Source organism: Notechis scutatus, chromosome Z, assembly GCF_049901735.1.
Source record: "Notechis scutatus isolate UNSWTSFEM ecotype Mainland chromosome Z, rNotScu1.2, whole genome shotgun sequence".
Lineage (NCBI taxonomy): Eukaryota > Metazoa > Chordata > Lepidosauria > Squamata > Elapidae > Notechis > Notechis scutatus.
Window position 1 is genome coordinate 94,457,014 of NC_142025.1, and position 72,089 is coordinate 94,529,102.

Sequence of the window (72,089 nt, forward strand, 5' to 3'; positions counted from 1 at the left end):
TTGGCTGCCAAGTACCATATTTATTACATCTACTTCTGGCTTGTCAACAGACTTTCAATAACTGATTGCTTGTTAATACCTTTCTAAATAAGCAATATAAGTCAGTGGCTCATTAAGGCTTTTCTCATCAATTGATGTTTGCATTGATATCTTGTTTCTGTTAGGAAACCAATGGGATTTTTATATGTTAACAACCAACTATGCTTTCCATTATAAATCAACCTGTCTGTCTAATGGATGGATGGAACTTTTTTATTCCAATTTTATTAACTAATACTACAATTATTCAACATCAGCCAACACTTGTGTGCCTTAATCACTGTAATGGTGTAACTGGTGCATCTACATTGGGACCATCTTATACAGAGTTAGCAAGATTAAATTATATGTTGCCAGAGTGTTACGACTTGAGAGATAAGGATAATTCTTAACCAAAAAGGGAGACGCTTCACGCAGAGGTAATTTTGTGTTTAGATTTTTTCTGTTTATATTAAACAAACAAAAACCCTTTAAATCCATCTCAATCAGTTTCTACCACAGGCAGTCCTCAACCACAATTAAGCCCAAAATTTCTGTTGCTAAGCTCAATTTGTTAAGTGAGTTTTGCCCCGTTTTATTACCTTTGTTGCCACAGTTAAGTGAATCAATATTATGTTAAGTTAGTAACACGACTGTTAAATGAATCTGGCTTCCCCACTGACTGCTCATCAGAAGGTCACAAAAGGTCATCATATGAACCCAGGACACTGGAACCATCATATGAGTCAGTTGCCAAGCGCCTGAATTTTGATCAAGTGACTCATGGTTTGCAATGGTAATGTGAAAAAGGTAATGTCATTTTTTTCATTGCCATTGTAACTTTGAACAGTCACTAAACCAGGAGTCATTCACTGAGGGACGCATCAGAATTGTGTTTTACCTCAGAGGGGCAGGTGGAGGGGGGCTTGAGTCTTTTGTATAGGAGCAGAGCATAAATGCACTGACCATTTCTCCAGATGTCTCTAAAAACTAACTGTCCAACTGTCTCTATTACTACCTCTGACACAGCCGTAGAGGAAGACTTAATATTAGTAATAATTTACAAAATTGATAATGCCACCCAATTCTCAATGCCCCTGGGTGGCTCACAACAATCAAAAAATTTACAATTAAATCAATCACAGGTAAAAAAGATTAAGATAAAAGATGACAAACTCCATGATATGAGTGGGCTCACTCTCATCAAAGACCTGGTGATGAGCCAGATGTTTTTGGCTCTTCTGAACAACAGCCATCCAGATCTTAGTGGGTACCTAGTTCTAGTTGGCAGATACCACTAAGGACAAGGTGAAGAAGGTGCTGCCTCCTGCAGCACTCTGCCAGCCAAAATAGGCCACGGAAATCGAAGTATCTTCTAATGAGCTTTTTAGAAAATGACTTGAAAGATGATATAAGACACTTTGCTGTATTGGGGCCTAGTCAGTTTTGACACAACTGTATGTCATTATGCTGCTGCCAAGTGATTTAGACACCACCTTGGAGGAGAAAAAAGAACAAATGTTAAATGAATCAATTGAAATAGAGGCTGAAAATAGGCTGCTCGGGGAGGCTTGTGAGACCTCCCCATGGCCTGATTTCGGCCAGCAGAGTGCAGCAGGAAACCATGGAGGCCAAAAATGGGCCATGAGTGGACAACATGCAGGCTGTTTTGGCTGGCAGATGGGCCGGCCCTTTGATATTTCCAGGCTGGCTCTGCAGGTCAGACCTAAGCAAGTCGCGGGCTGGATCTGGCCCATGAGCCTTGAATTTGACACTCCTGCACTAAACCAACTGCTGTAAGTCAAGGACTCCTGTAATTCTGTATCATTTCCAATTGCATATCATTCTCAATTGGTTTGTTATTGTTGTTTTCCCTGAATTTTTTGGGTTACTATTCTTGCAAGAGTGAAAGCAGGGTGAGTTTTTCCAGACAGCAACTACAAAATTAATCCTGCTTCATTCCGTCCTTCCATCATGGTCTTACACTCAGGGAATTTCCCTGCATTCAGAACCGAGATCTTCAAACAGAAGCATATGTGACAGTTTCACAAAGCAAAAACAAAATTCATAGAGTTTAAGTTTTTGGGCTATATTCTGTCCTCCAGAAAGCACTATATTAAAATATAATTTTATTTGAAACAAAACCAGCCTATTTTTTCCAATTTATGGGTGGTGTACATGAAATTATTTTATCATCTGGCTGCCGCTGCTCCATCATCAAATGTTAAACTTAATAAAAAGATTATACATTTGAGGTTTGGACTTATATTGGCATTTGTGCTCCCTCTTAGGTGTTGACGGATATAATATCACATCTCTCATTTGCTCAGGGCTGCCATTGATCCTGAATAATTAAAACAACAAGATCAGTACAGGAAGAAGCAGTAAAAGAGCAGCACTGGGGCAGAATAGATTAGCTATGTGAGCAAAAAATCAGGAATAGTCTGGTAGCACCTATTTCAACCAATTAATTTTATTTAAAAGCTTTCATGAGCTCGCACCCATTTTGTTTTTAAATTGTGTTGAAGCACCCACAACACAGTATGTAGTGCAGATGACATCATTGCAATGCCATTGTTTGAACACAAGAGGGTGCGTAGTGTCCAGGGCTTATTTTACAGACATTTTCTTTTCCCCTTTCTGAATACTGTAGGAAATCGGGGACACTATATAGCAGCAACCTCTATGGAGATTCTCAATCATCCAGGTCATTGTTGTCCCGTTGTCCCTAAATAGCAACTGGATTTCCTTATGTTTTTCCTTGAAGGGGGCGTGCATAAGCGCACCAACGTGCCTACCGTCCCTGTCCTATTGTTTCTCTTATTCTTTTATTTTTCTTATATGTACCCATTTCATGTATTCACAACTATGTATACACTTATACTTATTATCTTGTAAACAATTGGCAAATCAAATAAATAAATAAAATAAATAAAACGTTTTGCTTCTCATCTAAGAAATTTAGTCATTAGATGAGTAGTCAAATCTTTTCAAAGAAAAACCCAAGGAATTCTAGTTGCAATGTTTCTTAAACTTGGTAATTGCTTGAGGAATTCTGCAAGTTGAGGTTTGTGAAACATTACTTTAGGATGAGTGCGATTCCTGAACTCAAAAATTATTTTAATATAGGAAACAATTCCTCTGAAAACTCAAAAGGAATCTGGTAGCACCTTCACAACTAACATATTTTAATAAAACACATAAGCTTTCATGAGTTGCTCTTCATCAAATCCCATCAAGCTGAACTTGGCCCTTTGTGTTATAGACATTGTAAAAGAAAAGAACTGTGCTAGTCAATAATACAATAATACAATACACAAAATCAAGATTTCGGTAGCATCTTTTCAAATAACATTTTTTAAAAAGCTATATAGCAAGGTTTTATAAACTGCAGTGAGTTACAGAAAGGTACAGCTGAGAGAAACAACAAAGAAAAAAAATAAGAACCAAATTAGAAGAAATTGGCTATAAGATTATTAGACCATAAAGGTTTCATCTATTCCACCAGATTAAAAGTGGGGACTAAATTACAAATTAACTATGTCTACAGCATACAGGGAAAATCTATATAAAATGTTTTATAAGTGACATCTTCCTCTTGCTAGACTAGCAAAAATGTTCAACCTAAGCCCTAGCTGTTGGAAGTGTAAGAAGGAAAAAGATACCTATTTTCATATGTGGTGGACCTGCCCAGAGGTCAAGAAATATTGGAATATAATTTGATTGTGTTTAGAAGAAATAATAAAACAGAAAAATGAATCCAAACCAGAACTATTCCTATTAGGTATAATAATGGAAAAATATAATAAAAAAGATAAATACATGCTACATATTTTAACAGCTGCTAGGATTTCCTATGCACAATTCTGGAAGCAAGAAATTGTACCACCAGAGAGGTGTTGTTATAAAAAAAAAATTTAGACTGTGCAGAGATGGACAGACTAACAATGAAATTAAGAGACAAAGAAGAGTCGATATATTATAATGTCTGTGATGCCTGGTATGAATGGTTTAAGAACCAAAGGAAATCAAAATGGCAATTAGGTAAAGAATAAGAATTATGTAAATACTTAATCTATATTCATATCTATATTTATTTATATATTAAGTTGAAATTGTATAATGAAAGAAATGTATATAGAAAGATGGTAAGGAAATATAAAAGATGTCTTGACATTGATATAATGAGGTATAAAGTTTTATTTATGTTTTTTAAATAAAAAATAAAAACAACCAAAGTTTAGCAACAACCAAAATTCTAGAAAATTCACTCTACTTTTTGTAATAGTGTGAGAATAGTCCATTGCGGTTTGTTCATTGTGCATACCTTCCAAATTCAGAGAATGCTCTTGTCATCACTTTGAAAAGGAAATAGATCATTCTGGTGAACTATGCTTCACAGCTCTTGACATTATTTTTTCCTGGTTGGTTTCTGGCTTTAATAGCATTTTGCATGACACATAGAAATTACCAGATATTAAACTGACACATTTTAAAGGTTGCTTTCCCCATCATTATCTCCTACAAATTGACATTTTATTTTATTCTGTGGGGAAAATATTTCTAATGTTCTATTAGTATAGAATGCATTAATGAAATGGTGTAGGAGTTGATTACCTGCTTGTTGTGCTTTCAGTCAGAGAGAAAAGGTGGCAGTTTTATCTCTACTCCAGAAACTATTAAAACAACAAAGGGCATCCAGGTGGAAAATGATAAATTGAACACAAATAGATGCATGTTTTTAGTTAGAAATTCTGCACATCCTGGTCATTTGGTAATGGCAGAATAAATTGTTTGTGTTCATCTTGCGAGAACTGAACAATCTCTGATAAGTATGAAATGGCCATTTTTCCATCTACTTGCCCTTTTCCTTTAGTATTAAATTCTAATTATTCCCAAGTATGAAAGGACAACGTGTGTGCTGACGTGCGCTATGCAAGATGGTAGAAGGAAGAAGTCCTAATGTTACTTAGGGTGGGAAAAATGAAAAATACTAATCTGTGTAGTTGTACATGTTTACAGAGCAATATCTGCGGTTATGGGGAATGGAGAAGGAAGTCATTTTGCTATAGGTAGTCCTCAACTTACAATCATAATGGAGTCCTTTCATCATAAGTCATGAGAGTCATAAGCTGAGGCACTCATGAGACCAATTCAGTTTTATGACATTTCTCTATGATGGTCCATAAGTAAATACCATAGTGGTTAAGCAAGTCAACTCCTATGGGCATTTTTGCTGGAAATTGGCTTAAAAGACTGGTTTCTGGCAAAAAAAAAAAAAAAAAAAAGTGATAATTCACAGCACTCATCAATGAATTTCCGCAACTGGTGGTAAAAGCAAACCAGTTGCCAAGCCCTGAAATGTAGTCATGTGACTGCAGGTGGTAGCCACCAATCGGAACTCTGAACTGGGTTGTAAGTACTTTGGGGTGGGGGGGAGTCTATTGTAACTTTTAATGGTCATTAAGTGAGACTACCTGTACCATTCACTATCTTCTCATTGACACTCTAAAAAATCGAATGCCTCCTCATGTCAGGAACTATTTCTAGCAATGATTTTAAAAAATTTCTGATTAGACTGATACATGCTAGGCATTTTTTAAAAGAGAGAGGGAAAAAGAGAGAGAGAGAAGAGAAGAGAAACTTGTTTCTGTGAAGCCAATTCTTTGGAGGGGACAAATTTAGATAACTAGGCTTCTTGAGTTCTTCTATTACTGTTGGGTTGGTTGTTAAATCTTTAATAACCAGTGTGGTTAAATCAAGATGGTAGTTGTGATGCAACCAAAGTTCACCTATGTTTGCATTTGTTGTAAGGTAGAGTTTCAGTCATACCATTGTAATTACCATCTTGACTTTTTTTTAACATATCTGTAGACATACCTGGTGGTTGCTATTCTCAGAGAAACCAATGAAAAAAGAGGTCATTGATGATGGAATAAACAAGATTGGGAGTCCAACAACTGAAACAAGTCTAAGGAACTGGTGAGCAGTTGAGCTAAGGCCTTGGTTTCCATAGCTGGTCCAAAATGTCACAACATAGACATAACATGGCTTGTTAAATGTCCATTACTCATACTGTAGTCTAAGGCAGGAAAGTCCACAGAGAGGAGTCGAGGCATCAGAATAACAGATACAAGTGGGCAATGGGGACTGCACTTCTTTTTATTGATGTATGAAGTGTGCAACATATATTAAAAAGGAGAGGATTTTCCATTAACCATTCTGGGGCATTTCATTGTAACTGATTCTTCAGAGAGCAAATTCTTGACTGAATCCAATCAATCCATATTCTATATAAAGTATCTTTTCATATTTGGTTTTATTTTTTAAAAAATATTTTGTTTGCTATCTAGAATTTGTTAGGATTGAAGAAATTTATCATTTTTAATAATAATACAATAAAAATAGAGTAGAGAAACTAAGCTGAATGAAAAAGATATAAGGAAATAGACAAAACTTTTAAAAGGTTACTTGAAAGTGATGCAAAAGGAGGGAAATTAAAATCAGTTTTAAATCATTCTCAGGATCTGTTGGCAATATCATTATAGGACAGTATGGCAGTTGAAGTTCCCCAAGTGTTTTCATACAATTGTATATGGTTCTGAACCCAGCATAGTCACTTCAGATGGGCAAAACCATCATTCCAGATCTAAATATTTTTTTAGATGAATAACTTAATCTACCAGGAGAGAAGGTAGATAAAAATAAAATAAAATCTACAGGAAAAAAATATATAATCACTGGCATCGCAATGCTGTATTTGGTTTGCAAACTTGTCTATTCTTTGGGTACTGAAACAATAGGCAGAAATGTATTTACTTTTTTTATCTTTGAAAACACTGTAATAATGATCCTTACAGAAAATGTGATGCTTTTACTATACTTAATTTAGGAGAAAATTTGATGGTTGCAAAATTTTAGGAATTGAAGTCTACACATCTTAAAGTTGCCAAAATTGACAAACACCATTCATCACAACACCATTGTGCTGTGGTTTAGAAGATCCATGAAGATCTGGTTCCTTACCCAAGCCTTTGGCAGGGAAAAATGAGATCATTCACTTCATCACGCTTGCTATCTTTTATCTTTGAGTCTTTTATTAATTTTACTGTAATTCCTTTGTCTGAATGTTGTAAGCCACACACTCAAATGAACATTAACTAGGCCCATTCCTGAAAGGAAAGAATATGCTCGGGGCACAGGAAACAGCTGCTGCTGAGCTTAGTTCCTTAAGCTCAGATGATCCAGGATGGTGGATTCACATGACTTCCTTACACCAAATGGACCAGGACAAATGAATACCTTCATGTTCCCAATAGACAGTGAAAATAGAAGTTTCCCTCAAATCCCTTACACAAACAAAATTCCCAAAGGTGACAAAATGAGAGGCTATAGCTTTTTGTGCTAATTTAAAAAACAAACAAACCAGAATGTTGTATACTATTTTTTGTTGCAAACTTTCTACTTTAATGCTTCAGCCACACTGGATTCTTCAGGAACAAAGGACTAGAAAAATCTGGTATGCCATGCAAAGGCAGCAAAGGACTGGAAGGTGGAAGCCATTATAGATCATCAGGATCAAGAGAAGATTGCATAAAAGGTCTCTTCTGAAAAATGCTCACTGCCATTGTGAGAATGCCTATTTTCCAAAACCAAGGCCCAGTGTGGCATTTCAGATCAGCTGAATGAAACTGGCAATTCAGCCTGGGATATATCATCAATCAATGGACTGGGACAAATGTAGTGCCTTATAGCTCTAATAGTTCCGTGGCAACAATGTGATAAAATCTAGGAGCTTATCCAAACAGGACAATAATTTTTAAAAATAAAATTCTGAATTATCTATCTAGATATCAGTGAAATACTCTGTCCATAAAGGAATCTGGAAAATTATAGTGATGACAAAGTGAAGCAAAGATAATCAAAAGATTATATTTGAGTACTGAATATTGTCTTAAAACAGAAAATGTTTGTGGCTGAAGTAGTTTCATGCTACTTTTATCTTCAAAGGAATTTTGTTTGATTGTGATTTTCTCTAATAATATGTGTTGTTATCATTGCATCTAAATATTGATGTTTATTGTTTTTGAATTTTTGAACAATTCTATTATGGCAGGCAGTGTGGAAGATGCATGAAAAGCAGGGAAAGCATTGAGGAACCAATGGACATGGTTTGACTCAGCTCTGCCAGTAAGTTCTCATGCCAGTGGAATTCATTTATTTTGCCTTACAGCCTAAACTACTGTTCATCATTGTGAATCCTCTGTTGTGGATTTTCAAGAAACCGTGATTTAGTACGATTTTTGAATCCAACTTTAAGCTGCCATAAAAAACATTGAGTCATTCAGGCCAATTCCAATCTAGTAGAGAAAAACCACAGCACCTTCAACAAATGTCCATCCAGCTTGTCCATGCAGCAGAGCAGTGCACTATCTCCCTAGAGGTTGATTAATTTTGACTTTCATAATAAACTTGCAATGGTGTTTTTTTAATCCAAGGTTTACGGGGTAGTATATTGTACAAGGGCTCCTATGGCTCCTTAAAAGAAACCATGCAGGGATGCATAAACCAAAAACTTAGGTGCACATAAAAACCCTAATATGTCCAAATATTGCCACTAAATTATAATGTTTAATGTAAGAGAAATTGAATGACTGGAGAATAATTATATGATTAAATATAACTTTAAATCAGATCATATGTATCTTGTCCCTATCAGCTACTTTTTAAAGTACAGCCTGGCATGCTATTCTGTTCCATTCCAAATGGAAACCTGGTCAAGAAGTTACTTTGGCCTCCACCTGTCCTCCTATTCTATCAGCAAAATATTTTTGTGTCAAAAACAACAACAACAAGGAATTGCAGATCTACTGGCTTCAAGAAAAGTAATTTTAATTAAAATAATCCTGCTATCCAGAAAGCAACATTAAAACATTGAGAAGAAGTGGGTGGGACAACATTGACATTAGAGGGTGTTGCTGAAGAACTATGGGAGGTTCTTCTTGAGTGGGTAGGGCCATCCCAACTCCCTGCTCTTTAAAAGAACAGTTTGCAAAGTTGGAAGAAGCAGAATTCGTGTTGCAAGTGAAGCACAGCTTGGACCGAACCTTCCCATAGGTAAGATAATGGAATTTCTGGCTTAGGCAAATTGCCAGACTAAAAATTATAAGTCATATCATACTTTCTCTTGTTGTGTCAGGGTTTCTATCTTAATTCTCCACAGAAATGCTAATTTAATTTAGAAGATTCGTTATTTTGGCTTATTAACTATGTATATGAGTTCTTTTCTATCTTTTGAAGCTTAGGTTGTTCATTAAATTGTACCAGCGCACAAATTTCTATGCTCTCTTGATAGAAAATTGTGAATGAGTCATTGATTTTTAAAAAACAAAATAAGATGGAAGATATGAATCAGTTTTAAATATTTATCATTCTATATTCCCAGGACAATTAGAGTGATGTTTAAATGCAACTTTACTCCAGCCTGCTAATCCCACATCATAAAAATTGGACATGCCAAGTAAGAAAAATGAGAATTGTTATCTCACACATACCCAGAGCATATCAGATTGGGCAAATGTGATTTAAAGAAATAAAGCTCTGGAAGAAGAAAATATTCACAAGAAACAGGAAAAAAATTATGAAGAATATCATTGATATTATAGACAGACAAACAAACATATCTGTATAAATTATATTTCACGTATCTGCATAAATTATATTGAGGGGGTTTTTTGGGGGGGTTCCCTTCAGAATATTAAGATTAATCAGAAATAATCTAGGTATAATATTGTGGCTCTAATTCAATAATGGACTGTTATTAATCTACTGTCTCATAGAAAATTGATGAGGACTTAACATATTGTCTTGTATGTCTAATTCTCCTATGCCTTCTCACCAGTTTTTTCCCCATCTTCTCTCTTACCCAAAAATCCATCAAAAAGAGAAAAATTAAATAGCCTACAGTTATGTTAATTAGTAATATGGGAAGCCATTCATCTTTTTAGTCCAATATTATCCATATACTGAGTGGTAGTGGTTCTGTAGATTTTAGTTCGACATATTTCCTATTTGACTGCTATGGAATGAAGAAGGAATTGTAGGCCTGTAAGGCTGGTGTTTTACCATTGAAAGCAGCCCTACCATCAATATTCAAAACAATTAGACTTAAAATTAATCAGAACAATTACCATTTGTTCCAATGGGAGCCACTAACTAGGAAAAGCTGGACTGAATCACGATCTTCTTTAAGGTGGCAGTATTCAACCTGCAATTTTTCTGAGATAGATGAAATCCAACTTAGCTTTTCGCCTTTTCTTCAATCACCACTACTGATGTTTCAGCATAACATCTTCCAACAACTCATCTGCCCACAATATCCCCAGTCCCCCCCTCAGTCCCCTTGATTCAGAATTACTATTACTACCGGTACTGATTTTCATGCACAGCATCACCCAAAGCCCCTTCAGTTTTGGCTTTTTTACTATTTTTATCTCACTAAACTTGATCAGAACAATTACATTTCCAACTGTTGTTGGAACAATACAATTTGATGTATATACAAATCAAAACAAATTATGCTTTCAAGGAAGGCCACCTTAAGCCAGCTATTTAGTACAAAAAACAATTCATGCCTTTTACATATATATATGGGAAATAATACGGTTTGCCATGCTTTCCTCTGAATCTTTTGAATTCCATCTCCCCACGAGTCAGCCAAACTCAAATAAGTACTGCCATGCTACTAAATAAGACACCTTCCTTCTGGAATATCCACTCCAGATCATCAGTCCATTCTTATTTATACCTCCTTATATTTTTCTTCCCTCATTTTTTTTTTTTTTTTTTTTTGCATTAGCAGAATGAGCAACTAGCAAATACACAGCCAGATTTTTCATGCAGTGGATGGAGGATTTGCAGACACATTTGAAATTCAAGCATGGTGATATAGTAGAAGGCGCTACATAACTTTTTAAAATTTTAAAATGAGTAGCAATAGCACTTATATACTGCTTTACAGCCCTCTCAAAGCGGTTTACAGAGTCAGCATATTGCCCCCAACAATTTGGGTCCTCATTTTACCCACCTCGAAAGGATGGAAGGCTGAGTCAGCCTGGTGGGATTTGAACTGCCAAATTGTAGGCAGCTGGGCTGCAGAAGTAGCTTGCAATACTGCACTCTAACCACTGCGCCACAGAGGCTCCTATATAACTAGAGTAACTAGAATGAAAACAAAAATTGCATTTTTCCAGGGCACAGTTTAGAAAATCTAGGCAAATTATCATTCTGGAGAGTGGACTGAAGAAGTCATTTTGGGGTTACAGGAAAAAGACCGGAGGGGATGGGCTACTCAACAAACAGCATTCTTACTTTTTTTTTCCCTAGACATGCATGGCAGGATGTTTGCTGGCCTGTTGCTGACCATTTTCCTCAGCATCAACATTTTAAGATCTGAATCTCAAGCAAAGGCTGTTCCAGGACCAGACAGGATGCAAAGAGGTGTGGGACTGGTCCGGCGCAACTGGCCGATGCAGCTGACTCAGGATCAGAAGCATTTGATCTCCCAGTTCTTGCCTCACCTGTATGACTGTAAGATAAATTGCACGTCCTCTTTTCCACTCTCTTGGAAGTTCTTCATTATGGGTTGGGGGACGTTACTGAAGAGGGTGCTTAGTAAGAATGAAGATAGGCATTGCTTTTCTTTTTGTATTAGCAACACCTGAATTGTAAATATGGTTAAAAGTTTGTAGAGATTCTCAGTCATTCAGGTCATGGTTGTCTCAAAGGTGATTTTTCAGGAGGCAACTGGACTTTCATGTTTTTTCTTTTGAAGATGTTTCGCTTCTCATCCAAAAAGCTTCTTCAGCTCTGACAGGATAACGGGGAATGGGAGGATTTATGTTCCTTTATAATTTATATTTATATTACCACCTATCTGCAAGGAATATAAATCATTCCATGCCTCACTATCCTTTCAAAGCTGAAGAAGCTTCTTACAGATAACAGATAATCAGAGTTGGAAGGGACCTTGTAGGTCATCTAGTCCAACCCCCCAGCTCAAGCGGGAGACCCTACACCATTTCTGACAAATGGCAGTCCAATCTCTTCTTGAAAATCTCAAGTGATGGCGCTCCCACAACTTCCGAGGGCAAGCTGTTCCATTGGTTGATTGTTCTCACTGTCAGAAAGTTTCTCCTTATTTCCAGGTTAAATCTCTCCTTGTTCAGTTTCCATCCATTATTCCTTGTCTGGCCTACAGGAGCTTTAGAAAATAGCTTGACCCCTTCCTCCCTGTGGCAGCCCCTCAAATATTGGAAGACTGCTATCATGTCTCCCCTGGTCCTTCTCTTTACTAGACTAGCCAAGCCCCATTTCTGCAACCATTTGTTGTATGTTTTAGCCTCCAGTCCCCTAATCATCCTGGTTGCTCTTCTCTGTACTTTTTCTAGAGTCTCAACATCTTTTTTATAGTGTGGTGACCAAAACTGGATGCAGTACTCTAGGTGTGGTCTTACTAAGGCTTTATAGAGTGGTATTAGTACTTCCCTTGATCTTGATTGTATCCCTCTGTTAATACAACACTTGCGTGTATTTTTGGATGAGAAGCAAAGCATCTTCAAAAGAAAAAACATGAAAGTCCAGTTGTCTCCTGAAAAACCACCTTTGTGAATGTGGTTCTTTAAGGCAATGGAATAAAATTTGATTTTACAGATGAAATGATGGCTGGAAGATAGTAATAAATCAAATTCTTGCTCAGTTTTCAGTCATTTCCCTCCTATCGTGCTTATTCTTTGTTTGTATTGTATTTTCATGGATTTAGTAATTTATTGGGCTCTTGTTTTAAAAGGAATGGGGGAGAGTTCTTGCTAAGGTGTAAATATCCTGTACAGGAGGATTACAGTTGATCTCATATAGAATTGACAAATAACCAGCTCCTGCTACTAACACTACTTGGTATTTTTCATTGCAACAGACATTCCTCCAAAAGTACATTTTAATGGATGTGTCAATTTATTTTTAATGCAGCTTTCTTAGTATATTAATTAACTTGCCTGAGTAATTTTTGAGGGAAGGAGTTTTTGTTCCATTATTACCTTGACAGGCAACAACATCTCTAGTTTTAATTTTCAAAATTCCAACATTACTTTTGTCTCTTCAATCAAGTAGCCATGTGAACAGCAGATTGAGGATAAAATTCAGAGTATATTCATTGCAGAAACTAAGTTTTAATAGCAACTGATATCACTGCATGTAGTAAGAAAAAATTAGTCTTTCTTTGTGAAAGTTCCCCCTTCTATTCCAAAATTTTACTTTGGAAACCAAACTTTTAATGACAGTTTTATTCCAATAGAAGAAAATATATGTAACTCAGGACTGAACTCTGGAGTCCTTAGTGCTCTCTGAGCTTGGCTATTTGCTTGCGGACATTTCATTACCTAGCTAGACAATAACATCAATGCCCTAACAATTTTACCACACAAACAGTCAAACCCACAGAGCACAAAGACTCCATGGTATTATTTTCTGGGATATAGAGAATCAAATGAATCGTTCCAAAGATTCAGGACGGTCAGAACCATTTTACCCGCCTTCCATTAACACATGTCTATTCTCCAACAGCTGAACTTGCTGCTACGGGAAATAATCTGAATGACGACGATACACATTTTCCGAACTGGATGGATTTTGGACGACGAAGCTCTGAAGATCAGGATGGAAATGCTTAAGTTACCCTGGGGCAGGGAGAGCTTAAGCCCCAGGCAAATGTCTGGTAGACATAGGCAGAAAGCAGACATTCTAAATAGTTATTTGATAATCATTTCTGTTCAGATAAGATGTGTTCGTGCCTATTTGTTCCAATAAAAATGATACTACTGCTACTGATAACTGCATTGGCGTGGTTTATAGATGGAAAGATTGGAGAGTTATTGGATTTGTCCATGGAACATTGTCCATGGGGTCACAATGGGTCAGACATGACTTCGCGACTAACAACAAGTGTATGCTTTCATGGCAAAATGTAACATATTTATGTTGTTCATACAACCAAATAACTTTTGCTTTGCTTTTTTAAACCAAAATTTTGCTATTTTTTTTAATCCTCCAAGCTTTAATCACCTGCTTATGTGTTATTAAAAAAGAGAAAAGTATAATTAGAAAATAAATATAAAATATATTGCTATTTGTATATGTTATTTGACATACTTGGATATGAATTTAAATGTATGTTAATTCCAGTGTCTGCTGTCCAAGACTAATTGTAAATGACCTTTTAAAAAATATTTATAAATTAGTTTTGGACTTAAGTGAATCTATCAGATATAGGGACACATACAGGTCTTTAAGCAGCCTCTCAAATGTTTTGTTTGTACAACCTGCTAAAATTGTCTGTGGCATGAACCCAACCAAATATGATTTAATAAGCAATTGCAATTAATCAAACTAGAAAAAAATAAATGGCCATTCTAACTTCAGTTTCCTATTAATCTAAGCAAAACATGCTGTTCCATACTATCAATAGGAGATCAAAAGGCAAAGCACTATAAAACATGGTAATGTTTGGGGAAAGAAAAAATACAAAAAAACCCCTACTCAAATATCCAAAATTATCCAAAACAGATCCCCTGGAAATCTATCAGCATGCCAATTCTGCATGATAATGCACAGGAGCTAGAACTTTTCAGTATGTTTTTATATTTTTTTGCAGGGAAAGATTAAGGAAAGTTCTTGGTGCTCTTTGAGCTTGATTGTTTTCTTGCAAATGTTTCTTTGCTTGCTAACACTGATGATGTCACCTAGTTTGGGTAATGAAACATCTGCAAGGAAACAACCAAGCCTCTAATATTTTCCCTTAATTCGACCCCACATGCATAATCAAGTCAGGACAAAAAAGTTGCATATCAATGGCAAAGCCCAAATTTTCAGGTGCACTGAATGAATTCCTTGCCTAAATGGATTACATCCCACAATTCTATAGAAACTGGCAGATGTCACTTCAGATCCACTGACTGAAAGTTTTGAGAAAGCCTGGAGCATAGAGGAATTGCCAGGAGACTTGAGAAAAGCCAATGCTGTTTCATTATTTTAAACCACGAAAGGAAGTAGACTCAGGAAACTATACAAATATCAACTTGACATTAATAACTGAGAAAATCCTAGAAAAGAATTTGTTTGCACACAAAATACAAACAAGGTGATTAGCATGTATTTGTCACAAAAAGCCCATACCAGACAAATCTTAATGGTTTCTTTGACAATGTGATTAGATGTTGGGACAAGGGAATACTGCAGATGTTATGTATTTAGATGTTATTAAGCATTTGACTTGTTAATAAAGTGGAACAATGTGGGATGGATGACCTCTCTACCCAATGGGATTCCCAGTTGCTGAGCAACTGAGGCCAACATGTAGTTCTTAATGGGTCTATGTCTGAATTAAAGGAGTTATGCAGGTTCTGTCCTTCAGGTTCTGTCCTAGGTTCAGTCCTATTCATAAATGGCTTAGATTTGGGGAATAGAAAGAATACTCATACAATTTACAGATGACATAATGCTGAGTGGGGGAGGGATTACTAACATCCTAGAAGACAAGCTCAAGATTCAGAAGGATCTTGATAGACTTGAACATTGGACCTTAATCCAACAAATCCTACTCAACAATGAAAAGTGTAAAGCCCTACACTTAAAAGAGGAAAAAGCAGTTGTGCAATCACATGTAGTTAGTTATCTGCCTTAGAAGCATTTGCAAGGATATTCTAGTAGGTCACAGATTAAGCATAAACCAGCAATGTTCTTCCATTGCCCAAAGAACCACTGTCGTTTTCGGTTGCATCAACAGAGGTATAGGGTCAAGATCTCAGAAAGTGATAATACCACTCTATTTTGCACAAATCAGACGACGCCTGAGCAACAAAAATGATATGGGTTAGGAAGCTAAATTCTTCAAACAGTGAAAGGAATTTGGTATGGTTAGCTTAAAAAAGAGAAGACATGATCACCCACATAAAAGGGTGACAGAGTGGAGGGTGGCAGGATGTGAATTTATTCTCAGAGCAGGGCCATGGCTATAGCCCATTGAGAACTAGGTTGTACAAACTAGGGGTGAATGAACATGTTGATGCATATTGCAAGTAGCAGGCACACCTACTCACCACTTGTGCAGAACCATTCCTTCTCCCTCCCCACCTTTGCCACTACCACCGTCAGTCTGCAAAGCCAGAAAAGTTGGGGACCATTGCTCCAGAGCACTCAACAATCAGATGAAAATCAATGGCTGGAAGCTTTACAGTAAGGAATCAAAACTTGAACTGACAGAATTTCCTGATTCTAAAATTCTATAATAAGTGTCTTATAAAACAGGATTTCTGCTTTGCTTTTCATAAAAACAGCAGCTGCAAGAAAGTTTATGATCTGTTGGATCATACACTTGAGTAAGAGATTGCTGAAATATCCACAAATTTATGACGTCTTATTTTTATTTTAAAAGAGCATTACAAAGCAAAGAGTGGAGCAGATTTTTAGAAAGGGGCAGCTGAGAAAAACATTAATTCAAACCAGGATTCTGACTACTACCATTTGCAACAAGACCAAAGGCCCTGCCTCAGTTTTCAAAGTTCCTCTGAAGGGTATACATCTGTTTTACTTTGGGTGTACCATTATACGGTTAAGATAGATTTGTTAGGCCAATTTTAACAACTTATAGAAGACATGCAAATTCATATGTTGCAGTTATCCATTGTATCTACTCTCCCACACATATTTTGATTTTACTTGTGTTTTTTTTTACCAGAAACTATGTTTTATTACATTTAAGTCAAAGTAAAACAAGGGAATTTTCATGGCTCTAAATAATAGAAGTTGTTTGTGCATGTAACTACTCAACCTTTGGTTTTTACATCTGGAATTTTTTTATTTTATGGCAGGGTAGTTGTGCTAAATTAGCTCCACAATGAGAATATACAATTTGAAAATATTATGTATGCTGATTTATGATTTGTAATTTAAGGTATTTGCAAAAATACATCTATATGGCAATTTATTACAAAAGTTACATTATAAAGTTTATGAAGCATCCAAGAATGATTTAAAATTCTTCTTTCTTATTTTTATTCTCTTCTGTGGCTCTTCAATTTGTGTTGTATTAAAAATATATTTTGCTTCTGGCAAACCCATCTTGAATTCTCAAAAGCTTAATTGAAACCAAGATAATACCATCCATGTCTGAATGCCCATTCAGAAAAAAAAGCTGAAAAAGAATGACTTGTCTGATTAATCAAGTATTAACCTAGCATTTCCCATCTTTCACAATCAGCATTGCCAATTAACCTATTATAATCTAACACACTTGAAGATAGTTCAAGTGTACATCTTTGGACTTCTGGGAATATTGGCTTTCATATTGTTTTCTGTCATTGTTTCTATCTGGCAGGTGACTTGCTCCAGTTTTATATTTTAACTGTTTTATTGTATTTTGATTTTTTTTTTAAAAAAAGAGATACTTCTTAACACATTTTGTGTGTCTTTCCTGAAGCCTGAAGAAAATTGGGGGGGGTCGTTTTACCGATAGAATTAAAAACAAACAAACAAATCAGGCGTTTTTTCAACTTTAAAAAGAAAGAATTCCTGGAAGCGCCCACCCCCCTTTTTTTTTTAAATGTAGGAACTATATCAGGGCGAGCTTAAGACCCTGCGGAATCCAAATCTGTCTGTCCCGTCTGCCTTCCCCCTGCTTCCCAGAGACTCCTGATGGGCCTCCAAGTAGCTGGTCTGGTCAGGGGAAGAGAGTCGCCGGCCGCAGAGTCGGCATGGAGCGGAGACGATGGCTGGCTCTCCTACTCTTAATAGCGTCGGCGCCAAGAGTGGGCGCGCAATACGAAAAATACAGCTTCCGCGGCTTTCCAGAAGCTGAGCTGATGCCTCTGCAGAGCGCATACGCCTATGCGTTAGAGCAGTACGAGGGCGAAAACTGGAGGGAGAGCATCCGCTACTTGGAGGCGAGTTTGCGCCTTCACCGCTTGCTCCAGGACAGCGAGGCGCACTGCCATAAGGAATGCGCGGGGAGCGAAAAGTTAGACACCGGCCCACTTTTTACAGAGCTTGCCAAGGGCAGCCCGTCTCCTTCGGAGCTGCTTCTGAAAAGCGACTCGTTTGCAGAGCTTGAAGGCAGCGCGGGATGCGGCGAAAATTCTTCAGGGGTCACGCCCGGCGAGGGTCTCCAAGACCAGGAGATGGAATACTTCGGGCTCGTCCTCCAGCGGGCCTCCTGCCTGAGGAGGTGTAAGGGCAACCTTCCTGTCTTTCAGCTCACCTACCCGCCGACCGAGACTTTGCGAGACTTTCAGCGGCGCACTCCTTACCAATATCTTCACTACGCGCTTTTCAAGGTGAGCATGGGATTAGGTAGGGAGCGCGCGCTTCGGGGCGCGTAATGCAGAAGCTTTGCACCATTAAGTATGGACGGTTCCAATGAGGCGTTTGCTTAGTTCTTGATGATTCTGTAGGCGGAGCTTAATCGATGTCTGGCATTTGGTTTCGCTTAACGACCATAATTGGAACAGGCAACTTGGTAACTGAGCATCGTTAAGACATAATAACGTGATTGCGGTGGGCTTGCAACCTTGTCCCGGTTAAGCAGGACAGTCTCATGACGGTGACTTGCAATTTTACTGCCGCTTCTCCATTGACTAGCTGTCAGAAGATGGCTGTAAAGTGTGCAAGGGGCAGTCATGGGACTGAGGAGAGCTGCCATGACTAAAATGCTTGCTGGTTGCAAAGCGCCCAAATCTCCCATCATGTGACTGTGGGAATGCTGAGAGAATCATAAAAGTGAAGACCAGTGGTAAGGTTACTTTTTCAACATCATCTTAATTCAAAGAATTGCTAAAAGAGAACGTTGTTAAGTGAGGATTGCTGTCCTAGAGTCATTTAAGAATAGACCAAAGTACTCCTGGAGCAGGAAAGTTCATTTTCTATCTTATTGACTGACTACAGGTAGTCCTCAACTTAACAACCACAGTTGGGCCCAAAATTTATATTGTTAAATGAGACAGTTGTGAAATGAGTTTTGCCCCATTTTATGACCTTTCTTGCCACAGTTAAGTGAATCACTGCAGTTGATAAGTAAACCAGTTGTTAAATGAATCTGGCTTCCCCATTGACTTTGTTTGTCAGAAGAACGCAAAGAGGATCACATGACCTTGAGACATCGAAAGGTCATAACTATAAACCAATTTCCAAGCATCTGAATTTTGATCACATGATCATAGGGATGCTGCAAATGTTGTAACTGTGAAAAACGGTCATAGGTCACATTTTTCAGTGCAATTGTAACTTTGAACGGTTGTTAAACTGTTGTAAGTCAAAGAGTACCTATAGTAGGTTTTGTGCATATGTATTTGTGTGTGTGTAAGGTGTTTCCATTTATCAAGTATTAAAACGGATGTGTGTAGCAAAGAATAATATTGCCGTTAATATTATTGTTTCATCCTTTTGGAAATGAAGCACTGCTACTATGGGGCTTGTACCCCTTGGGCAGGACTCATTCCCATTTGCTGTTTCTTTGAATGGCTTTATTTAAGGCAAATCTCCTTGGAGGTGACCAGTTGTGGCGTAACCATATCAGAAAGATGACAGGTTAGTCAGGCCTAATTTAGGTAATTGATTTTAATTTATTCCATCTCCATATTCTAACAGTAGACATCAATGCCAGTGGGAGAATTTAAGTGCTCATTCAATCAGGCCAAGACCACATTCTGGTACTCACAGTGGCCAACAATTTGGGAAGTTAAATTCCTTAATGCAAATCGATGCACCAGTGGAAGAGAAGGCAAAATCCTCCTTTCCTCTCTGGCCAAATGCGGCACTGAAATCATGATTGTGTGCTCCCAAAATTTGGCATTTAACTTTAGAAATTCTGGAACATTATTGTTTGCCCAAAGTAGATAAGTTCAGTCATAGAATGAACAGAAGGCATGTCTGGGGAGGCTGTGTGTGGTGCTCAGTTTTAGAAATCTGCAGGACTCATCCCAAAGACTTTTGTTACCTCAGACAGATCAGAAACGAAATTCAGAATAAAGTTGATGTATTAAATCGGTTCTTATCTCTTAAAAAAAATAATGCAAAATGATGCAATAGTTCTGATTTCCACAATGTAATCAGTAAAAGCATGAACTCCATTTAATATGTAGGATTCACCCTGCCTGGGTACTGAAAGGGGGAAAAAGGCACTGATCACTTTTTCTTCCTTTTTTTGCATACTTTTTTTTTCTTTTTGTTGTTGTTAGGGTTGAATGTATGCTTTTATTTGTTTTAGTATTTTGTATTTTTTATGATAAAATACTAATATTAGAAATAAAAATTATGAACTCCAAGGAGCTAAGGTTTATTCTGACTTAACAGTGAGTGCTCTGTTGTCAATGCACAAAAGCCTGCATATGAATATTATGCATTATTCCATATTAACCAACCCATTTGGCAGCTCCCTTTTAGCCATTACATTAGCCAAAGTCTCAGTTTGCTTTTAGCATACATAGTACATTTTTCCTCACGTAGATCTCTTCTAACTCCCTGATCCTTCCAAAATGCATGTTTTTATAGAGGGATGATCATGAAACATGTAAATTCTCCATATTGAACAGCCTTGCCTTTGACAGCATGCTTTCCAAATGAAACTAAAAACTTCACTGGAATTGAGGATCCATATGGGGAGCAGAAGAGTCATGCTTATGTCATCCCAGGATTTTTTTTCCTTGTTGGGTTTGAAGCCCTTTCCTTTGGCTCTATGAAACAGAGTGAAGTCATTTTCTTCTTGTCACTTTCTAGCTTCTTGTGTAGCTACATTTGCCAGTCTTTTTTTTTTTTTTTTGCCCTTTTTTACATTGTGGTTCTTTCTGGTTTTGAAGAGCTCTGGCCCTTTAAATCTGGAGGGAGCAGAAGCTTCTGGTCTTTTCAGTTTCCTCTTCCTCTGTTCTCTCTCTCTTTTTCTCTTTCTCTTTCTCTCTCTTTCTTTCTCTCTGTCCCTCCCTCTCCCTGCCTCCTTTCCTGATGCAGGAGTTCTTCTATACCAAAAGTATTTAATGCCACGTCTCTCTGGTTCACAGATCCCTGACTTTCTCAAGTGGACGTAGAGAGTATGAACGAATGAGTTTCAGTACTCATTTGACCCCTCCCTCCCTCCCTCCTTGGCAAGTTAATTGATTTACTCTTTTTCTTAGCAGAAAGTCATGTGACAGGTACCACAATGGTTACATAGTACTTCGGTATTAAATGCACATGAGGCAGGTTTCTCCAAGGAAGAAACTTGTCAAATGAAAATAGCTTTTATGTGCAAAGCAATGAACACCAATCTCTTTGTGCATGTTGGATTGCTTGTTTGTTAGTTTTTCCCATTCAGGTTCTTTATTCATATTCATAGTAAAAAGTGGGGTTATGGAGAATTCCATCTTTCTTTTATAATGTTTATTGTTCTTTTCTATCATGGATAGTAATTTCTGTGTACTTATGAATCAAATTCTGTGATCTGTAAATTTTGTTTTGTACCTAGATGCACCTAGATGTGGCTATTTCATTGTTATTTATGTTTGTGTTTACAAGTTTGTGCCAATATTATTTGTATACCACCTTTATTATTATTTTTACAAATAACTCAAGGCGGCAAACATATTCAACACAATTTCCTCCTGTTTTCTCCACAACAACATCCTGTGAGGTGAGTTGGACTGAAAGAAAGTGACTGGCTGAAAGTCATCTAGCTGGTTTTAATGGCTAAGACAGTACTTTAACTCCCAGTCTTTGCTTTCTGGCCTCAGGCCTTAACGACTATCGTATTTTTTGCAGTATAAGATGCACTCCTCCCCCCACCACAAAAAATGGGTAGAAATGTTTGTGCGTCTTATAGAGCGAACGTTGCCAGAGCCCTGCCCACCTACCAGCCCTCAGCCTTCAACTGTTTTCGGCTTTCGTGCACCCCGTTTTCAGTCTCCGCGCATCCTTTTTTCAGCCTGTTTCAGGAGGTGGGTATCGCCGCCGATCGCCGCCATCTATCACCACCACTGCCGAACCCCACCAATCACCGCTGCCTTTCATCACTGCCAAATGGCAGCGGCAATGAACGGCAGTGATTGGTGGCGGTGATCAGTGGCGATCCCTGCTGCCTGGAACAGGCCGAAATGGGACATGCGGAGGCCAAAAATGGGGCATGCGGAAACCAAAAATGGGTTGCCCAGAGGCCGGAAATGAGGTGCATGGAGGCCGAAAAGGAGAAAATGGTTCAGACTTCTACTTTGAAATGGTGTGGAGGTAGGAATGGATTTCCAGAGGAAGAAAAAAAAAATTGTACACTACAAAAACCAGGAGCACTACTCAGGTGACCCTGAGGGCACAGAGAAACCTCCAAGTGCTTCAACGACCCTAAAAGGATGCAAATGATCAGCTGTCTGCAAGGAATAGAAATCCTTCCATTCCCCACTATCCTGTCAGAGCTGAAGAAACTTCTTGAATGAAAAGCGAAACGTCTTCAAAGAAAAAAACAAGAAGGTCTAGTTGCCTCCTGAAAAAAACCTTTGGGTCTAAACGTGTTATACTTGCACAAAATTTATTTTGGGCATTCTTAATATTTATATGTCAGTGGGCATTGACTGATATCCATAGAAGAAAGTTATTGATGTTTAAATTAGTTTGAATATCAAATTATCAGACAAGGAAGATTCTTCTCTAAACCACAGAGAATTTATATTTTTTTAAAAAATGAGGCATTCTCCCTTCCATCATTTTGTCTTGAATTGCTATGACTCCCACTCAAGTTTAATATGCAAATAGTTTGTATATTTATAGTATATTACTATAAACTATACATCTAAAGAGTTCTGAAATGTGTGATACCTTGCCTTTCTCTGTGTAAAACACACACACATAGGAAGATAAACACACCACTGCTCCCTTTTGAGATAAACATTCAAATTGCTTCGAGGCAGTAAGAATTACTAGGCAAAACAATTTAAAGACATGAGATAAGAAAAGAAAAATACAGCTAAATTTACTTTACACTAACACGTTAATTATATCTTCCAAGTTTTCTTATTTTCCCAAACTATCCTTGCTTCTATCATGCCTATCTATCACTTCAAATATTGCCTTTTGCTCTTTAAACTTATTTCCTTCTTTCATTAATTCAGGCTTTTTACAATTTACTCCATTCGACATGTCAATCTTCCATATTTATTTATCTTTTATTAAGTGTATTTCTATACCACAACAATAAATAAAAACTGATGACTTACATAGGAGGCAATGAAACACATTAAATGATTAATAAAGTTTTTCAGTGATTAAGTGTAGAGTTTATATCATCTTTCAGCTTGAAATACAGCACCTCTCAATGGGAGTATGACTTGTCAAAATATACGATTATTGACCCATGTAGACAAGCTCTTTGTCTAGGTTAATTCCGTTTCAATTTGCTCTGTTGTAAACATACAGTGGGGTCCTAATGATCAGCTATGAATGATAGCACTATAGGTTCTTCACTTGGAACATCTTAGCCATTATCTTAAAAAGAGTTCATTTATTTTATTTAGTTATATCCTGATTGTATTATTCATTATTTTTGCAAATAATCAAGACAGCAAACATATCCAACACACATGCCTCCTCTTATTTGCTCTGCAACACGAACCCTGGGATGTAAATTGGGTTGAGAGAATGACTGGCAGTCACCTACCTGGTTTTCATAGTTTGAACCTGTGACCTCCTCCTATTTAGCCTAATGCCTTAATCTCTAGGCCAAACTAGCTCTCAGTTAGGTGAGGCTCTCAGATAAGAATCTTGTAAGAGGGGGGAAACATGTGATTTTGGCATTGGCTTCCCGTCTCTTCTGCTAGATTCTGGTCCTAATCCTAGTCAACAATAGCCATCCCATAGGAAACTATTTTGAGTATTAAATACTAATAACAGCCTTCTTTCACATTATATTCTCAATCATTCTTCCATCCTTTTGCAATAAATGCTCTCAGTTTTACTAACTGGTTGTCTATATTATGGTTGGGAAAGCTAAAATAATATGCTGAGAGTTTCATGTTTAATTTACATTCTTTGTTAACAGCATACTGCACTTCTGCAATAACTTAGCTTGTCCCAGTCAAACCACATATTGATATTAATAATATCAAAAAATGATATTAATGCTTAAAAAAAGTTCCTTTCAATGTTTATGGTATAAAGTTTTAAATTATCAGATAATGCTCTTGTACATATAGCCATCTTATTGAAAGTGTCATAAAACAACATTTTGAAGTGCAGCCCCAAAAGAGCACTGCAGCTAGCTAGATTGTCTGCCAAGGGCATATATTAGTGTGCCAGGTTTATATACTGTAGTCATCATCAGATGTATCTTTAATTGTCATGTACCATCTATCATGGACTTGGTCAGTCAAAGCTTTCATGTAATGTTTTTTTGTTAAATAGAATGAATAGATTACGTTACCAGCCTTAATAGTAACTCTGCCACATATAGTGTTCCTAGTAGTTGTAAGGACAAAGCCGATATATTTGGGCACATTTTGGCCATTATGTATTAAGCACTATCAAAACTCAATCTTACCGAATGCATGCTCATACTATTCTGTGCAAGCCAGGATCTTTAATTTATAAATTGTCTAGCAAACACACATGTCCTACAAGCCAGAGGTACAAACACCATGCTGATACACATTCAAAATTTAAAGTAGATTTCTATGGACTTCATGAATATCAGCCAACATGTCTATTAAAATAGTGTGAATTGAAGCCTCAAAAATCTGGAAACACTATGTTAAACAATGCTGGCTTAGTTTATGAATATATAGAGATCCCTTGTTTCATATTTTTTGATAAAATTTCCATACATTCATATAAATATATGAGCACATTTTGCAATATGCAAAGGGGGAATTGTCTCCCTTATTTCTCCAAAGCTATGTTTTAATACTGACTCATTGTGGTAAAAGGTAAATTTATTTGGCTTTCTTGGCATGTTCATAATTTGTTGAATGCACATAATGATGAATTTGGGGGTGGGTGGGATGGGCAGACGGCTACAAGATAGAGAAAGGTGCTTAAAATATATTGAAGACATTTTAAAGCACTTGAAACAATACAGAAGAACATTTTTTAAAAAAGACTTAGAGGAAAGAAAAGGAAATAAAATATTTAATTTTAAAAACTGGTAAACTCATTTTACCTTTAAACATCCTGATGCCCAGGTTTATCTTAGAAAAGTAGTACTTTCAGCCATACCCTGAAGTTAGTATCTTTTACTCAAACTTTGACTCATGATAGATTGCTGCATGACAGTCCTATAGTGCTTTAGAGCAGTGGTCGCCAACCAGTGGGCAGGGAACCACTAGTAGACTGCAAGAAAATTTTGGTGGTCCGCAAAGAAATGACACCCCTAAAGCATCCCCCAAAGCAATTAATCCAGGCTGCACGGAACGCAAGGCTTGCATTGCTTGCATTGCAAACAACATGAAGTAGTAGGGGGAGGGGGGAGCTTGCCCCACGCTCCTTGCCTGCCCACCGAACTGCTTCTTTCCACTTCTTTCTTCTTCTGCTTTTGGCTGCACACAAGAAAAGCAGCAAAATTCTTTCTCTCCCGCAAACTCCGCCAGAAATGAGTCCTTGGGATGCCTGCAAGGCAGCCTGCTCCAAGAGGCTGCGCCGGCACGACAAGTCTCACAAAGACTCATTTCTGGTGAAGTTTGGGGGAGAGAAAGAAAGACTTATGCTGCTTCTGCTGCTTTCCTTTCATGAAGCCAAAAGAGTCTCCCCCCCCCTCTCTCCCCCTCCCTCCCCCTAAGAACGGAGCTGGAGATGGTATCCTGTGATCCCAAATAAAGAATGACTGATTGGTAGGTAAACAAGGTGGAGAATTTTCCTGCAGACTTTTTTGGGGATTTTCCCAGGGTCTCTAGTCCGTGGGATTTAAAATTATGAGTTTGGTGCTCTCTGAGGTCCAAAAAGGTTGGCTGAGTTAGAGGAGGAATTGAAGCCATGATTGTAGAAGAGTGATCTAAAAGGAAGTCTCATATATTTCTAGTTCCATCACTTTTGGCCTATGACCCCATTATTGTCAAGAAATCCATATATATTGGTATAACTAGGACTTTAGTAGAAAGGAAAAGATCGTCAAGGAAGGACTAACGTGCACATTCAGTATTTATAAAACCTTTCCCAGTCTCCCTGAATGGTTGAAGGAAAACAGGTCAGCAGATAGAAGGCTGCCTCTATGCTCTGCCATCCTGAGGACAGTAGTTTCTTTCTTCGCCTGAAGCAGATGAGATCCTTCCAGACGCAAGCCTTCTTTTCCACAAAGCACCCTGAAATTCTAAACGATGATGACTGAAACAGACATTGGTGGGGGCTGGAGAAGCTTTACTGATGAGATAATTCATCAGAGGCAAATATTTCTCCAACATGTCTAGGATAGGCTGCAAAGCAAACTTTGGTAGCAGACGCCTTCAGTCATAGATAGTTTGATTCATGATACTGCCTCAGAGGGTCTCAGTGTTACTCAGGGAGAAACAAGTAGGCTGGTGAAAAGGCCAGAGTATCAGGATGGCTCCTGGAACATACTGCACTTGATTACTATTACATATTGAATTTTATATTCTGAGAATCTCTGTTTTCCCCCATTTATTTTTCAAAGGAAGGAGGCAGTACGTTTCTTATGATCACTTTATTCCAGTGTCCTTTAAAAAAAATTAAATCAATATTCATCCTTCTTCACTAACTTGTTTATTCAAGCTAGTTCAAAGGTTTAATTACACCCCATTTAATTAACAGGAAGTGCATAATAGATGCCAATCTTATTCTTCTGGTCTTAGCAGACCTCTTAGGAATGACCTCCAGGAAAGTTGCTGAAGTCTGTTTGATCAACATTGCTGTATGCCACAAAACAGTCTACAGATAGTCCACGATTTATGTATCTTTTCTTTTATGTACACTGAGAGCATTTGCGCCAAGACAAATTCCTTGTGTGTCCAATCACACTTGGCCAATAAAGAATTCTATCTATTCTATCTTACAACAGTTCATTTAGTGAACATTCGAAATTACAATGAGACTGAAAAAAGTGACATGACTATTTTTCACATTTACAACTGTTGCAGCATCTCCCATGGTCACATGATGAAAATTCAGACACTTAGCAAGTGACTCATATTTATGATTATTGCAGCATCCCAAAGTCACAATGGTCCCCTTTGTGACTTTCTGAAAACAAAACCATGGGGAAAATAGACTCACTTAAAAACTGTGTGATTAACTTAACAACTACAGTGATTCACTAAACAAGTGTGGCAAGAATGGGTTGTAAAATGGGACAAAATTCACTTAACAACTATCTTGCTTAGCAACATAAATTTTGGGTTCAGTTGTGGTCATAAGTTGAGGAGTACCTATAGCCTAGTTTTCCCCTTTTTATTTATCCATCTATTTTCTATGGTATGTATACTATTCTAGTTCAACAGAACTCCTACAGCCCCTGCAGATAAAATTGTAAAATGTTGATTCCATGGAAATGTTGTGCCAACTTAGTCCTGTTTATTTTCCAGCAGCTATCATTTAGAACTCTTTGAAACTTAATCATAATTTAATTTAGTTTATGCAAAATGAATAAAAAGAGTATCTGCAAACATCATAAAATTATACCGAACTAGATTTGTTACATAAGATTTTTCAATACTTTAATACTTAATTTTTTTTCCAATTCTATAGTGGCCCATTTCAAACAATTGACTCTGGGCAATGAACATAAAGCAATTAGAAACAATTGTGATATGGTACAAAAATAAATATATATGGCAACCAACAAGAATTGTCTAAATATCAATATAGCTACCCTGTTTCTCCAACAACATGGCCTCCCCCAATAGGAAGTCCCAGCATGTTTTATAGGCATGAAATGAAATTAAGCCCCTCCCCCCAAATTAAGGCCTATATTAAAACATGTGAAATGGGGGGGAATGGTGGGGGGGCTTGCCGTTAGGAAGTACTTTTGTTGCACACCCGGATATGGTGCTGCCTGCATTGACCCCGATACGAAGTGCCCCACCAACGCCGAGGTCAACATCCAAGCCATCGCTGCCCGCCCGCCCAAAGATGCAAGGGGGAGAATTAAGTCACCCCCGAAAAGATGGCCTAGCCATTTTTTCAGGGCTCAAAAAAAAATAAGACCCGGCCTTATTATATGAGAAACACGGTAGGAAACAGGTTCTTCCTACACTTTGGACCCCAGACCAGGGCACAAAACCAGATGTTTAAGATCTTGCCAACAGGATCAGGGTCATCTTCAGTTCTGAAGGGAGAATGTCCACAGGACAAGGGCTATGGGAGAGAAGCCACTTCTAGTCCCTCCCGCCAATATTCCTTGTAACTGAATACATTCCATATATTCTATGAGCTTTGAAAAACTGCAAATACAAGCAGTAATACACTTTTCACCACCGTAGTATAAACCACATCAGTATAATAAGGAATTATAGTATCTTCTGTTCAAACCCTGGAAGATCCATTGTTATTTAATAGATCATTAAAACATTAGCATATTAAGACTTTATGTGTAACATGGATTTTGAGTGTGATGCAAGCCCATATATAGAAGTATAACCCCAAAATGGTTTTCAGATTGCATTAAAGTCTGTGCCAGATTGAAAATGAAGTTACTTTGGATTAAGGGTGTGTCCCCAACCCTCAGGACATGGCATATTTGGAACTGGGCTGCGGAAGTGGTACATGAACATGTGCATGCAGCTCCACTTGTGAGAGTAGCAGGTGAACGTGCGTGTGCGCAAGTCCATTTGTGCAAGGGGCAGGCACACATGCACACTACTTGCGCAATTGGAGCTCTGTGTGATCACCGCTGCTTATGCGGAACCATCCCCTCTCTCCCCCTGTCTGTCCGCAAAGCCAGAAACATTGGAAACTGCTGGATTAAGGCATGCTCCCATAAACTTAATTAGCTATTCATCTGCAAAGGAATTATGCATACTTTCCAATAAGAAGCATAAAATGTACTTGTGGCAGTAACCACATATAAAATGCATTTGACACGTATGTTATACTTTGTTCAGCAACATTTAATTAAGAAATAAGTTAGAAAGGAAACTCAGCTCTTAGAATTTTTTTCTATATCATTTTCTCAAACTGTTGTGTTTTTCAAATTTGCCACAGTATATGAAAAAGCAATATAAGCTGATAGTTCCATTTTCAATTTTCATGTTAGTGATGAATACTAAATATATCAGCAGAAAAATATAATACTTTTATGAAAGTTATTTGTGCAAATTATTTGGGAGATCTGCTTTCTCAGTAGAAATAAATTAACAATAAAGTGATATAATCCAATTTGTAATTTTGATTAAGTACATAATATAATTTGAAATTCAGAACTACCGGGCCACTTTGTACTTTTATTACCTGCATTATGTAAAGTCTGTTAATTGTTTCTGCCAATCACATATTTTATATTTTAATTGGAGTCATTTGGAAGAGAAAAACTTTAAATAAATCTTCATTATTATTCAGATTTTTGGCTGAGTAAGTGTAATGTCACCTGCATATAGTTTTATTTTATGTTCTTGCTGATTTAGTTCCTGAAATTTTGTGAATTTTTTATTTTCTTTATGCATCTTCTTTGCCAATAACTACTGATAAGAATAAAAACAGTAAAAGAGGACAACCTTATCTTCATTAGGATATATTTTTGTAATACACCTTCCCCGCATTTCCTTGGCTTTTTATTTTTCATAAATACTCTGTATCCATATGAAAAAAAGATCTATAATTCATTTTCTTCAGAATCGTAAGAATGAAAGACTGATTCCAAATTATCAAAAGCTTTCTTCACATTAAGTAAAATTATTGTTGCCTTTCAATATATTTCTAATGGAATATGTTATGCATCTCTTTGGAACAATTCCAATCTGACCAAGATGTACCAATTCAATTAAAATGTCATTTTTCTCTCTCTTAGCAAGCATTGCTGTAAAGTATATCTACATTTAATGGATTTAATGTATGAAGGACTGAATGGGCCCCTCTTTGTAGATCAGAGGAATGAAATGTTCTTTCCTTTATCATATTGCTGTATCTAATTTATTGCCTGGGTTACTGATTTATCAAAATGTATTGACAATTCTTGTGGTATCTTATAGTGATGCCATCAGGTTCTAAAGCTTTGTTCAGTTTCAGTTTTTGTATTGTTTGATTTCATCTTCTGTTGTACAATTAGATTTATTGTATTAGTCTGTTAATTTCATGCTCTTCAATCTTTTCAGATGTCTGTAATTCAATTCTAGTTATTTTAGAATTGTGTTCAGCATTTGTTATTGGGTGAAAGTAAATGTAAATACTTTACTAAGTTTGTTTTCAATAATTTTCAGTACATAATTCTTATCCATTTATTTATTGTAAATAATGTTATTTCTTATTTTATCAATGTTTTAATTGGTTCTGAGAAACTAAATAGCTTCTTCTTTTTGAGTCCAACATTCCAATATTATAGTACAGTTCAAAGAAGAAAAGTGTTCCCTCCTTATTTCTCTTTATCAGGGGTGTCAAATTCAATGCCCGGAGGCCGGATCTGGTCCATGGGGTGGTTAGAAACAGTGAAGGACCAGCCCGCAGTGCCTCTGCCAGTGAAAATGGAGCTCAGGAGGGCCGCGCTTGACCCTCCCAAGCTCCGTTTTCACTGGCAGAGGGTTGCAGGAGGCCGTCACAGCCGAAAATCAAGCTTGGGAGTCCATTTTTGCTGGCAAAGCGCTCATGTCACCACCAGCGCCCCCGACACAAGTGATGTTGAGCTGGTCATACCCACCCCAGCCACACCCACCCTGGCTCCCAAAGGTCAAACCCAATCCTGATGCGTCCCTCAATTAAATCGAATTTGACACCCCTGCTCTATACTGTGGATTTACAGCATAGCTCCATTTTGTTCCATGCACTAGCCTTTTACTAAAAGTGAAAGTATTAAACTTAAGTTCCTCTGTCAATATTAATATTCCAGTCCTCTGTTCATACTGAACTGTCCCTTTATATTTCTTGTTTGGAGTATTTTATTCAGAACTACATGTCATCTACCAGCTGTTGATCCCACTGTAGACTTATAAGTTATTAGTGGTACATGTCTATCTCACCACAATCAAAAGTCAAGATGATTGACATAACTTTGCATACATATCTCCACTTTTATTTTCTGATTTCAGTTTCAGAGAAAAGGCGAATGGTCAGCTTGATGAATAAAAAGCCTTTTCTAAAATTGCACAAAGTGTGAGAGAGTCATTGATTAAATAATTTATCTCTAAATGAATGTTTGACAGTTGCAGGTAGCAGTCAAAAATGACCTATTTATCCAAGATATGGCTAATAGGCTGAGCTCAGTTTAATGGATCACACCTTATGAAAGCCTGGTCAACTTTTCAATCTTTAAACGTACAGTTGGCAGTGATGGAATCGTAAAATGAGAAACAAAATATTATCCATGCATTTCTTTTTATCCAGCAGCTCAAGGCAGCATTTTAGTGCTCTCTCTCCTCCCATTTTCCCCCACAATAATCCTGTTAACTAGCCCAAAGTAAACTTTCATGTCTGAACATGGAAAAAAATATGAGTATCTTTGATACCCAGTCTAACACTAACTTTCTGACAAGTGTACCTTCATAGCTGTTGCAGTTATTAAAAGCAACTTAATTTACATGTTTTAAGTACATTTTATTTAAGCAAGCTCCTCTAATCTCATTGGGATATTCAGACAAAGTGTATACTGGACTAAGCCTAGATCATTTGATTGATTTATGAGTTCACATGGCTCGCTGCTGAAATACTTGTGGTAACCAGTAGTGAATTTTTGTCCTGAATTAGGTTCCTGGAACTCAGAACAAACTCTTGCAATTAAAGTTATTTAACTCTAAACATATGCCTTTGCAACGGTTCTGGTGGAAACAAAAGAATAAAATAAGTTCCAGAAGCCTAAAGTCTACTTCGTCCTGCTTTCTAATTTTTTGTGATTTTTTTTTCCAGGCAAATAAGGTTGAGAAAGCTGTATCAGCTGCTCACACATTCCTACAGAAAAATCCCAAGCATGAGATGACCCAAAAGTACCTCAATTATTACAAAACTATGGTGGATGTAGATGAGTACCTTGTAGACTTGGAAGCACAACCATATGAGGTACTTATTTGGAATATTATGGAGAGGAAAATTTATCCCCAAAATGGGGCTACAGTTGAAAGCTTTAAAGAGTTGCTAATTTTGTAGTGCACACTTCAGAAGTCCAACCAGATAGTGATAGGTTAAAATTGTGGTGCCCTGCCATTTTTTTAGGTCAGTAAAATGCCTTCCAGCTATGGCCTTTGCCTACCAATTTAGTAGTAGTTGCGGGAAAGACCCTCAAATCATGACATGCTCTAGGAGTAATACCATTCCTTCATGCAATATCATCAGAGCTAGCAGAAAATATCGGTGAAGAAATAGTAATTGCACGTGCTTAGATTTAATTTCAGCTCCTTGCTACCTATCCATATACTTGGAACCTTCTGATACTGGAGTGAGAAAACAGCTGTATTGTCAAAGTGGACCAGAGTGATGGTACCTCACCTAAACTAACCAATCCCAAGTATTTCATGTTAGCATTAAAAAGTAATGGGGAGAGAATCAAGTTTTACATGGGCTCCACGTGTAAGTCAGATAGGGTCAACTTCTCTTCTGCAACCATCAACTAGAACTGGCTACAAAGGAAGGAGTGAAACTATTCAAACATAGTGCCTCCAATCCTCACAGATAGTTTAAAGGGATTTCATGGTTGATAGTGTCAAAGGCAGCCAAGAAGTCTAATACGAGCCCACTTCTCAATAAGGCCATCAACCAACATCATAAATAGAGTTTCTTTCTTATGCTCAGTTCTGAACCTCAATTGAATAGGGGTTGGAGAATCCGCTTCTTCATTATATTCAATTATCTGAAGTTTTTTGGAGTTCAAAATGAAGTTTATATCAATCACCAAACAAAATCAACAAAAACCTGGGAAAGATAAGCCCAGTGAGTTTTGAACACAAAACAGATGATGTTGGAGGATTGCACTTTAATGCTCTTTCTTGTATGTTTTTTTCCTTCTGCTACATGTATGAAAAATGTCATTTTAGAAATCTTTGTTTGCTAAATTGATGTCTTCCACTCTATATCAGCTTTCCTCAACTTGATGTCCTCCAGAAGAGCAGGATTTGCAACTACTGTTGTGAAACTTTCAGTCACAATAAGCACAAGGTACCAAGTTGAGGAATGCTGCTCTAAATATTCAGGGATGAATTAATTGGATTTCATGGTGCTAATGATCAGTAGGAAGGAATAGTAATATTCATTGCCCGCTTTCCTGCAAATATTTCTGACGGCTCCTGACTGTCCATGTGGCCTATAAAGCAACCTTATGTAGCCTGCCAGCATTTTTAGAAAAATAATAATAAATTGCCTTTTTAGGTCAATTTAAGAAATGCAGGAACTAGAAAGAGGGAAACTATTAATTTAAATTTAATAAGATTAAATACCTAAATAAAAACAAAATATACTCACCTTGTTAATTTCCATTTATTCTTTGCAGACGGTTTTTGTCAGAGCAGTGAAGCTTTACAATAGTGGAGATTTTAGGAGTAGCATTGCTGACATGGAGCATGCACTGTCCAAGTACTATGAGGCCTATGAAAATTGCCTAGCTGGCTGCGAGGGTAGCTATGAGGTCTCTGAATTTAAGGATTTCTATCCAGCCATAGCAGGTAAGGGCACCAGGGAGAGATCAGCCATCATACATACAGTATGCTGATCCACTATCCATTTTCTTGCTGATATAAAGTTCAAAATGTCAATTATGCAACATGTATACAATTATTTCTCCTAATTTTTAATTGGTTTTGGGTGTAGCAAGGATTTTCACAGATGCAGGATTCATTATGGAGCTATTGCACAGAGTAAAAGAGATACTCTAGATCTAGAATGACTTCAAGTACTACAGTACTATAAGTTCATTTGGATGCAGAGCAGTTCTGATGTAGTGATATACATTTTAAAATTCTGCATTGTTTGTTTTGATCTTTGTAATCATAGCTGCAAAATTTCAAATACCATCTTATCCCACTTCACCTGTTGGTTTTTCAGAGAGGTACTTCTGAAATACTAATTCCCCCTTACCTAGCTCTAGCACCTCCTTCTGTAAATAAATCCAACCTATATTCACTTCCAAAACAAGAGCCCTCATCAACTGTGTAAAAGAGAGCAGTTAGTTGCATTGACTGACCAAAAAATGGGATAACTTCATAATGCCAACAAATCATCTGCAAATGCAATCTTTCCTTGTAAAATAGTGTCAGTATATGAATAGGCATAAATAATATAAAAAGAAAGAAAGTGGTTGCTTGGGCTATCTAGATGAAATGAAAATGTTAAGAATGGTAAAGTGGAGCCAAATTCAAAAATATATTAAAAATTTGCAAATACTGGAAGTAAGTGTAGAAAGATAATGCCAAAGGTGTTGGCACTGAAACGAAATTATGGCCATTTCTGTATGGAAGCCCTATTGAATACGCTGATCACTGAATCCACGTAAATATGAATGGAACTGGGTTGCAAAAACTGTTTTTCTAAGTGATGATGGATTAGTGACTTAATTTTTAAAATTCTTTTCTTTATTTCTTTCTATGTCCCCAGATCGTTTTGTTGTTGTCCTGCAATGTAAAGTAGATTGTGAAGTTGACCTGACCCCAAATGTTGGTGGCTATTTTGTGGAGAAATTTGTGGCCACGATGTATCACTATCTTCAGTTTGCATATTACAAATGTGAGTTCTTGATTTGATTTGGAAGCCTTAATTCAAGGAGAGGGTAGGATTTGAAGTAGTGCCGCCTTGTGGAGGCATAGGGTCAAAATCCACTGGTTTGAGATAGGACAGGACAGTAGATATTTTTCCATTTCCTCCTTTGCCTCCTATCCCCCACTCACAGAATTTCCAGTTGTTTTTTTTTTTTTACACATTGAACAACCTAATGTTGCCCATATCAAGAACAGAAAATCTGGTGTTTGGAATCTAAAAAGTTAGATTGCTTTTCCATCTGGCCTCATCTATGCTATCTGACAATGACACTTCAAAGTTTAAAACATGAGTTTTTCTAGTTGTACCTTAGGATAAGTCCTATTTTTTTAAGCTTGTAAAAAAAAGTTCTCTTAGTGAAGTAAGGTCCCCTTTCCAAATTCAAAGCTCTGGATGGCCAAATAGTCCCTACCCGGAAGTACAGAGAGAAATCGTTTTTCTTCTCTTTTAAGAAAGTGCAGTGACTTTTTTTGAATACATTGTGATTAAAAATTGATAAGATCAGTAGAGGTTAATATTGCTTTCAGGCCATATTTATAAAGACATACTGTTTTGGTGAGAAACTATTTTTCCTGATTTTTTTTTCTTCCCTCCCTATTTTTCATGTTGTACTTAAAATGTATCTTCCCGCTAATTTGGCATATTATTCTCTGCACAGTGAATGATATTAAGAATGCAGTACAGAGTGTAGCTAGCTACATGCTCTTTGATCCTGGAGATGAAGTCATGCAGCAAAATCTGGTTTATTATCGTTTCTATCGTGAACGCTGGCATCTAGAAGAAGAGGACTTCAACCCACGACCAGTAGGAACAGGAATGGTGGTTGGGTTAAGAATTGCTACCTTGTTTTGGAGCACTGATATATTTTGGGTGCAGTGCTGTGGGGACCCTTTTACATCATCCCAGGGACAATGTGATTCTCTAGATTTTTTTTCATGTTCATTATCAAAGACACGGTGGGGGAACTAGTATCAATCTCCCCTCCCTCCTGAACTTGTAACAATTAACCTTCACATCTAATTATTTGAGAATCTGTAAAATAAATGCAATGGGGGCTGGGGAGGATGGGAGATTGAAGCATCGGCAGTCTGCAAAATGTTGGAAGGCCACAGAAATGGTGCAGGTCACATTTTCTAGTTTCTGATATTGGAGGGGGGCTTGATGTCTTTGTTCCTTGAAGGGATAAAGCAAAGTAGATTGTCCACTATGGATTAGAGTAACCATTTTCGATAATTATTATATAGTGCTATTACTGTCTGTGGTTCTGATTGTAATAAAACAAGTCCCAAGAGAAGAAGGATACTAGAGGATGTAAGTGAGCGAAAACAGTTTGATTACTTAATTATTACTTAAGTGTGAAGAAGTTCAACAATTTGATCTTGAAATTTGAGATAACTGACAGCAAACTTGAACTGCTAAGGCTTCTCATTTTTGTTCCATATTGATACCACTATAGTACCCAAATGGAAACTTTTGAAAGGAGGGGTGCATGTTAGATGCATTCCTAACTATTCAATTACTTTTTCCCTATGCAATGACCTCATTGCTCCCTGCAGCTTTACAATTGGGGGTTTGGTAGATTGTATCTTTCTTCAGCTGGCACCAACACTGGCTTCAATTGTACAAAGTACAAATATTGTTTATTGTTCTCTCACCTGTTCTGTCTGATTGTTTTCTCTATGATATTCTTAGGAGGCCTTGCGTTATCATAACTGGACATCCACACAGAAGAAACTCTTGGAGTTTGCCAGGCAATATCTCCAGCCAGATGATGAGGTGAGAACTTGGGAAACAGAAATGTGATAAATTAAGAGCTAGCTTTTGTTTCCTTTAGTCCAACTTTGCCCCGTTAATTTACTTGGAGGATAATAAGTGCTAGATAAATCTGAAAGATGAAAGGGAAATGTTTCATTTTCAGATTTTCTCAGCTGGAAAGAAAAGATTTGGCTTGCCATCAAGATTTTACCAGGCATTACCCATACCATTGTTTTCAGGAATAAAATCTAGAAATTTGCAAATGATTATTTTTGAATGTTGGGTTCTGTACCAAATAGTCCATCTGAATTGGTCCATCTGCAGAAGATGGAATAGTCTGGGTTCTTTTCTTTTTATTAATTACTTTTCATTGTACAATTTTCTTGGTTATGTATAGGTTTTCTATATTCACAGTAACAGTATACTGTCTGGGTAGAATCTCTATATTCTCTATTGAATACCAATAGTAAGTCTTATACACACGGTAGTTATAACTATTATTCTCAATATCTATTCATCTTCACTCATGCTTGTTATGAATTTTACATTATTTGATTAGACCCTCTGTTCAATTTTATCTGTAATCTATTAATAAGGCAGGACAAGAAGCAATGGGTGGAAACTAATCAAGGAGAGAAGCAACTTAGAACTAAGGAGAAATTTCCTGACAGTTAGAACAATTAATCAGTGGGACAACTTGCCTCCAGAAGTTGTGAATGCTCCAACAGTGAAACATTTTAAAAAGATGTTGGATAACCATTTGTCCGAAGTGGTGTAGGGTTTCCTGTCTAGGTAGGGGGTTGGACTAGAAAACCTCCAAGGTCCCTTCCAACTCTGTTATTCTATTCTATTCTAATCAGTTGCAGGTGGTTAGTGTATTCCAGCCAATCACCCTGATCATAACAGCTTTCACTTCATCCACTTTTTCCAACTCTATATTGCCTTCCTCAGCCAGGAGGTGTCACTGTTACTTTTTTTCCCCTCCACTTTTGCTGCAAACAAAATGTCTCTGAATAAAAATATTTTCCAATAGTTTCCCAAAGTTCTTCAAGTCAAGGTGGTAATAAGAGTATAATCCAGAAATTTGAAACAATTTAATTTTCACAGAACTAACCAATCCAGTCTGTCCTTTATTTTTAAAATTAGTTTTCCCTGCAATTTCTTTTCTTTCTTTACCAAGTCTGATAGTAGCTCCAGGTCATTAGTCACCGCTATTTACCTCTGTTGAGTCCCACTTTCCAAAGAGGGTGTTTTAGGGAAAATTCCACGGCAAAAGTTAGAAGAATCCTTACCCGGACTGAACACACTGATACAACATCTTTCCTTTCTTCACTTCCGTCTCAGCTGTCTTCCCGGCTTTGGTTCAGCCATAATGGCTGTCTTCTTTTCTGCCAGTTCAAGGGGTTTTCTTCAGGTCAGTTGAGGAGACTGAGCTCTCCTCGCAACCACTGAAGCATCCTCTCTACCTTCATCACCCCTACAGGGTGACTTTCAGCCCCATAGAGTCTCCAGGCTTGAAGTAATCGTGGGACTTCATGGAGCTGCCACCCATCCACACCGCTTCACCGCGAGGTCAGCTGCCTTCCGGAATAGTCTGGGTTCTTGATTGCTTTGCTTCTGATTAGTTCTTTTATCCTGTTTCAGGGAGAGGTGGATGAAGGAGTTGACGGGGTAAAAAAACCTGCACTGCCATCTGATGCTGAGTTTGAAGAAATTGGTGACTATGAAGAGGGTTTTTTGTCTGAATGGTGGCAGGAGCCTAGATCAAAAGGAGACAAAGGTGACGAAGGTAATTGACAGCAGAACTGAAGGACTGATTGTTCATTCTTGCCTATATCTCTTACATTGGATTTTCATCCCTATTTGCTGTCTTATTTCTCCTGCATGTCTGTCTTTAGTTTGTTTATATTGAAGTGTATCTGTCTGAACTTGTGGCTGCAGGAGCTCTCTTCAGCCTTTTTTCACATTTGATCTATGTACAAGTACCGTTTGTTTCTCCTCTTGTTTTCTTCCTCTTTCATTGCAATGTTCTGTAGTTTGCAATTGATTATTGTGAATGCTGCATGGAACCTGCAGGAGGCAGCAGTGAGAAAATGGATTTTTTTTTTCAATTGATTTTCCTCTTGGTGGATAATCCTGGCACAAACTGTCCCTGTAGAAAGGCTGCAAAAATGTATTTTAATCTCCTTTGTTGTTTGTTCACAGAGAGACTTGATTGAGTAATATGATTCCAATAACATCTGCAGGTGAAGGGGAGGCATTGTTGTTTTCTTGGACCTAACAAAGTAGACTTGGAACTGGCAAGATGAATTTTGACAGCATTCCAACATGTTCTGTGCCTTTTGACCTCACATTCATATCTCCAAAGACTGGGAAAGTTCCATCAGCAGAACCTCTATGCAAAATACTTAGATCCACTTCCTCTTATGCAAATGGATGGGTAACAAAGAACAACTCTGGGTTAAACCAAAGGAACCTTCCCACTTTCTAGTGGAACCTCATTTCTAAAAAGTACTGTGAATGGGCTTGGAATAAAAATATCTCAACACAAAGGACTAAGAAGAAGAAAATGCTTCATTTATTTCTGGTTTAATATATTCTGCTTTGTGACCTCATATATGTTGAGAACCAAAGTTCTTACCCATTTATGAAAGGTAGTGTGTGCATAACTGGATTTTCCGATATTCAGATTTATTAAATGCCCTGTTTGCCCAAAGGCATGACAACTTCCCCTCTCAATCATTAACTTTTAAATGTGTGTATAGCAGAGAAGATATAATCTACCTGCAGTGTCAGGGATTCTTTTAACTATACTCAATTTACTGGGCCACAAACACAAAAGGGACAACAACAATATAGATCCCTAGACAACACACACAAACATTCACACTACAGTATTACTACTCACCATTAGTCCATTCTTCACCACTGCTACTCCTACTACTGCTATTCTAACTCCTATTCCCTGTGAATTCTGCTATTCCCTGTGAGTATTTCTTTTCCCTTCCCAACTTACCTTCGTTTTCTGTTTTTCCTGTTACTGGAAAAAGGGCGGTGTAAATGTGTGTGAATGTATTTATGTGGTTCTGCATATGAGAGTGGTTTGTGTGGAAAAAAATAGAATGGTCATCATATGCATATAGGAAATTAATGTTATATTATTTTACTTTACTAAAGTGCTTACCAATTTAACTGATAATTTATTCTGTAGTCCTAGCCTTAAATTTCTTTAGAGCACCTTTTGATCTGTGTGTATACACACAAGCACAGTCACATGCTTTCACCTGCAGGTGTATAGATGGATTGGAGACTGGCCGGATGGGGAAGAGAACTTTTGAAAAGTGTGTGTGTGTGTGTGTGTGTGTGTATGTGTATGAGTGTGTACTTTCCCTTTTGTGGCCAGGGAGCAAATCGTCCTAAATTAAAGATTAACTTCCTTTTAACTAAATAAAGTTCAAACAACTAAATCTTTTCTCTGAAACTAGGAGTCAGCAGATTTTATATTAGAAACATGAAAAGTGTGCAAGCAGAAATATGGCTTGTTGAAGGAGAGCTCTGTACTTTTAGAGCTGGGGACATGTTCAGCTCAATAATTAGCTTTCAAAATGAGTTGCTTTAATGTCATTTTTGTGCAAGTTTTTACTCCTGCCCTTTCCTTATCCATAAAACTTTACGTACGTCACTCGTCTAACAAAACTGGGCAATAGTTCTTTGTACTGTTACATTTCTTTTTTAATGAGGATGAAAATACTTGCAGGACAGCTGCAAATCTTCTAACAGATCCCGGTCTTCCTTGTGTTCAATCTTGGCTTGGAGCTTTTAAAGAGTCAGATTCCCAAGATGGCTGATGTTCTGACATTTCCCCTTCCCCATGTGTCTAACTGAAAACCTGCAGTTAATGGGCTATTCTTTAACTTTTCTGAAAGCAGTTTCAAGATATTTTTTTGCATTCAAGAGCTGCCTTTGTTTTTCAGTTAATTTAAATGTTTATTTTGTACAGATTTTTTTATTAGTTGTAGTTATATTTTAATAAAATATAGTCTGTGTCTTCTGGATAAGTTTTTGCTGCTGTCATCCGAATTTCTTCCTTGATATATTGAGAAAGCATGTCTTTGTAATTCCCGAAAAAGGAACAGTTTCCTAGAAAAATAGAGGCGCTGTTGCCTGGGAAATTCTGGGTGCAGGTCTAGTAACATTTGGGGGATGTCAGTCTGCGGATTCATGATGAGAAAGGTGGCAAATAAATGTAATACCTGAAAACAGCAGAATAGAAGGGAAGGAATTGGAACAGATAACAAAATACAAAGACCTGCAAATAGAAATAAAACAATTGTGGCAAAAGAAAGCAAAGGTCATTACCAATAGTAATAGGCGCTTTGGGTGCAATCTCCAAATAATTGGAGCACCACTTGGACACTATAGGCATTAACAAATTCACCACTAGTCAATTGCAAAAAGCAGTTTTATTCAGAACAGTTTACATCCTGCAACAATATCTGTAACACCATCTGCTTATTCCAGTTCCTTGGGAAGGAATAGAATAGAATAGAATATAGGATAGAATAGAATAGAATAGAATAGAACAGAACAGAACAGAACAGAACAGAACAGAACAGAACAGAATAGAATAGAATTCTTTATTGGCCAAGTGGAATTTGTCTTGGTGCATATGCTCCCAGTCTACATAAAACAAAAGATACATTCGTCAAGAGTCAATAATCATCAGGTACAACATTTAATAATAGTCAGGGTACAATAAGTAATCAAATCATACTAGTAAACAGTCAATAAAAATCATTAGGATACAAGCAACAAAGTTACAGTCATAAGTGGGAGGAGATGCCTGAAAGGAAGGGAAGATTAATAGTAATAGTAATGCATAAAATAAAATATAAAAAAATAAAATACACTGCTCAAAAAAATAAAGGGAACACAAAAATAAGACATCCTAGATCTGAATGAATGAAATATTCTTATTAAATACTTTGTTCAGTACATAGTTGAATGTGCTAAGAACAAAATCACACAAAAATTATCAATGGAAATCAAATTTAGCAACCCATAGAGGTCTGGATTTGGAGTTACACTCAAAATTACAGTGGAAAAAAACACTACAGGCTGATCCAACTTTGATGTAATGTCCTTAAAACAAGTTAAAATGAGGCTCAGTAGTGTGTGTGGCCTCCACGTGCCTATATGACCTCCCTACAATGCCTGGGCATGCTCCTGATGAGGTGGCGGATGGTCTTCTGAGGGATCTCCTCCCACACCTGGACTAAAGCATCGGCCAACTCCTGGACAGTCTGTGGTGCAATGTGGCATTGGTGGACGGAGCGAGACATGATCTCCCAGATGTGCTCAATTGGATTCAGGTCTGGGGAACGGGCGGGCCAGTCCACAGCATCAATGCCTTTGTCTTGCAGGAACTGCTGACACACTCCAGCCACATGATGTCTAGCATTGTCATGCGTTAGGAGGAACCCAGGGCCAACCGCACCAGCATATGGTCTCACAAGGGGTCTGAGGATCTCATCTTGGTACCTAATGGCAGTCAGGCTACCTCTGGCGAGCACATGGAGGGCTGTGCGGCCCCCTAAAGAAATGCTACCCCACACCATTACTGTCCCACTGCCAAACAGGTCATGCTGGAGGATGTTGCAGGCAGCATAAGGTTCTCCATGGCATCTCCAGACCCTGTCACGTCTGTCACATGTGCTCAGTGTGAACCTGCTTTCATCTGTGAAGAGCACAGGGCGCCAGTGGCGAATTTGCCAATCTTGGTGTTCTCTGGCAAATGCCAAACGTCCTGCATGGTGTTGGGCTGTAAGCACAACCCCCACCTGTGGACGTCAGGCCCTCATACCACCCTTATGGAGTCTGTTTCTGACCGTTTGAGCAGCCACATGCACATTTGTGGCCCGCTGAAGGTCATTTTGCAGTGCTCTGGCAGTGCTCCTCCTGTCCCTCCTTGCACAAAGGCAGAGGTAGTGGTCCTGATGCTGGGTTGTTGCCCTCCATCGGCTTCCTCCACATCTCCTGAGGTACTGGCCTGTCTCCTGGTAGCGCCTCCATGCTCTGGACACTCTGGACACTCCATGCTCTGTGACAGACGCAGCAAACCTTGCCACAGCTCGCATTGATGTGACATCCTGGATGAGCTGCACTACCTGAGCCACTTGTGTGAGTTGTAGACTCCGTCTCATGCTACCACTAGAGTGAAAGCACCGCCAGCATTCAAAAGTGACCAAACCATCAGCCAGAAAGCATAGGAACTGAGAAGTGGTCTGTGGTCACCACCTGCAGAACTACTTTATTGGGGATGTCTTGCTAACTGCCTATGCTTTCCATCTGTTGTCTATTCCATTTGCACAACAGCATGTGAAATTGATTGTCAATCAGTGTTGCTACCTAAGTGGACAGTTTGCTTTCACAGAAGTGTGATTGACTTGGAGTTACATTGTGTTGTTTAAGTGTTCCCTTTATTTTTTTTGAGCAGTGTATTTATAAAAAAATCATAATAGGAAACAATAAAAATTGTTAGGATACAAGCAACAAACTTACGGTTTGAGGAGGAGTGGGAGGAGATGGGACAAATATATGGACAAAGTGCCAAATCCAGTCTGAATATCTGTTTGACTGCAATGAACCATAACAATTAATTGGATACGGAAACCTCAGATGCAGTATATTTGAAACTTACTAGGAGAAAATCATTTGGCTACCTGCAAAATTAAAAATGGTATTGCTTTAATTGGTCAGTAATAATCTGCAGAATTTAGGTGGTCTCAGAACCCATCCTTAAACAAAGTGATAAAAAATTAGAAAAGGAAAGAAGAGCGCAAGTGGTATTCATTCCAGTTTAATATCTTTTCTCCTCTTTTTCTATGTATTTACCATTTTATTTGAAGAAATGTTCAGAAAAGCTTGAAAGGTTGCAATTACAAAATTATGGGTGCCATAATAAAAAGTGTTGTCCCAATGGGTTTGTGATTTTTGGATATTTTTTTAAACTCTTGATCAACACAATTACACTTGCTCTTTAATGTCTACCAATCATCCAGATCATGGTTGTTTCAAATGTGCTTTTTCCAAAAGGCAATTGGATTTTTTTTGGTGATGGGGTTCTATGAAAACTTTCACTTCTCATCCAAGAAGAACTGAAGAAGCGAAACATTTTCAAAGAAAAAAGAGAAAAAAAGTAAAGACCAGTTGCCTTTTGGGAAAAGCACCGTTGTTGTTCTATAAATAAGTTCAACATGAGAAACTGATCTATAAAAGTAGTAAATTATATATCCAATGCTATAGTTAGCTGATTGAATGTAGCTTAAGTTGACAGTGAAATCAATGAAACTTGGCATTTAGTAATAACTTGTCTAGTTTCACTGAGGTTTTTCCTGTGACCAAGTCTGGATTCGGCCACAGTTTTTCTATTTACATCATAATATTTCTCAACAATACAGAAAATCTCTACATTCAGCCTTGAGTCACTAAGTGATAGATATAGAAAGCAGCAGAGATGGTTCCACATCTGATGAGCTCACTGATGTTCCCCTCCAATTTTATTGAGTCACAGTATGCTTATCCTGTTGCACAAGCAGGCAGCTTGGAGTCATCAATTTAGCTTCTTATCATGGCTCTAAATTGCTTTGGGGTGTTTCATGGATTTTTCAACATCTGCAGATCCAGCTATACAGCTATCTGAAAAATGCTGTATGCTAAAAGAAGTAATTAAGAGGCATGTATTTGTGAACCAGATTAAGAATTACAGAAATTCACGTTAGTTAATACAGATAGCTCTTTGGAATTTATGAGCTTTGAGACCAGACAGATGCTATTTACATCAAGACCTCCATGTTCTCTTTCCTATTTAGAGAACATAGATATAAGCATGTGTAACTAAGGTTATAATGTATTTCATTGGGTTGATCTTCCCATTCTATCATCCTCCAGATGTTCTTGGATTCCTGGTAAGCAAGCAAGGAATTGTACCACAGTACTTCTGAAGACTTCCACAGTGTTGAAGGATGCTTTAGTAAGTACTGTGTTTCTCACAAAATAAGGCCGGGCCTTTTTTTTTTTTTTGAGCCCCGAAAAAACGACTAGGACGTCTTTTCGGGGGTGAATTAATTCCCCCCGTGCACCAGTGCCGTCTCCAACAACAGCCTCTGAGTCGCTCCCGCTTTTCCCCCGTCCCTGTAATAACAGGAAAAAAAAAGATTTTGAGGTACCTGGGAGCGCTGTGCACTGCGTTTTGGTTTAATCCTGAGAGGCTGAGTGGGCGTGAGAAGAGCCGAGCGAGCGTCTCTGCTGCTGCTACCCTTGGTGCTCCAGCCTCGGGCTCTGCAAGTTTGCAAAAGTCCCGGTGTGCAGCCCGTTCCTGCATTCCAAGCGCCCAGGCCGAGCTGCAGCTGTCCCTCTCTTGCCAGCGCCGACTCCAATAACAGCGGCGGCAGCGGCAGGAACCGTGGAAGCGTTTCAGCCACTTCTCAGGTGGGGGAGCCGCCTCCGTAACTTCCACGGTTCCCGTTGCTGCTGCCACTGTTGTTACAGGGACAGGCGAAAAGCGGGAGCGACTCATATGCTGTTGGAGACAGCGCTGGCGAGAGAGGCGCCAGCACTGGTGGGAACCATGGAAGCTATAGAGGCTTGAGAAGCGGCTGAAATGCTGCCAGACATCCACGCCGACGCCACCTGCCTGCTGACCCAGGTAAAGGAGGGGCAAGGGAGCCCTCTGTGCTCCACCATGATTGGCTGTTAGGAGCAGCTGATGTTGAGGCGTAGCTGCCTGCAGGGCACTCCTGATGGCAAGTTCCCCCCCACCTTTCCCCCCCCCCCCAATTTCACATGTTTTAAACTAGGCCTAAATTTGGGGGGAGGGGCTTAATTTCATTTTATGCCTAGAAAACATGCTGGGTCTTCCTATTGGGGGGGGGCATATTGTTGGAGAAACACGGTAGTATGTGACCTATGCACATTCTAAGCTTTAGCTTGAGTAAGGCAACTAGTTGCAGCAGCAAGAGTGAAGTTTCAGAAATAAATTTTCATGGTTGATTCAGAAATAAAAGAGAGAAGACAACGATTTTGTATGCTCAGGACACACACAACACTAGTCATGACCCCATTGCTTTTTCTTCATTGTTCATTGATTTTCTAACTGTGGCCTTTCTCATTTTTTAATGAATTCTCCAGTAGGTGGCAGGTTTGGGCTTTATATAAGCCTGTTATGAAAGCTATTGTATGTATCAACCTTTATTACTACTACTGCCACTGCAGCGTGTAACTGTCAAGAGTTAAATATTTCTAGACTACATTTCTGTCATGGTAGGAACAAAAAGTTTCAGGGCTTCATTTTGTGAACTGGATGCAGATTGGTGGGATGGTTCTTTTCCTTAAATCCGCATGCCTGTATAATAATCTGCATCAGATTTGAGATGTGAAAATCACTGGTCTCTGTTAGGAACAAGGAGGTATTTGTTCGAAGATAACCATTTTGTATGGCCCTCTGTAGCAGGAGGAGGAGGAAGGCATATCTCAAACACAGCGAAATTGTCTCATTGGCACTCATTGGAATTTCCATCTAAAGAGAAAGACTCTAGTAAACTCAGAATACCAGAGGTTAAAAATTATCAAACCATGTCAGTTGATAAGCTGACTTAAGGAAATTCACAGACATTTTTTGTGCTTCCTCTTTCCAACAGCAATCCTGTAGCAGTCATGCCACATATGAATCACTGACACTCCCTTTTGTTCTCAGAACTTACCAACTTTCCTGAATAAAATGGAATAGGACATGACAGGGTATAATGCATATTATCCAAGTTGTGTACAGGTAGTCAGCTAACAGCAACTGAGACCAGAATGTTGTCAGAAAGCGTGCCATTCATTTACTGTCGGAAATTCTGGCACTTCCACTTGCTGTTGTTAGGTGAATGGGCGAGGGGTGTTAAACAAGGACATCATATGGTTACCATTTCATGACCTCTGGTCAGCTTCCTCATTGACTACTTGGAGGAAGCTGGCAAAGATCCCAAAATTGCGATCACGAGGTGTGGCCAACATATATAGGAGGACCAGTTCAGATTAGCATCGTCATAAGTTTTAACATCGCTGAACAATTGGTGTTAAGGAAGGAATTCCTGCATAATTGAATAAAGATCAGTTTGCTCAAAGGAATAAATAAGAGTAGTAGGTAGGCATGTGGTTGGCAAACAGGCTGGTTCATACAATAGGTGTTTCTCAACCTTGGCCGTTTTAAGATGGGTGGGCTTTCAACTCCTGTAATTCTGGATAAAGTAAATTCTATTTATTTTGTTATTAAATGTATATGCTGTCCAACTCGCCTAGAGGCATCTCTACATGGCTTACAAGTTAAAATCCCCAGACCAAAACATTAAAATAAAATGATAATGAATATTAATATTAAAATTGACAAAGATGGCAAGGAAGAGAGCAAGGGGAGGGGGTAGAATCTCCTCTCAGTGCATTAGGCACCTTCAGAACAGTACACCCCATCAAGGCTCACTTTATACCACTTATCTTAAAATGGCCCAGGTTGAGAAACTCTGCTTAGAGATTAATCATTTCCCAATGACACTAACATCAAAGGATTATTGGCATAAGGGAAGTGCCAGGTTATAAAAGATTTTCAGGTCAGCCAAATGCATTAATTCTTTTCAGTGGAAATACAAAATGGAATGTAAGAAAATCGAATGGCCATTAGGCGTCCATACGCATGCATGTACAATCAGGTTTTGGAATAACAAGATAACATGGGAGTAAACCAATATTTGTCACTGAGTTCATACTCAGTATAGATAAAATCTCTTGTTTTCTAAGCTGGCCTCTTCCTGGAAAATCACTGAAAGACACTTTCTTCTCCACCTTCTCACCCAAGTTGCTGCTGCCTGGTGCTTTCTCTCCCACTCTCCCAGTTTCCCCCACGGGCCTCACCTACTTTTCCCTGAAACCCTTTGGCACCACAGCACTTGAGCTTATTCATTGTCTGTCACATGATTCACTGGGTTCCACCTGTACTCAGCACCACCTAGCAACCATGTACCACACCTTGGCAACCGTTTTATGAACATTCCAGAGGTTAGGCAGGTGTGTGAAATTCACCTTATTGTTCTTATTGCTTTTGAAAATCCTCCCAAAGGGTAGTGATCTTAGCTAGTTCTCATCATAGAATCATTTAGGATTCTTTACTACCAGACCTCCATACTATTAGAAGCCAGAACTGACAGGGCAGGGTAGAAATGAGGGTGGGGGAGGGAAGGATTGGAAGATTGGCACCCACACTTAACAATGCCATCCAAAGAACAAGAGCCAACTTTAATGGTTTTAGTACTTCTATAAAGTGATATTTACTTGACTGCCTTCTCTAAAGTATTCAGGTATGTTGAAGTTGGAAATATCAGGGTGTGCGATCCCATTGCACCTGGGAATTTCAATACATGGATAAGGCTCCTGTGTGCTTTAATGGGAAGATTACTATTTGTGTTTGGCAAAATTATTCCAGGTAGATTATTGGCACATGCTATAATGCAAAATTGCCTTTGAAGATGACTTAAAAATTTAATTTTTGCAAGAAATGGCAGCTAAGCTTTTAATTGGTTTGTTTCTAGGCTCATGTTCCTATATCTCTTTTTAAAGTACTTTATTGACTAGACTGGATATCCCCTTATGGGTGAACTCCACTTTTTAAAACCTCTAATTGCCCTAAAACCCAAGCGCTTGAAGTAGCATTTATTCCATGTATCAAGTAACTCCTGCATTTAAAAAATGGGGGATCTCAGAATTAGAAATTCATTAAGGAAGTAAAAGGAGAAAAGTTGGTCCCTCTTGCTGCACCTTGTTTGCAGTTAATTAAAATATAACATAATTTTTCCAGGAATTGCTACAAAGAACAAACCAATAAATCTTTCAAGGAATTTTAAATTGTTGTTGCCTTTTTTCTAGTGTTTTGCTTTAAACACTCTTCCTAGTAGCATGTTGGGTGTCTCCAAGTACTTTCAATGAAGGAATGCTGCTAAGAATATTTGTTGTCTTCTGTAGCCAGCATTTATACTTTCATGTATTTATCAAGGCTAAACACTATTGATAGACACAGGAAAACTGCATCAAAATGTGGCAGTGTGAGCCTTAGTTTCCAGCAGGAGATGTTTTGAAGTTTCCAACTAATTCTACATCTGCCTGCAATACGCTTATTTAGAACTTGTATAGTAGGATGGAGAAATTCCAATTCTAGCAATCCCCATCAGCATAGCCGATGGAGGGAAATTCTGGAAGTCGTAGTTCAGTAACATTTGGAAGACCACCCAAAATGTAGGCAACTCATCCAGGACATCTCATCAACCTTTTGTGCCAATTAAATATGTTCCATACTCCTTGGATTGTACTTTAAGATCGTATTTTACTTTTGTAAACTTTAAGAATCTTCTAAACATGCTTTCCTCTTTTTTTCAGGGTTCTCGTTCTAGCTTCAGTTCTGTGGGCCTACAACTCTCTAGGTTAATTATTATTGAAGGAAAATAATGTCATCCATGAATTTTGTACTATTTATAAAATGCCATCTAGATTTATTATTTACTACAGTACTGATTACCACTAAAACATATATGCCACAATTACTTGCTGTGCAGTTGTTTACGACCTCTCGCAACCACGGACCATAGGCAATTTTTCTTCTTGGTGATGATCTGTTCCTAGCTTGGATATTTCAGATTTTCCAACTGTGCACTCAACACCACTGTAATGAAGCCAGCTGCTGATCGCCTTCTTCTTCTATTTTCTCCTACTTTTTAAAGCATTATAACTACCGTATCTAAAGTAGGAGGTAGTAAAAGATAAATCTTACAGACTTTTAAAAGTCCCGCTGGACCTTGCTCTTTACTGTATCTTCTTTTCTTCAACAGTGAGGACCCCTTGATAAATCTTTAGAAGTGTGTTGTCTCTACCACTTTCTCTTTCCTTATTTATTTGATCTGTTTGTATACCATCAAATCAATAAAGGCTTGTAGTGGTTTATAGGAATCCAGTAAAAATCTACAAGCAAGTAAAGCATATATGGTAAGCATCATTAAAATAAAAAAAAATGTAATTAGTATGTAGTAACAACAAATAACACAATTACAAAGCAAAATGAAAAAAACACATATAAATAATAATAATTATAAATAATAATGATAATAACTAATCACTAGATGTTGTTTAGAGGAGTTCCATCCCAAGCAGCTTCCAGAATATTGAGAAGATGGTGCACGTCCTTATTTTAAGAGGGGAATATTCCAAAAATCTAATGCAGCAATAGAGAAGTGGAATCTCTGTAACTTTATAGAGGTGGAAATAAATATAATCTTCTCCCGGATACACTGATTCAAGTAAGTGAAAATGGTTTTGCAGGGATCTTGCGTCAAGCCATATAAGATAAGTTAAACCAGCAGTGCTTTGATATGTACCTAGAAACCTAATGGCAACCAATGCAGGGCCTAAAATGCAAAGGTAATAATGTTGTTGGTAAGCAATACCCAGCAATAATCAAGCTATTTTATTTTGTATCAGTTGATAACTTACTGTATGTAAGGTCTTCTCAGGATGTCACATGTAGAATACGTACTAGCAGTTTAGTCCTTAAGGGTTAAGGGTACCGGTTAACACTTGCAAGATCCCCTGCAATTTAGATAGGGTTGAAACCTGCATACCAAATAAAAATGGAGCAAGCAATCTTTAGGCCATGATCTCTACCTGCCCATGCAGCAGACATAGGAGGATTCCCGAGTCATGGATCTTTTCCTTTAGGAGCAGTGCCATCCTTTTGAAAGTCAACCTTGGAACTGTACAAGATTCTTTATGGACAAGTAGCAACATCATGCTGTTTGTGTTTCATTTCAGACAGTTTCTTTTCATCTAGACTGGGCACTGAGATAAGACTTTTGTGGCATTAGTGGTACAGCCAAGGTAGCAAAGCAAGGTTGACATCATCAGCATGTTGGTGATATTGTATGCCTAACTGATGGATGACTTCTCTCAGTGATTTCATGTTGATAGTTAATAACATTTCAAAAAAAAAAAATCCTAATCTCTAAGTTTCCTCACATGCAAAGACCCATGAAGCCAACTTTTGTTCCCCAATTATGCAGAGTAAAATCACTATAAAGCAGTGCCTCTTGCTGCCAATTCAGATGATCCAGAAGGATATCATAGTTGATCACTCTGAAAGGTCAATCAGGACCAGAATGGCCACACTACTTCCACCTAGAGCCTGTAAAGAAAATCTATCAATATGATCAATGCCACCTCTATCTGATGCTCAGGCTTGAATCCCAACATAAATGACTACAATGGGTAATCATTTATTCTAGAAGATTTGCCAATATTATAATTATAAAATATTGCTAACTCTAGGAAGTACTTCTTTAGGAGGGAGAGTGCCACCGTATCTCTGAATACTACCAGACTGCTCTCCAGCAGAGAGCTATTAGCAATATTCTGGATCCAGCCAGTCACATTTAGTTGTTGTTCCTTCCCTAAAAAGGAACTTATAATTTTAAACAAGGTCATTTCATCTCTCCCTTCCTGCCATGATGGATGTTAAATCAAAGTTTGTACCCAGCTTGGTCAGGTTCACTTTTTGTTTTCCTCAACCATTGTTTCAGGCATTGTTCCTGCCTCTAAATCTCAGAGATACTCCATAAACCAAGAGGCTAACCAAGATTGAAATAGGGATGGAAGATGCTCAGGGCCAATCAGATCAAGAACTTGAGTTGTCTTCTATTGTCAGATCATCCGTCCAGATCCATAAGACACCTAGGGCAAATAATACAAATTAACTGTTCTCCTTACAGAGGTCTCAGGGGTCAGTCATTTAGGTGGTCATCTAAAACATGACCTGATGATGAAGGACCAGATGTTATACCATCCATATCCAAATCACTGCACAACTCATATGAGCTAAAAATGAGGTCCAATATGTGGCCAGCTGCATAATTTAGGACTAAATTTACCTGAGATAATCCCATATTTTCAAAGGATGCCATAAAAGCCTAAACTCTCTTAGATCAAGGGCATGGAACCTAAAGTTGCCCAAAGTCAAATGGCCTAGAGAAGAGGTGGTATTTAGCCAGGTTCTGACCAGTTCTGGAGAACTGGTAGCAGAAATTTTGAGTAGTTCAGAGAACCAGCAAATCCCACCTCTGACTGGAGATTTTACAGTATCCTTCCCCGCTACGCCCACCAAGCCACGCCCACAGAACCAGTAGTAAAAAAAATTAATCCCACCACTGGCCTAGAGATACCAATACCAGTCCCAAGACCAAGTCCAACAGTTTTAGGGATTGTCCTGAGCAGTAGGTCAATTATACCAACAGAATCTCTAATCTTGTCTCTATGGCCCAACTTAATAAACAAACATTCACACTATGCTTCAACAGAAGAATCCCAAATCACAAGCAAAATGTCATTATAGGTCAACGCTATGCCTGCACTTCAGCCTTGGTGATGAGGTTGGTAAAGGACTTTAGAATCAAATGTCTTAACAGGATTACATCATTGCCCCCACTCAAGCAGCTTTTGATAATCCATGTCACGTCTACCGTGCTAATCAACCACTAAATCATGGGTGAGAAGAGCCTTGTTACAAAATGGAACCAACATTTCTTATCAAAAACTTGTGGCCGAGGTTATCAGGAATTGAGCCAGAGATGCTGATATAACAAATAACAAATTACAGATCCTCCATCCCCTGAAATAGCCATATCTCCTTCAGCCCTTAACAACTAGTATCAATATAGCTCCCCCACCTGCATGCACACTATATCCCAGTCTGATGGTCTAACCTCCCACAAGGGAGAAGCAGTTAATAATAATGACAAAATAGTATAATGAGCTAGACTGAAAAATAACTCCAAACAGCAAAATATATTTTTAAAAAATCAGTGGTATAGAATTCCAAAAATTAGTGGTATAGAATTCCAAACAATCAACTGGAAGCCAACAATCTGGCAATCCACTAGTTTGCCTCTTTCTTCCTAAACCTTTCCAGTGCATGCACAAACCATCCATATGCCTTCCAAACCCACAGCAAACAATCTGACAATCATTCAGTGCAAACACCCCTTCACACTGCTCATAGGAAAGGCATCTGGTCCCAACTTATGCTCTTAGTTTAAACTATGCTTTCCAAAGCCCCTCTGCTTTTAGGACACAAACAAACGTGACCAGGACCAGGATCTCAACAACAACAACTGGATCCTTACTGCTGGCACATTGTCTGCATCAGGGCACGGCTGCAATACCTAGTATCTTCCCAACCTCCAAAGTAACATGCAGTCACCAGATAGGTAAATAGCAGCAGGTCTGGTTGGGCTCCTCCAGTCAGCCTAGGTACCTCCACCAGTCTTCCTTGCCCAGGGTTGGATTTCTACCAGTTCAGCCCAGTTCTATAGAACCGGTTGTTACGAATCTGCGCAGTTCGGAGAACTGGCAAATTGCACCACTGGCTGGCTCCCCCCTCCCCACCCGCCTGCCCAGGAGGCTTTCCTGAGGCCTAGTCAGGGGTTGGGGGAGGGAGAAGTGGCCTGAGAGCAGAGCTGAACCTTCCTTAGGATTAAAGCTTCTATTTTTCAGTGCAGACTGAGGCAGCAGATTGCAGAAAGGTAGATCTAGGAGTGAAGCTGTGATTCTGCAAGCAGCTCAATCTGCCTGCCTGCTTTGCCTGATTTTGGATAAAAGTTGCTCTTTTTTTAAAATAAAAAAAATTCAATCTTTACATATATATTTACAATATTTACACACAAGCCACACCCGACCAGTCACATGACCACCAAGCCACACCCACAAATTAGGCCACGCCCACAGAATCGGTTGTTAAGAAATTTGAATTCCACCTCTGTCCTTGCCCCATGCTCCTCCTGGAACTTCCGGCCCTTCCCAGTCTGTTACAGTAGTACCCCACTATGTCAAAACAAACCCAAGCCTGATTTCCAGAGAATTCTGCATGGGAGCATAATCCCCATCATACCTTCTCAATAATAACTGGCTGGATATTTGCAATAAATCAATGTATTAATTAATCATCAGGGAAGGAAGTACAGAGGCAGGGAAGGGCATGCCTCGATTGCCTTCAGCAGCACAGCAGGGAGAGTTTTGGCAGATAAGGCTTATCATTTTAGGGATGAAAGAAGAACTCCACTTCTGGAAATCCTATACCCTTATTATAACTATAAGGGTGTCTAATGAGGTTATCTGCAGCAACATAGAGGCTGTTTTCTGCTCAGAAGCCCAAAATAGGTTGAGCAAGCCAAAAGCTAGATACAATCTCTGCTGTAAAGTGTTATCTTGTCTTTCTGATTAAATAAAATATTGGCATCTAAAGCACTGGCCAAGTTTATGAAGCAGAAGTATTTATTTTTTGAACCTCCATTCAGTAGCAATTGGCAAAAAAAAACAAAAAAAAACCCACAGGGTTTCCTGCCAGTTCATGGCAGGAAATAGATAAAAACGAAAGTGCATGCCCCACACAGGCAGCTTGTAAAAAAAAAAGGAAAGCTCTCAAATAAATGAAAAGCAGAATTCCTGTACTCTGCCATGTGTGAAACAACCCCAGCATGTGTGTTTTAATCAGATATTTTAAAGGAGGGTTGAAATGTCAAAGCAGGCTCTGTTAGGCCGGAGCAGACCTTTGCTTTTTCTGATACAAGCAAGAAGAAAGGAAACTCCTGCCATGCATTTTGTGAGATGGCCGCAAGAGCCAGCTGGATAAGGAATAGGGTGGAGACCAGGCAAGCAGAACATCAAGGAACTGAAGGTGGAAACTTAAGATGCCTAACTGCTCTGGTGCTGAAGATGCCAGGAGCTCCAGGGCAAGGCGGTGCCAGCTTGTTTGGGCTTCCCCTGGGTTGCTGCCTATACTGTATAGAACCAAGCCAGATCTCTCCCAAGCTTGCTGGTGCTGACGCCCTTGGCCCATCCTTACTTTTCTTTTGCTGAACCTGGCGTTTTTGTATTCTGGCTGCAAGCACTGAAACTAAGGATTGGGAACAGAGAGGGGCAGGGCCTCTACTACGGTGGGGACGGAGCACAGCACCTCCCAGCTCTCTTTCCCTAGTTCATCAATGTTAACTCAAGACAGACATGAAAAAATCCACACGGCTGCTCATCAGCGCTCCTGGTTTTCAAATTTTCAGCATCAACCCCAAAACATGAGGATTAATCCTACAGGAAATAATATCTGTTGAGGACAAACTGATAGTGGCTATTGACTTTGAATGCTTCAACTTACAGCTTTCTGATCAGAAGGATCTGTTTTCGGACAGTACTCTTCTCTTTTTTTTAAATAAAGTTTTATTTGGGTTTTCACACATACAAAATACAAGTAAAACATCTTTTTTGAAAATAGCATGGTCCCCGGTTGAACTTCTTTATACAGACACAAAACTCAATTTCATGCTCCTTTTTGTATTCTATTCCATATCTTATGCTATTTTACATTTTCTATATAGTTTTTCCCCTCTTTTGATTTTCTCGATTTTATTTTGATGATCTCATCTCAATTCAAATCATTATATTTATACTTTTGTCTGTTCTGTTTCAATTTCATATTATCTTTTCTCATTAAACAAATTTTCTCCTGTAGTTACTAATTGGAGTATGACACCTTTATATCTTTTAATTACATCCATTCAACTCTTACTTAAACTTCAATATATACCTTAAGGTTATGACCTTCAATATAATACATAATACATAACTTCCAATCGAATTCTGCTTGGTACATTCTTATAATACACACTATATTCTTTTTTAAAAAAAGAAAGATTGTAAATATATGTAATTATAAACCCTTATTCCATTCCAGTTCAGTTCTATCATTAATAATCATTAAAATCTTAATATCTTTAACACTTCTTTTCAATTAAATATCATACTTCCTTAAAAACACATATAATCTCCATAATTAATTTTTCCCTTATTTCTCTTCACGTTTTATAAATCATTAAATATACCTTTTGTTACATTTATTTATTGACAAGCATTCCACTGAATTACGATAGCTATTTTATCAGACATTTTAATCATACATTGTTTCATATTTTCTAAAATTATTTCTGCTTCTAATGTAACCATACTATCTTATGTACCATTTTTCCATTAAGTTTTCACCCATTATCTCTAAATAGGCCGTTTCTCTATATTTTGCTTCTGTCCTTTATAACTTCTTTTCCTTTCTTTCTTCCCTCTCATCTTCTCCCTCCCCTTTTTACCCCCTTGTCTCTCTAGTTCTAATTCTCTCTTCTGCATTTCCCTCTTTTGTTGCTTTCTGATTTTATACTTATTTTTCACTCTATTTTTTTTGGAGTTGTTTTTCCCAGTCTTAAACTTCCCGTTCTCTTTCCCCCTTTCCTTCCCCCCACATCTAAGATTACTTGTTCACTAAAGATGGCTTCTTCTTTGTTGCAATCTTCTTGTTCTGCAGGCATTTCTTGTTGTATCTCATAATTCCAAATCTCCATTTCTAAAAACTGAAATACGAAGCCAAAAGAACCTCTCCCTTCTTGTGCATCTTCTTTGTACTTTTTAAGTTCCATTTTCAGTTCTTCTAAAAGTGGAGCCATTTTAAACAGTTTTAAACAACCACCCAATTGATTTTAGTCATTCAAAACAATAACCAAGAATCCAGAAATCATCAAGTAATCCAGATAGTCCCGAGTTATATCTTCTTATTTCTTTTTCGACTTTCTCTTCCTGGGGTTTTTGTTGCGATATTTCAGTTAGAATGTATCTTTTGGAAGTCTTGTTGAGATTTTGCTGTAAGTTCTTTTTTAATTCCAGGCAGTCTCCTCCCTTCCAGTTCCTACCCTTTTATTCTTTTTCTCTCCTTTCCTGTTTTCAAAAGCTTTTAATTATCCAGAAATCTTTATTATCCCTTTGACTTTTTATTTTCAGCATTAAATGCCTATTGATGTCAAATGGATTTTTTTCCAATTTCTTGCTTAAGTCTCTTAGCTGTCAGTATAGGAAAAGGAGAAAACCAAATCTTTTCCCTTTTCTCTCTCCTTCGCAGCTTAAAAATCTTCTTAGGGAACAATGTTATTGTTTTTTAACAGTTTCAATTCCAGGGTACCTTATTTGTTGCTTTTGCTGTTTGACCCGATCAACCAAAACTTTCACTTCTTATCTTCCTCCTGCGCATTCTTTTCCGGTCAAGTTCTTCTTTGTGGTGGCCATTTCTGACCACCGTTGCAACCATCTTCAGGAAAGGGAGTAATGGCCAGCTGGGGAGGAGAGATGCGGCTCTCCTCAACCCTGCTGGCAGTCTCCCCCCTCTTCACCACCTCTACGGGGTGGCTTAGCCCCAAAACCAGTCGGCTCGGGGCGCTCCAGCGGTGAGCACGGATCGAAGCCTCGCAGAGACGAGGTTTCAGTCTGTTGCTGAAGAAGCTCAAACCGGAAGTCGGACAGTACTCTTCTCAAAAGCCAAAATTTGAAGATAAAAAGAATTTCAATAGTTACCCATTTTCCATTCCTTCACCAGATTACCCATATTCAAAATGGTTTTCCTTAACTCCTCCTCTTTTTCCTCCTTCTCCTCTTCCTCCTCCTCCTTCTCCCTTTCCTCCATGTCTAGATCAAACTTAAAATTGCCAGAATGAAGCCATCTTCTTGGTTTTGTCATTCGCCAAAAATAAATCATTATACGTTTCTGGTGTACTGCTATCCACTAAGAGCTTCCATTTTAGCATTTTGGCTTTACATTTAGGCACTCCAACTCTTAACCTATTCAGGATCCTCCAAGTAGTATAAGAGAGGTTAGATCCTTCAGCTATGTCCTCCTTTAATATTATTCCTTACTCAATGGTCTCCTTTCTCCATCTTTTAATTCAATTTTATTCTTGTGTACCCTCAAAAATGTTTGTTCTTGCCACAAAACTCTTCCTAGATCTAAGTTGGCAGACTTGGGGGCACATGTCGATTGAGAGGATGGCAAGGATAATTCTCTTGCTTAGTTCTCTCCAACATCTGCTGCTATTTCTCTCCTAATCTTAGTTGGGGCAATGCCAGCAAGAGGACATCTTTTCTTTCAATCAGTGTAGACTTGAGACAACCTGTCACTTACTGCTTCACTGATGGCAATATCAACTTGTTTCACATATGCAGATACGTCCCACACCGAAGCAGAATAATCTGCTGCAGATTATTAAGGCCACAGCTGATGTGTGCAATGTAGATGGTTGCACTCCCCATATGTAGTTTATCAATTTCCTGACAATATTGTCCCTCAAGCTGATTTTTGCCTTAATATTCAGGCAATCCTTATTTCATACTCTATGACCATATCATTCTTTCTGCTGCTTTCTTTATCATTCTTTCACCCTTAAGCTTCTGGTCCATGTACTGTTTTTATTTGGAAACACATTGGGTTTCCAACACAGTTCCTACAGCAGAGTTGTAGCAAGACTGATCAGGAGGTTTGTGATAGGAATATATACAGCCTATGCAGTGCAAACAATTGGCACAGTGCCTTCTGTACCATACTTATCTTTTTTTTTTTCACTTTCCACACCTACTTTTCTCATCATGGTCCTACCCATTTTTATAACATGCCCTGCCCAACAATTAAATATGGCCTTCAGACTGCAAAAATTGCACAATTGTGCCATTAAAGAACTATAGCATCTTCCTCTATCAGGTATACTTGTTCAGCTCTTTTCTTGCTGCCAGTACTGTTACAATCCAACCCCCAACAATCCAACCCCCAAGCCTGTCAGGGTTGTAATCCATTGAAGCATTACCTTGTATTTACAGCATGAGTACATTAATTTGCAGAGATAATTATTGACCATTGATTAATAATTGTAATCGTAACCCATCGGGTAAGAAAAAAAAAACTGGATGTAAAAGATTGATGTGCGACACTCCCTGGAGAGCAAAATCCTTTGGCAGGGAAAAAGAAAGGAGAGCCATCTTTTTATGACTTTTTATTTTTTTATTATTGTTATTATTGGGTTTGTTGTATAATCAATCCGATTCAGACTGGATTGTCTTCCTACTGAGTCCTTTCCAAAGACCTCGAAAAGGCAGATCAGGGTGTTTGATGATGTTACAGGTATAGTTGCAGGATGAGAGTTGTTCCAAATAAGGCCACTTTTTGCAATTGACTGATGGTGCATTTGTCAATGCCAATGGTGCCCAAATAGTGCTCTGGTTGTTTTGGGATTTCACCTGGCGCCTATTACTATTGGTATTACCTTTGCTTGCTTTTCCGGTGGCAGCAGCAATTATTATTATTATTATTATTATTATTATTATTATTATTATTATTATTATTATTATTATTATTATTATTATTATTATTATTATTATTATTATTTATTATTATTATTATTATTATTATTATTATTATTATTATTATTATTATTATTATTATTATTATCAATTATTAATTATTAATTATTATTGTTGTTATTATTGTTGTTATTATTATTACTATCATCATCATCATCATCATCATTATTAAATGTTTGCCACCCATTTGGCCCCAAGACTTTGTTACAGGTCTGTCAGGTTCCTAAAACAAACTTAAAACCTGCCAGGCTTTACTACTTAAACTCAAATGGTGAATCACACATGATATATCTCAAAAATATTTCCCTTTTTTGCCGTTACTTTCAAAAATCGTTAAAAACCTGATGTTGGAGAGGGAGAGAGGGAGGGAGAGAGCATTGAAAAAAATGGCAGAGAAATAGGAAGTGTCTCAATTCAGTTTCTTGAGCATGTCGAAACAGGACTATTATTGCAAGCCTAAAAACCATTTTGCCCTCCCAGCAACTTGGCTTCTATTGACTCAAAGGATTCCTGGGTTTCACAGCCACATCTCTGATGCCAAAGGAATCCAGGCACTTGGTTTTGGCTGGTCCTGGATAGCATCTGACTTAACAAAATGATGTTGACCTTTCTTCAGCGGCATACTTCTTTTGGAGGCTTTTCCAAATATATTTCACGACCGCCTTACCTAGCCGCCTTCCCCACCCTGCCCTATGCGTTGAGGTGCCCCTGACGGGTTTCTCGGCCCGGCTCACGTGGCTTTGAACTCTTCTAACGCGCTTCTCCCGACGACGGCAGAAGGGCGCGGAATAAATGCATAAATAATGGCAGCGCGGCTCATTATGGCACCGAGCGGGAGCTGCGATGCGACAGCTGGGCCGTGTGCGCGTCTGGGAAGATAAAAGCAGTCCGGCGTGGGATCTTCAGAGAGCCGTCCCCCTTTCTTCCGGGGGGTACGGTGGGTCTCACACTGCTTCAAAGCGCTTTGAAACTTCAAGGCGCTCGCTGCTAGCTGGGGAGAAGGCACTGTAATAATTGGGTTGGGCGACTCTTCTGCCACAGCTCTCGGGTCTGATCAAAAGAATTCAAGCCCTGCAGAAGCGTGCTTCCACCTCCCACCCGACATTTTGATTATTCAGAGCTAAGCTGAGAGGGTGGGCTGAAATCGTTGCCGCTCCCATCCTACCATAAAATATGGTTTTTAAATGTATCATTTAGCTTCCCCCACTCCCTGTTGTTAGTCCTCTCAGCCTTTTCCTTGTACTTTGCCCCGGTTTATATTGCTAGAGAATTGGGGGATCAGGATTTCTAAGTTAATCATTCAACTCCAGCCTCTCTGCAACCTGCATTCCCAAGATGGAGACAGATAGAGCAAACAACAGATTTTGCGCATCTGCCATATCTTTCACATGGAAAGCTTGAAGACATCTTGCTCCAAACTACCAGTCTTCTTCCCATGCAGGGATATATATAGGATTTGCCTAGTGCTCTTTCCAATGCCTGTGGGAAGATGCTATCAGTAGGGCCACTCCTCAGCTGCCATCATTTCCATATTTTGTTGCTGCTGCCTGTTCACTTGACTGAATCTCTGAGTATAATCACTGCAACACTGTACGGGAGGAGGAAGGCAGCTACTTCTCCTGGCTCTTCTCACTACCCTCTTCCTTGGACAAGACAGATAACAACAGCAAGAGGAAACAATCAAGCAGAAAGCCTCAGGGAGTAAGAGTGGGGTGGGGGGCAGTGCTCAGTAATGCTGATCCTGGATGCCAGCAGCAGATGTACTTTTAGTACGGGATGGGGTGGGGGGATGGGACGGCAATGCATCCCTATTAGCAACATAGACTGCATTCATATAAGGAACCCATGCCCTGGAGATATGTTCCATCCTGAGCATTTTCTGCAGTGCACTGGAAGATCTGCAAGAGGTGGGTTCTCTGCAGAAAGAAAATATTTTGCAGAAGAAAATTTGAATAAAATAAGATTGATGAAACATGAGAATCAATTTTCATATAATAGATAACTAACACTAATTTTATCAGTAGAGTAATGATATAGAACTTTATTCGGTCAAGGCCTCGTTATTTGGAGGCCCATGTTTTTCTCTGCTGTTGCTAAATGCCAGGCCTGCCTGTAATAACATCTCTCTTCCACAAGGACAAACCTAGCATGAGTTACCCAGATTTGGATGGGTGCTGAGGGAGAGGTTGCCCTCTGCAATGCGACTATCTGGTTTTTTTTATGTGGCATCAGATCTAATCCCAGGGCAAGGGGCATTGGAGTGGCTCATGTCACCCAGGACTCTGGTGACGTTTACAGGCGCTGCCTCACAGGCGACTGGATGTGATGACCTGTGTGTAAAATTAGCCTTTAGGAACCAGATGGGATTTTTGCTTCTGAACCAGCCTCTCTGCTATGTAGTGAACTTCCAGTCTGAGCTCTTGGATTCTGTGGCAAATAAGCAGAGGAATTCTTCAGGTTTCTGGTCAGAGGAGTTTAATTTGCCTTCTCTGACACCAGAGTCAGAGTAATGAAAATGGCAGCCTTGAGAGATGGACCAGTTCTACCATGCCTTATGAAGGCAGTGGTGTGTCTCCTTCTTAGGAAGTGATGCTTTCCCCCTGTTTCCAATCTTTAGGAGGATAATTGAAAAAAATGATTTCCTTTCAGCTTCAGAGAGCCTTGAATGAAGTAGATTTTCTGGACCACTTCCAGTTGAATTTTAAACCATGGTATGGTGTATAAACAGCATTGGTTATACTTTTGTATGACTTCTGAAGGAAACAAGGTAGGGAAAGTACATTCATCTTTGCCTTGGTTGATTTGTCAATGGCTTTTAATACCATCTACCAACCATGGACCAGTTTGGGAGTTGGGAACACAGTATTATGTTACTGGTAGTTGATCTCCTTTCTCCAGGGTTGGACCCAGTCAGTGTTGAAGGGAGGGGAGAAATATCTATCCTATGACCTCTCGTAGATGGGGTACCTCAGGACTCGCCTTCTTTCTACTCCCTCACTTGTACATAAAGCCACTGAGAGAAGCCATTCAAGGGCATGGGGTGAGATATCATCCATAGGCTGATGATATTCAGTACTCCTGCTCTTGGCTGGCCGAGTGATGCTGTGGAGGTTATATTTCAGTGCCTGGAGACCATAGTGGTCTTGACAGGGATAAGCAGGTTTCAGGTCAGCTCTAGCAAAACAGAGTGGCTTTGGGTTTAAGGGCCTCCTGAACCTGGTGATTTCTATTATTATGGATGGAGTGGCATTACTCTAGATCAGGGGTGTCAAACTCACGGTGACACGTGAAGTATTAGGACTTTTTCCTTCTTTGCTAAACCTGGCGTGGGCATGGCCAACGTGTGATACATCTGACTCATGGGCCATGAGTTTAACAGACCTGCTCTAGATGGAACCAGCCTGTGATTTGAGGGTTACTGGATTCCCAACTTCTGTTTGAAAAGTAGTTGCATGTTGTCCTTTCCTGGGTGATCTAAATTAATACATTCATATAATGAGTTTAATTTAGTCATGGAAAGATCTTGCCCATTTGATGAGTGTAAAGTTTAATATATTATACAAATAAAGAAAATGGATTAGTTTAGTAATAGGGCTAAAAGTATTTGGGAATGCAATCAATGTGTGTGGAGATCCCCTAAAAGTGATCAAGATTTCAAGTGTTTTGCAAAACATCTCCATTTGAGTTACGTCAACTCCATCAGGATCATGAAATTTCTCTTGCCATTTGGACTAGTTAAACTAGTCTACTTGTGATTGGCTCAGCAATTTTATTGGAATCTTAAATTTTCCCTTGAAATGTATTGGATCAGAGAAATGAGGGTCTTATAATTGTGGCATAAATCAAATCCTGTTGTTGGGTGATGAATTTAGCATTCTGAAAAACTTAGCATCATCTTTCTTTCAAAGAATTTCTCACCTCAGCTTTTCCAGATGTCAAGATGGAAGGGAAAAGATGACAAAAATCTCAGAGCCAGTTCTGCGCCTCCGTTAAAACATGAACAGATATTTTGATGGCCAGCAACATAGAGCTTCAGTAAGTTTGTTGCCGTGATGATTAGCCACAGTAGAACAGATTAAATGCAAAATATGCTCAATTTGCATAATATTTAAAATCAGTTTTTCTTCATGCAGAACTTTATATTTTCTGCCTTTCATAATGTGGAATAGCATGTTTATCCCTTGCTTGATTAAACCTATTGGAAATGGGATAATTTTCTTTAAATCCAAATCAAGAGAACAAAATGTAGCAATTGGCCTACTGAGGCTATAATTTTATTTACTTTATTGTCTTTTATTATATTGTAAGGTGCCCAGAATCATTATATTGGAGAGGTGGGTGGTATAGAAATATTATAAATAAACCAGATGATCCAATCCATGACCAATTCATCAGGATTATGATATATTCAAAATCATATCATCATAGGTATTGCTTTTTGTCCTACAGGAAAAATGATAGAGATGATTTTATATGTTTTCAGTTCAAATGCAATGTATGAGATGAGAGTTCACAACAAAGAAACAGCCAGAAAGGGAAAAGTTAAACAGTCCCATCATATTTCCCTCACAATTTCAAACTCCTTTTGATACTTTCGGATAAAAGGTAAACACTGTAATTAAAGTCTGAATGAGGAGAATTCCAGGAAGAAAAATCATCATAGTGAAAAGATTGACACAAATATATTTTTGCCATCTGAGGCAAAAGAAAAGGTAAGGCTCTCTTCCCTTTGGTGCTGCACAGAGAAATAAAATAGAAATTTGATAGAAATATTGCTTCCATTTGAAGAGTCAGAGCAAACTGCAAGTCATAGATGTAGGATATTGCAATATGACAGGTAGAATTCAGCCAAAAAGCTTCCTGCAGTCAGATATATTTGAGATGGATGGCTATATAAATTAGACAAATAAATAAAAATGGAGAGAAATGGAAAGAAGGCTTGGCACTATTGCTTTTCAGCGTCTGCCATAGAAGGCAGTGGCCTCATCGGGATTAATGATAGAGCCAGCCCTAGCTTAGTTTAATAAGCAAACAACTAGAAAGTCAAGTGGCATGTTTAGATTTTAAACCTAGTGGACATCTTTACTGAATGAGATCCTGAAAAAAAAGAAAACAAATCTAGAAATGCATAAGAAGGGAAGAGAAGACACAGTCAGACTGGCAAGATTTTGTTATTAGCCCATCTCTTTAAAATTATGGTTCTGATCTTGAAGAGACAGTCTTCTTATCCAATTTACCTTGAAGAATTGGCAAGATACCTCTGATATATAGATGCAAGGCATCTATACTTGCCTTAACCAATAGTGGGCTTCAAATTTTTTAACCACCGGTTCTCTGCCCTAATCACTGGCTGAGTGGGTCTGGCCAGGGTGTATGACAGCACTCAGTCTCCTGCAGCACTCTGCCAGTCAAAACGAGGTGCGGGTGTTAATTACAAAATGTGGGCTTTGCTTTGTGACATCCAGATTCGGTGCAAGGGGTGTGAACTGCACAGAAAATACACTTCAACCATCTTGATCTTTTGTATCTGACTATATACCTAGGTTGGGGCTCAGGATGTGTTCAGGACCCCGATTCTTAGCTTTACTATTAGTTGGTTAACTATCTTGACTGCTGTATGTAGTTAATTCTTTGCAATAAATAACTATTTTTTTGGTTTTAGAAATGTAAGTAACCCAGAATCACTTGGCTGAGCTGAGAGGTTATCATCATCATCATCATCACTATCATTTTAGCCATTGTCTACTGAAGGATGAAGGTCTCTTCTGCATATTTCCAAACTATATGGTGCTGGACTTTCTTTTAGTTATAGAAAAAATAATAAAATAAAATAAATGGAATGTTACTTTTTTTTTTTTAGGATTTGCTAATTATAATAAATTCTTGCTAAATTTAGCAATACCCTTTTAACACGTTACTAATGGGATAGGCCTAGCAGTAGACAAACTATATGATTAAGCTTTCATAGAAGAAAATGGTGACATCTGACATGTGCTCAGATCACACTTACCAGTGAGCTGGCTTGTAAAGCCCTAGTATGCCTTGTTGTAATTATGTCACACTTCATGAAAGATGGCAGTGAACACCTGATAGCTTTTGGATCACTGTTACAAAGAACATTATTAAAAAACAGGAGTGCTGAGCTGCCTTTGAGCTCATATTTCAACAATACTTGTACAGAAGGGTGTTTACTCTCATTGTTGGTTATACGACACTACAGTCAATTCTCACTACTGCCCACAAAAAGAGATGTGTTTACAGCAGCTGCTCAGTTGTAGACTTGGGCTTTATTCCATGGGCAGCACAAATACAAAACTTAAAGTCCAAAGGGCACACGTCACACAAATCTCCACAAGATAAAGAATCTGAAAAATCATTTTGGCATGTTTTACCTCACAGAGATCAAGAGTCTTCCCATCACAACTGAGATGATCCTAAGAGAAACTTGGAACAGCAGCAGTGTCTCAAGTTTACCCAATAAGCCAGATCAGCCAGGAGAACATAGAGTAAAAATATCAGTTTACACAGTTTTGTATTTGTATTATCTGGCAACTGAAAGTCATTAGAACAAGTTGAGAGCCCAACTATTGCAGTAACTACTTGTTGGAGTGTAGGAAGTCTCCCCCTCCTAGATGAATGAAATATTTTGAGGAATATTAAAAAGGCAGAATATTATATTTCCCTAAATGAGAAAAAGGAGAAATGTGTTTTTAGAGTCAAGAAGCACCCCACAAGTCTTTCTTAATAGTCCACAGCAGATACCAGCACTTAAGAGAAAGAAGAAACCGACTATCTAGGTTGCTCTGTTCATAAGCAAAGCAAATACTACAGGCAGAAATCCATTCAAGACAGAATATTTTGAAACTGTTTGCAGCAAAATTTGATATCTAACAAAACCAGAGTGATAGGATTAGAAGCAGCCCCTCACCCAAGATCCAACATAGGACGGAAGCCAATTAGCCACAATAGGAATTGCCCAACACCCTTTCAGAACACAAACCCCTTTGTTGCAATCCAAACTTCAAAGTCACAGAAACCCGGGAGCTCAGATAAACAATAAGCCAGAGTTTGACCAGATTAGTTCAGACAAACACCTAGGATTTGCATTTCCTCTTTTGCCTATAGAGCCAGCTATGACCCCTACATAATCCCTACATGACCCCATAGGAATCTGACAACAACCAAAAGAATATTAAAGGACATGTTCTTGCACAGGAACAGGAAGCTCAATACCAAGCCCAAAGAAGATATAAAACCCACCCACTCTCAACTCCATTTGTCAGCTGCACAGAATCACATGTGGTTCTGATTCATCAATAATCCATCTTTCCAGTCAACCTCCATGTTTCCAGTGTCTTTCTCCCAGCTTGGAAATGAACCAGATGGATATTTCTTCCAACAAGAGAAAAGATGAAAGCATTAGCTTGAATTTTTGTTTTGTACCTGGGAGTAAATTACACATAGATAGGATTTGTCTTGATGGCAAAGAATTCATAAAAATGTTGTAAGACCATTTACAGGCACACCCTTTTCAGATTTAATAAATGCATGTTCAGAGTATCCAGAGGTGTTTGCAATTATTTTATTAGTCACTCACACTGTAAATATAGAGATGACCTTTTGCGAGAATCAGGTGTTCCAGAACAGTTAGTAAAATATAATCATTATTTGTAGCCGAATCTTTTCATACATTGCTAAAAAAATAGAATCAGGCATGTAAAATACAAGTTGTCCTTGACTTACTACAGTTCATTTAATAACCGCTCAAAGTTACAATGTCACTGGAAAAAAAAGACTCTGACCATTTTCACATTTATGGCCATTGCAGCATCCTTATGGCCATGTGACCAAAATTCAAATGCTTGGCAACTGACTCATGTATGATGGTTCCAGTGTCCTGGGTTTACATGATCACCTTTTGAAACCTTCTGACAAGCAAAGTCAGTGGGAAAGCTAGATTCATTTAACAACCATGTTAACTAACTTAACAACTGCAGTGATTCACTTAATAACTGTGGCAAGAAAGGTTGTAAAGGCAAAAGTCACTTAACAATGGTCTCACTTAGCAATAGAAACTTTGGGATCAATTATTGTTGTAAGTTGAGGATTCCCTGTAACATCAGCACCCAGCTACAAATGGACTGATTGTTCAAAGACTGAAGAATGTTTTAGGATTAATATTTGTAGGAAATACCATACATAATCAAACACTTGCAAATTACATCATGACATAGTGGATGCAACAACAACCTAAACACCAGTAACGTTTTGTAACTTACATTCATGTTGATCTTTCATCCCTAATTTGAGAACCAGCATTAACGACAAATAGCTGAAACAGGAGCAACCTTCTCATTCTCATACATGACACATTGATCAGCTAAAGAATAAAGACATATAGAAAGGGAATGTTACTCCTGTTGGAATTGGAAGCTGTGTTGCAATTCCTGAGCTATCATCATTGCCCAACCAATGCTATTAGCTGTATGGTTGCCAGTAGTTCAACATCTAGACTCCAAATAAAACATCATCTATGTCTTGTAGGGAGTAGTATAGTGGATTGAATTCTTGTTTATAATCAATGAATTATGCATGCTTCTTATCTTGTATTGTTACTGTGGTAATCCTTTAAGTCAAGTTTTACATGTATACAGTAATAAAACACCGGGCTCCAGTGTGTTTGATCAGTAATGTTAACCCGCATGAATGTGCATGAGGGTTCATAAGTATTTTACCACTTTCACCATCCTCCACCTTGGTTAGCAGCAATGAGACCCTGAAGGAAGGAAACACAATGAGAAGAAAAAGGGTTACAGTTCCAATAAGATGCAAATTAAAAGAAAAGCCTATGTTTATATCCTTATAAAATTTGAAATTCTGAGAAAGATGCTGACTAACTGATGGATTTGTGAAGATTCCCAAATGGTAGAATAGAATCTCTGTTTCTTTCCAACCCTTATCTATTAGCCAGAAATAAATGTTACGTGGCAAATCAGTTAAGTGATTTGACTCAATTATTTTATTTCTCAGAATTCAGATTTCTTCTTGCCATTCCTAGTTTCTTTTAATGAACAAACTGTTCCACCTCATTTACTAACACTGCCTCATCTCTGCCATCATTACTATCATTTGCACATACAGAGAGACATTTTCTGCCCTTCTAGACATCTCCCACCCTTAACCATCAAACCAAATCTCCCTGGAGGAAAAGTGGTTTCTGTCTGATGAAAGAAAGGCAGGAATTTCGTTTGTGCACAGCTAGTCATCAAACAGTTGTGCTTTTTACTAAGCTAGGCAAGCTTTTGCTCAGTGGTTGGAATGGTTTTTGTGGGCAAAGAGGCAGCATGTAATTTCCCCAGTGCCATGTGGCTTATTCACGAAATGTGCCGCTTAATGTATTGTTTTATGCATTGACTCTTCATGCCACCCATCCCACTGCATGAAGTGCTTCTCTTAAAAGGCCATAAGGTTGTAGAGAAAATAACCCCCTGCTAGGGCTGCACTACTGAATTATGCATTAGAGTAGAACAGCCCCAACTGAAATTGACTGTACTTAATAGGTTGGTTGAAATATTGATGCTGACTGCATGCTTTGGATTAATCTCTTTCCCTGTTTATGATGAGGTCAGCCTTTCGCCTGTTGGTTTTGAGTTTGCCAAGGTGACATGATTGCCCTTGCAGTCTTTAATTTGCAGCATAAGAATACTACTGAGCTTGAGGACTGGCAGCTGAAAGTTTCATGAGGCTTTTTATGCCTATTCATGACTATCTACAATATCACTGTAATCTAGAAAGAGTGGTTAATGGACAATTAGTGTGGATAGTTAATATGATTCTGTGTGGTTCAGTGTCAGTCTAACTCTTTTTTGCCCAGTTGGTTCATTCTGCTTCATCAGAATTGATGAGTATATTTTATTTATTCCAGAGCAAAGGTATGTACTTTATTCAGAAATTCAGTCAGCCCATTCAAGAATAGCTGGTGAAGCAGGAAGCAAAGCATCTTCAAACAGAAGATGTCTAAGCATTGCTTTTCATTAAGACACATTTTGTGCATTATTTGGCTGCAGCTTTTAGCTTTTTTAAGCAGTGAACATATCTGGAATTTTAGCAAATTATGATTAATTCCACAAAATAGTTGCCCAATAGACTTGGCCCAATATAAAATATTGATTTACTAAAAAGCAAAATGGTGATATCACTAGTACCACAGTTCTCAAAGTGTGATTCTTGAGACCCTTTCAGGAAGTCCACAAAGTGAAATAGATAAGTAGTTTTAAATTTCTCAGAGTTTATTTTTAAAACAATTTTAAAACATATTGATGGACATAACCCACCCAAACTAAAACTCTGTGGATCCTAATCATTTTAAAGAATGTAAACAGATCCTCAGACCAAAATGTTTGAGAACCTTCGCTTTAGCAGAAAAGTTTCAGCCTCTATTGCTTTCATGCTCTAAAAATGTTTCCGTATGTGTGGGGCCCTGAAGCACTCATGGAAAAGAACATTATGAACAAGATTTGAGAAAGTTTAAAAATAATAATTTTTATATATATCCCATATATATTTTTTTATTTATCCCACAAACTATATAGATATTTGGCCTCTGCTAAATATGAACTTAACACATGAATTGATAGGAAACAGAATAATTATTACGTTGCACCAGACAGCAATACTAGGTAAAGGGAAAGACATCTAATAAGCAACTACTTAGTTCAACAAATTAAACAATGTAGTAGTGTCTCTTTTATGTGTGAAACATATAGGAAAGTATATACTTCTAGTACAATCTATTAATGACTTCTAAATTTTTATTATAAACTATATAATTCCAACCTCTCATCAACAGATAAGAGAATTTTTTATTATCAGAACATGACATTACCATAGTTATTACAGAACAGTTATTACAGTTATTAAGCTTATTTTATCTTTCTCTTCAAGACACCTATACCTATAATTAAATCTGAAAGTAGAATAGAGTCTCAGCCCTAAATGCTTTCCTAATCTCATTTTGCTAATATATGAGTGTGGTATCCTTTTGGATAGTCTATAAATTGGAATAAATTACAGTAGATGTCACTGCATATCAGTAATGTTTCAAGCTGAATTATTTGGTGGAGGGGTTACTCCTTTGTTTAATTTGATATGAGGTTCCTAGAAAGCTTTCTTAATTGGTAAAATTGAACTTTTCAATATTGATGCAAATGAAAGAAGATATAAATGAATGGTCTACTATTTCTTTTAATTATTATTATTATTTTGCATATACGAGGCAGGGTAAATGTGATTAAGGAGAACATAAATCAGAGGTAAATCAGAGTTCTTCCTGTTTCGTTCTCCATATGATTTTGAGTGAATTTATAGGACTGTAAACAAATTTCTATGGTGGAGCATTCCTCAGGGTTTCATTACATAAATTACAATTATCTTTTGAGGAAGGAAGATTTAATTTTCAAAAATTTATTATTGGACTTTGTTTTGATATGGAGCAAATCGTCACTGCACCCTGAAGCTACTCTTGTCCTATGCTCATTCCAGCTAATTTTTAAGAAAAAATTGTCCAGAGTGTGATACTTTGGCAGATACCTTTGCAAGAGATTCAGTATGCTGGAAAAATGAAATAGTGATGAAAAAGTGCATCAGTGGCCTCGCTTAAAAAAAAGAAAAAGAAAGGCCAATAGACAAGATTAGGAAATAAAAAATAAAAATTTTAAAATGTCAGGGAAAGAAAAATAATAATAATTAAGAAAGTTTTTACAAAATTGTGAATCAGTGATTTTGAGGTTCTCTCTCACACACATATCCTATTTCCTTAGATTTGGTTGCTGTTTCTCCTCTTCATGGTTCACCCATTCCTTCACAAGGTCATCTCTGCATTCCTTTACAAGTACCTGATCAAAATGTAAATAGCAGCACTTGAGTCAACACAAGCTGGAAAATAATATTGATAGGAATACATGTGGTGACTGCATTTGCAGCAGGTCTGGAAATAAGCAGAAGCTAACACCTGCCTTTCAAAAATGGTTGGTGGCCTATGTTTATAATAAGGCAACCTGGCACCGTGGATATTATCTTGGTTATTTGTTACAATAAGGAGCTTCAAAATTTGCTTCTGTTTGGGGCTCAGCTTGACACTTTTCTGTAACATAGTGAAATTGTGGCACAGTTTTAAACTTGCATTCAATATCTCTGTGTGTAACTGTATCTTTGTTTTGAGAATATATTTCACCCGTTCTAGCCCATATAATTCATTAATTGAATACCAGTTGCTACATTTCAGAGGACTTTCTCTTTAACTAGGATTAACTAGATTCAATGCTCCCCCCAATAGTTGTCACTAATATCAAGACATTCTATTTAATCAAAAACACTGAGATTTGGGACCGTATTGTATTGTACTTTTCCTATTTCACAGTTTCATTCCAGGATCTGCCATTCTCAGACAGATATCCTGCTTGCTCAGATTCCTTTTATGTTTATTTACAATCAGTCTAACTTATCTCAATGAACACAGCTACAATTTTGTGGTCTGGAGCATCGATGATAGCATATCATTTAGCAGCTTTTATGTGTCTTTTGGTCCAAGCAAATTAATAACTCATTTTCAGTTTTATTGTGTTTTATTAACTGACCATATACTGTATAGGTTTCAAAATTTTGTATAGTATTGTTCATTTTCACTAGTGATTATTGTATGTTTCACTTTTGAATTTATTTTGAACTGATCTATGCTCAAAATAAGATGAACTGACTTGAATTGTATCTACCGATGCATATAATAAATGATATTGGGTTGTAGATATAACTTTAATCCTTTTATCTATGGAAAACATACCCTGTGACAGTTTTAAAGTAAGTACGTTTTAAAGTAGCTGGCAAATCTGTTTATGGGATAAAATGGGTTTTTTCATAATATTTCTTTGGACCAGTTAAACATCAGATTGTTGGTTGGCAGTTTCTTCCATTTCAGCACTAATAATTTGGGCTGTTTTGTACTGATGCCATTGATAACTCTGAAGTTTCAAATAGTTAGAGAGTTCTTCTGATAAATGGGAAAATGATGGTAGGAATGTTAAATATAAATAGCCATC

The 72,089-nt window shown here is 38.1% G+C and overlaps 2 protein-coding genes and 1 long non-coding RNA gene across 4 annotated transcripts; 2 read left to right on the forward strand and 1 right to left on the reverse strand.

The window, feature by feature from the left end:
* The first annotated feature begins 5,919 nt into the window (after positions 1-5,919).
* Positions 5,920-13,898, forward strand: LOC113413373 (gastrin/cholecystokinin-like peptide). 2 transcript variants are annotated; one of them, XM_087948212.1, is made up of 4 exons: positions 5,920-6,000; positions 8,135-8,208; positions 11,404-11,607; positions 13,639-13,898. In XM_087948212.1, the coding sequence occupies exons 3-4, from the start codon at positions 11,406-11,408 to the stop codon at positions 13,743-13,745; spliced, it is 309 nt and encodes a 102-aa protein (XP_087804338.1). In that variant the 5' UTR covers positions 5,920-6,000; positions 8,135-8,208; positions 11,404-11,405; the 3' UTR covers positions 13,746-13,898. The 2 variants fall into 2 exon arrangements, with proteins under 2 accessions (XP_087804338.1, XP_026525325.1); XM_026669540.2 differs by lacking the exons at positions 5,920-6,000; positions 8,135-8,208 and adding an exon at positions 9,053-9,135.
* Positions 13,899-17,731: 3,833 nt separating this feature from the next.
* P3H4 (prolyl 3-hydroxylase family member 4 (inactive)) lies at positions 17,732-40,706 on the forward strand. The gene is made up of 8 exons (XM_026669872.2): positions 17,732-18,401; positions 32,068-32,217; positions 33,641-33,812; positions 34,741-34,869; positions 35,558-35,703; positions 36,592-36,675; positions 38,299-38,443; positions 38,860-40,706. The coding sequence occupies exons 1-8, from the start codon at positions 17,823-17,825 to the stop codon at positions 38,871-38,873; spliced, it is 1,419 nt and encodes a 472-aa protein (XP_026525657.1). The 5' UTR covers positions 17,732-17,822; the 3' UTR covers positions 38,874-40,706.
* On the reverse strand, positions 39,620-43,360 carry LOC148129007 (uncharacterized). The gene is made up of 2 exons (XR_015746108.1): positions 43,216-43,360; positions 39,620-40,907 (listed from the first exon to the last, which is right to left on the reverse strand). It is a non-coding gene; the product is annotated as an uncharacterized LOC148129007 (long non-coding RNA).
* Between the last annotated feature and the right edge of the window lie 28,729 nt (positions 43,361-72,089).

Coding starts and splice junctions, on each gene's coding strand:
- LOC113413373 (XM_087948212.1), top strand. CDS start 11,406: ATGCATGGCAGGATGTTTGCTGGCCTGTTGCTGACCATTTTCCTCAGC. Junction 11,608..13,638: donor CTTGCCTCACCTGTATGACT/GTAAGATAAATT, acceptor ATTCTCCAACAG/CTGAACTTGCTGCTACGGGA.
- P3H4 (XM_026669872.2), top strand. CDS start 17,823: ATGGAGCGGAGACGATGGCTGGCTCTCCTACTCTTAATAGCGTCGGCG. Junction 32,218..33,640: donor TGGAAGCACAACCATATGAG/GTACTTATTTGG, acceptor TATTCTTTGCAG/ACGGTTTTTGTCAGAGCAGT. Junction 33,813..34,740: donor TTTCTATCCAGCCATAGCAG/GTAAGGGCACCA, acceptor CTATGTCCCCAG/ATCGTTTTGTTGTTGTCCTG.